Source organism: Ovis canadensis, chromosome 15 (genome assembly GCF_042477335.2).
Source record: "Ovis canadensis isolate MfBH-ARS-UI-01 breed Bighorn chromosome 15, ARS-UI_OviCan_v2, whole genome shotgun sequence".
NCBI classification, from domain to species: domain Eukaryota; kingdom Metazoa; phylum Chordata; class Mammalia; order Artiodactyla; family Bovidae; genus Ovis; species Ovis canadensis.
In genome coordinates, this window is record NC_091259.1 from 57,322,692 (window position 1) to 57,394,780 (window position 72,089).

Below are 72,089 nucleotides of genomic sequence, written 5' to 3' on the forward strand. Positions count from 1 at the left end.
GATGCTGGGAGGGATTGGAGGCGGGAGGAGAAGGGGACGACAGAGAATGAGATGGCTGGATGGCATCACGGACTCAATGGACATGTGTCTGAGTGAACTCTGGGAGTTGGTGATGGACAGGGAGGCCTGGCGTGCTGCGATTCATGGGGTCGCAGAGTCGGACACGACTGAGCGATTGAAGTGAACTGAACTGAAGAAGTAAAAAGATGCAAAAACCTCTCAGACACTGATTTAAACATAGTTTTCCCCTCTGTTGTTTCACTTCTACATCCATAAAGCCATTTACCTATCTAAAAAACCTTTTTTCAGTTTAGGAGCTGGAAGCCAGGTGGGAGAGTCCAGCCTCAATCAGTGGTAAGAACATCATGATGAACAGTAGCTCATCACATGTCAACCACCATAGCTTCATTTTGACAGGTATCCCAGGAATGCTAGATAAAAACCCATGGATGGCTTTTCCCCTGGGATTTCTCTACACCATGACTCTCCTGGGAAATGGTGCCGTCCTAGCCACCATCAAGGTAGATCAGAGTCTCCATGAGCCTATGTACTGCTTCCTCTCTATTTTGGCTCTGACTGATGTTGGTCTCTCCATGTCCACCCTGCCCTCCATGCTCAGCGTCTTCTGGTTTAATGCCCCTGAGGTTGCCTTTGATGCATGCATCACACAGATGTTCTTCATCCACAGTTTTGGAGAGGTAGAATCAGGAGTATTAGTGTCTATGGCCTTCGACAGATTTGTGGCCATCCGACACCCGCTGCACTATGCTTCCATCCTCTCCCATGGCATCATTGGCAAGATTGGAATAGCTGTCATCATCCGGGCAGTCTGCGTGGTCTTCCCTGTGCCCTTTCTTATAAAGCGGCTACCCTTCTGCCATTCCAATGTCTTGTCTCATTCGTACTGTCTCCACCAAGATGCAATGCGGTTAGCCTGTGCCAGCACTCGTGTCAACAGCCTCTATGGCCTCATAGTGGTCATCTTCACTTTGGGGTTTGATGCCCTCATCATTCTCTTTTCTTATGTGCTCATCCTGAAGACAGTACTGGGTATTGCTTCCAGAACTGAAAGGCTCAAAGCGCTCAACACCTGCCTCTCCCACATCTGCGCTGTGCTCCTCTTTTATGTTCCTCTCATTGGTGTCACCATAATCCACAGGTTTGGGAAACATCTGTCACCAGTAGTACACACATTCATGGCCAATACCTATCTGTTACTGCCTCCTTTACTAAACCCTGTTGTCTATAGTGTGAAAACCAAGCAGATACGGAGGAGGATCATCCATGTGTTCCAGAGGCGAAAGAACAGGGTCTAGGGTAGTGGAATCAAATGTAATATGGAGAATAAGTAGCATTTTGAGCAACTATAATGCAATCAAATTATGCACATCTGGGAAAATCAAAAGTGGGCAAGGCTTGTAGGTGAGATCTTTCTTGTTCTGTACAAGCTCCATTTTGGAATACATATTTTTTGATATCTGGTGTTACTTGAAAAATCTAATGTAATTAATATAATTATTCTTCTCTAAAACTGGAGATGAGCATCAGTGAAGACATAAATCATCCCTGTTTATCCAGGTAACACTTTTGGGTGTTTATTCATATAATGTTAAGTAATATTGCTCTATAGTTACTAATTAAGTAATTAGATAAGTAAAGATTCAAAATGCTATATAGCACTGCTGAAAGGTCTGAGATATCTTTTCTTAATATGGGGAAAGAAAATTGTTCCATAATCAAACAGCGTTTATTTTGTTGTTTCAATGTTTATTGGGTAAAGAGTGCCTATGTTAAAATTAAAACAAACACATGTGTAGTTACTCAATATGTGCCTTTTCATTTAAGGGTTATTACTTCCTTACAGTTCTAGTTTTCAGTCACATATTTAGTAGAATAACAGGTGCTCTGCCTTTACCCTTTAAACCCAGCAGGAGTGAACTCTGTTTTGCTGTGTACAAAGGACCCAGCGAAACTTTATCAAGTAAAAGTACTGCCGTGCTTTGTATAAGGGCAAGTGAACACTTGCAGCACTGGGAAGTTTAAGAAAGCAGAGTAGCCATGTGTGGGGATGAGTATGTCAAAGGCAATGTGTCTTTGTGCTGAAGCTCATACCTGCTGTATGTATTTTGCTAATCATTACACAGTCAAGTTGCTAGAGGGATGACTTCTTAAACAGATGTACATTTAACACTAATGAAATGCCAGTCATGATACTGGACCCTGCATGTGGGTTCAATCACTCAGTTGTATCCAACTCTTTGTGACCCCATGAACTGTAGCCCACTAGGCTCCTCGGTCCATGGAATTTTCCAGGCAAGAATACTGGAGTGGATTGCCATTCCCTGCTCCAGGGGAATCTTCCTAATCCAGGGATCAAACTCAAGTCTCCTGAATCTCCTGCATTGGCAGGCAGATTCTTTACCACTGTTCCACCTGGGAAGCCTTCTGGCCCCTGAAGACACAGAGAAAAATGCACCAACTTTCTGCACAGTTTCTGGCATATTTCTCTGCAAGGAAATATGTATACAAGTCAAGCAGGTATTACATTACAACATCACATTTAATTTGCTATACCAGTAGTTTTAGTTGCCTTTATATATTCTCTCAGTGAATTCTCCCAACAATCTTTGAGAATAATGTTATCACCTTTTATACATGAGGAAATGAGGTTTTAAATTCATTCATCAATGAGAAGTTAAGTAACTTACTCAAAATCATACAGCTTCTAAGTGGAAGAACTCGATTCAAGTTTAGATCTGTTGATTCTAAAACCTGTAAATTGAGACTTGACACATGTCTCAGGGTTTTCTAGACTTACAAGAAAACTTGAGGGAGAGGGAAAGAACCAGTGATGCTAAGATGTGATGTGTGAGAGATGTTAGTAATCAATATTATAGAAACGTTATTTCAGGTCAGTTCAGTTCAGTGGCTCATTTGTGTCTGACTCTTTGTGACCCCATAGACTGTGGCACACCAGGCCCCCCTGTCCATCACCAACTCCCAGAGTTTACTCAAACTCATGTCCATCGAGTCAGTGATGCCATCCAGCCATCTCATCCTCTCTCGTCCCCTTCTGCTCCTGCCTTCAATCTTTCCCAGCATCATGGTCTTTTCCAATGAGTCAGTTCTTCTCATCAGGTGACCAAAGTATTGTGAGCTTCAGCTTCAGCATCAGTTCTACCAATGAATGACTGATTCCCTTTAGGAATGACTGATTTGATCTCCTGGCAGTCCAAGGGACTCTCAAGAGTCTTCTCCAACATCTCAGTTCAAAAGCATCAATTCTTTGGCACTCAGCTTTCTCTATAGTCCAACTCTCACATCCATATGACTACTGGAAAAACCATAGACTTGACTAGATGGACCTTTGTTGACAAAGTAATGTCTCTGCTTTTTAAATACACTGTCTAGGTTGGTCAGAGCTTTTTCTTCAAAGGAGTAAGTGTCTTTTAAATTCATGGCTGCAGTCACCATCTGCAGTGATTTTGGAGCCCAAGAAAATAAAGAGAGGCTGAGTCAGACTAAATTTGCAAGACTGATTTGGAGTTTACATTTTCAATGTTACAAAATTGCTTGAGATTTGTTAGTTTGTGCAGAATGCAAACATCACCCAAGGCCTCACTATAGACAGATGCTATCTTAATGCAAAACATGAATCCCAAACAAAGCACATTATAGTCAATTGGCCTATAAGGAGAAAATAGTAGATCTTTTATTTTCAGTTAAATTTATCTCATCTTTAAAAAATGTTTATTTTTCTTAATGTGTTGTCATATACAAGTTAGTAAAGTGTGCTTATATATAATATTTGACTGAATAAACATAAAATATAAACCTATCAATGTACAGCAAAAACCACTACAATATTGTAATGTAATTAGCCTCAATTAAAATAAATTAACTCATTAAAAAACATATTAAGAAGTGTCTCTTTTTTTCTTAAACAATTACATAACCAAAATTTGAAATCCTTAAATTAGAGATAAAAGCCAACCACCATGGATTATGTTTACAGTGTTCAAATACTGTAATAACAGAGGCAATTAGGAGAAAGTGCCCATTTATCTTTGATTCTCTGATGGAGCCATGTAGTGGCAAGATCAAAAGTCTAATTTTTGTTACTGGCAATACACACACAAACTCCACATCCTCACTGTACACTCTCTTTCTAACTCCTGCAGTCTAACTTGGTTTCCATTGCTAGATGAAAGCTGTTCCCATGACTCAGATTTATTCTGAAACAGCAAGTCAAATGTTTCCCCTCAATCCTCCTTCACTTGATGTATTTGCGTAGATTATAAATATTTACAGTCCCCTCCCTTTTAGTCTTCTTTCTGGTTTCATGGCATTCTATTGCATCTTCTACTTCTGCCTTCTTTGTTTCCTAGCCTACCCCCCTTCACGTCTTCCTCTCACACATGATGTGAGTATTTCTCCAAGTTCTCCCCTTGCCATTCAGTAACCTCGGTACATTTCTTTCTTCATGATACCAGTCATGCTAACAGCTTTAAAATAGAGCCTGCGTGCATCTTTCTTTCCCTCTCCTTCTCCTCCCCTTCTCATAAGATCAAACTCATAATATTTAACTACCTTTGCACAATCTCTACATGGAGTTTTCTGTATACCTCCGTCTCACACAAGCCATATTTAACTCTTGCTTTTCCCCACAATACACCTTCCATTTCTTTGAAGGTATAAATTCTCCATTCATGTAACATTCAAAAACATACAGGCACATATCTGGGAACTGTCCTTCTGTCTTTGATTTATTTGCCTCTGTCATCTATGTTAGCTTGCCAGGTGGCATAGTGGTGAAGAATCCACCTGTCAATGCAGGAGACACAAGAATGTGGGTCCAATCTCTGGGTCAAGAAGATTCCCTGGAGGAGGAAATGCCAACCCACTCTAACACTCTTGCCTAGAAAAATCCATGGACAGAGGAGCCTTGTGGGCTACAGTCCATGGGGTTGCAGAGTCAGACATGATGGAGGGATTGTCCATGTCCATGGTAATCACTCTAGTTTAGTGCTCTCACAAATGTAAGATACATATTTGTATCTTGCCAAGATGAAACCAGAAATAGAGACAGAGTCAGAATAAATTTTCAAGTTTGACTTGGAGTTTACATTTTCAATGTTACAAAATTAATTGAGAATTGTTAGTTTGTGCAGAATGCAATCACCCAAGGCCTCCATATAGACAGATGCTATCTAAATGGAAAATGTGAATCACCTCAGAATTTGGAGGTGATATGGAATGAGGGGGAACTTTTCTCAGGGGGAAGAAAACAACCAGCACAGGAGACAATATGTGGCTCAGATGGTAAAGCGTCTGCCTACAATGTGGGAGACCTGAGTTTGATCCCTGGGTGGGGAAGATCCTCTGGAGAAGGAAATGGCAACCCACTCCAGTACTCTTGCCTGGAAAATCCCATGGGAGGATGCTGGTAGGCTATAGTCCATGGGGAGGCGGACATGACTGAGCAACTTCACTTCACTTCACATCTTAAAAGAAGATATCTTAGAAAAACATATCTTGAGTATACGACCAAGTTTATTACCTGTGCCTGTTTTAGATACGCTTCTTAGCCAGGGGACTTGGGCCATGCTATTACTGCATGAAACCTTTTTTCAGTCTTAAGAAAAGCTGACCCTGAGACCTTGAGAAACGAGAGCTGAGATAGAAGCCAGTATGAAAGTCTTCAGATAAAATTGGAGCTACTCTGTGCTGTTTTCCAACATTGCAAAGATCCTCCCTTCTTTTTAAATAAATCTGTGTTTCTCAAGCCTGTATGTGGTAAATTCACTTTGAGTTTTGTTTATTTCTCCAGTTTATCTGGAACAAATACAACGTTATTGTTCTGAGTTTGTACACAAAACTGTGTGTTTCAGTGTCACTGCAAAGTCAAACTGTTATGCTGATTTTCAAATGCTCTCCGTCTCTGTACTTGCCTCATCACACAGATACATACTAGACCGTTCCCAGACAAGCACCAGTACATGCTTCTGGTGTACTGGTGTTGTAGTAGGTCAACGATAGTGTTGATTTCGATAGTGTTTATTTCAATAGTGTTTATTTCAATAGTGTTGTAGTAGATCACCCCCTTATTCAGTTTTTCTCCTTGATCTATCTTTTGGAATGAAAATCTAATTATTGTGAGAGACCAGATTATACTTCCTCTTTTGTGTGGAGATTACACAGTTCTTTCCTCATGACACCAGGGAGAGGACATTAAGAATGTGAGGGAGAGGGTACAAATGAGACCCAGTAGGAATCAGCATGGATTTGAGAGCTAGATGTGGTTTCAAATTGTAGCTCTTCTATTTTATTGCTGTGTGAACTTGATCAAGCTATACAAACCCTCTACACTTTAGTATATTTCATTTTAATTAAAAAGAATAATACCAACTGGCATTTATTGAATGCTCATTATTTCTAGGCCCTGGGAATTTACATCCATTAACTCCTTTAATCTTTATAACTCTATAAAATAAGCACTAGTCTTGTCCTGATTTTGTGGACTAGAACAATTAGCATTGAATAAACTAGGTATCTTATCCGTATTACACAGATGGCAAGTGGCACAGTCAGGATTTAAACCCAAGCCCTCCCTCTCAATATATTCACTTGTAGAGTTGATCTGGGAGTAGTGAGACCACACCTAAAATACCTGTTATTATGGTTCTTATTTAGTAGATGGTATTGCACGTATTACTATTACTGCTGATGCTGCAGTTGCTGTGGCAATCATCATCTTCATCTTTAAAGGAGAAATGTGAAGGAGACACAAACTACATAGAGTGAAACTCAAAAACTCCTTCACCGATACACTTGTTTCTGGGGTCGGCTTTTAAGTATTTACAGCACCAAAGACGACAGTTATGGAGAGCATTTCCACCTGTCTCTGAAATGTAGAGTGTGATTTAGAAATTTGGTGCATCAATTAAATGTCAAGCGCTGCATTGAGTGAAAACAACCAAGAGCTGAAGGTCTTCAAAGAGATTTGCTCATCTCAAGGATATTGGTCACTTTGCTCTCATATTGGAACAAGCAAATAGAGACCTATCTTTTTAACAATGGTATTGGTGGTGGTTTAGTTACTAAGTCATCTGACTTGCAACCCCATGGACTGTAGCCCTCCAGGCTCCACTGTCTGTGGGATTTCCCAGGCAAGAATATTGGAGTGGGTTGCCATTCCCTTTTCCAGGGGCTCTTCCCAACCCAGGGATTGAACCCAGATTTCCTGCACTGCACGGAGATTCTTAACCAAGTCACCAGGGAAATCCCTTCTTAACAATAACCCCTAGCAATTCCTGTTCCAAGCTCAGGACTGTGATAGTATTGGCGAACTCTTAGCAAGCCCTTCCAGAGGGGATAGGACTCAAGTCTCCCCACAAATCCCAGAAGGTTTAAGTGATATTTCATACTCATTTTATTAAATGTCAGCAATGTGCCTTTGTTTTTTATAGAGTTAAGAAACATTTTTGTTGTGAACCTATCTAGAATTAATTCAGAAAGACTGGTGAACCTGAAAGCAGTATTAAAATGGGAATTAGCTTTCTTGTACACAGTATTATTAAATTTGTCTTAGCTAGGCTGGTGTCTGTTCTGACAGACTTATAAAGCAGCTACTGATTTGAGTAATAGGTAACTACATACCATGAAAGACCCAAAGAATCTTTTGTGTTAGATTTTTTTTCTTTTTCTTTATTTTTCCTTTTTTTTTTTTTTTTTTTTTTACTTTACATTACTGTATTGGTTTTGCCATACATCAACATGAATCTACCATGGGTGTACATAAGTTCCCACTCTTGAACCCCCCTCCCACCTCCCTCCCCACACCATCCCTCTGGGTTATTTTTAAAAGTCAAATAAAAACTTGCGCAAAAGTCATGTGGATCATGTCAAAGAATGTAAGTCGCTCATTAGTATACATTGTATATGCTTGCTTTTGCTCTTCTTCTTCATATATTGAGTTGGCCAAAAGGTTTATTTGGGTTTTTCCATAACATCTTAGGGATAAATCCAAATTAATGTTTTGACCAATCTGATACTTTGTCTTCAAATTAAATCTGTAGTAATTCTTTAACCTTCTACCCTGAGTGTCATCCCCACCCTGCCCAACCCATTTTATCTGTCTCCCACAATATAGATAGCTCAACATTCCCCAGAAAATCTGCCTGACTGAGCCTTGGCCAACACATGAACTGCTTTGGAAACAGCGTACAACACTGTCCCCCATAGGGATGCTGTAGTTATCCAATATGACAGCATGTAAAAGGCTCTGGTACTGTCTTTTGCTTAGTGGACAGTCTGTAAGTACTTTTATTTTCTTACATTCAATATTCTTGAACACTTCCTATAATTGCACAACCCTTCATAGTTTACAAATACTTGTCCTTATATGATTAAATTTAATTTCATAGCCACACTGCTTGTTAAGTGATAATATTTCCAGCTTCAAAATGAAGAAATTGCCATTAGAGGTAGGGAAGGGAACATCCAATGTCACACACGGAAGAGTTAAAACTCACCCTTCATCTGTTGATCTCAAGTTATACAATGTGGTTGGCCCCTGCTCAATTATACACATTTATATTCTTAATCCTAAAATTTAACCATCTTTCTAATCCATGTTTTATTTAGCAATGTATTATCCCCAGGTGTTGTCTTATTATTTAATGGGTATAGTTCATTTCTCCCCTATTAAGCTAATAGAGGCCATTCCTAACTCTTGAGCTAGAATGTTAAATCAACTCAATGATCTTTAATTTAAAAGACATTAGGCTTGTGGCTTATTTCTGCTCAAAAGAGTTATTACAGAATGGAATTAGCAATATTCCCCTTTCATTTTTTATGGGCCAACTCTAATGCAAGGCCACAGGAAAGTACATGGAACAGTTCTTATAAATGCCACTCTTTATATACTGCACAAAGGACGATTTGGTACAGGAAGAGGAAAGTATGTTCTGAGAGCAGGGAAATATCTCTGCCCAACTCAAATCACACCAAAAATGTGAAAAAATAACAACTATTTTTTCATAGTCATAACTGAGCCTTTACAGAAGAGATTTTTCCTCTCTTAAACTGGCAGACCCTAACCCTCTGCAGTGACCTTGGCTGGAACAAATATCTGGATGAGCTTCCTCCGTATCTCTTTGGTCTTCATAGTATAGACGATGGGGTTTAGCACAGGGGGAATAAGAAGATAGGCATCAGCCATGAGGGCATGGGTCAGTGGGGAAAGGTGCTTTCCAAAACGATGAATGACAGACACCCCAATGAGCGGCACGTAGAAGATGAGAACAGCACAGACGTGGGAAACACAGGTGTTGAGTGCCTTCAGCCGGCCCTCCCCTGAGGCAATGGCCATCACTGTTCGAAATATGAATGCATAGGAGAGGAGGATGGAGAGGGAGTCAGAGCCCTTGGTAAAGATAACCGCAATGAGGCCGTAGAGACTGTTGACCCGGATGCTGGCACAGGCAAGGCTCATCACATCCTGGTGGAGGCAGAAGGAGTGGGAGAGGATATTGGAGCGGTAGAAGGGGAGCCGCTTGATGAGGAAAGGCACCGGGAAGACCACACAGATGGCTCTTGTCAAGATGACTGCCCCTGTTCTGCAGACCACGCCATTGGTGAGGATGGTGCCGTACCTGAGGGGTTTCCAGATTGCCACAACCCGATCAAAGGCCATGGCCACCAGCACGCCAGACTCAATGGCTGAGAAGGTATGGATGAAGTACATCTGAACAAGGCAGGCATCAAAGGCGATGGACTTGCAGTTAAACCAAAATATGCCTAGCATGGAGGGCATAGTACAAAGGGCAAGTCCCGTGTCTGCCAGTGCCAGCATACACAGAAAGTAATACATGGGGATGTGCAGGGACGGTTCGGACTTGATGGTAGAGATGATGACACCATTGCCAAAGAGGGCAATGGCATATATAGCACCCAGTGGGAATGCCATCCAGTAATACTTTAGTTCAAGCCCTGGAATTCCAGTTAAGACAAAGTAGAGGTGTTGGAAGCGAGAGTGGTTATTATCTGCCATGAAGTCAATGTAACACAGAAGGGAAATTTTGAGATCCTGATGTGTGTCTTCCTAAGAATACAGTGACAAGTATTAACAATTTATTAGAATCTGATCTTCCTCAGAGCAGAACCATTTTATTTTTACATGGGTGAGAGAGAGTTTAAGGGAGGGCTGAGTCCCTGAAATTACTCTTCCAAGATATATCCTGTGGAGGAAACTTCTACTGTCCCAATGAAAAAGCTTCACCAAGTCAAATAAGTCACATTCAGTTTAAAACACACTGCATTAGAGGAAATATTTTGCTTTCTGCAGTCCATTTCTCCCTCTTTCTCAGCCATATCTTACAAGCTGTTGAGTCAGAGGCTGAGGACACAATAACTAAGACAGAATCAGTATAAAACAAGAATTAGTTGACTGCTCACAAAGGATGTCATTTCCACCCATCACTCTCCTTATGCCCAGTAATGGAACTCTCATGAAGGCAATGAGTCTTGTGTGTGAGGCAGGGATGGACATGCCCAGGGCACATGCCTGTGCTTGCATCTGAGCATGACCACCTTCATTTCCCCTGAGCCTGGATGTGGACTCCATCATTTTCAACCCAGCAGCCTCAGACAGCAACTTCTGATCATAGAAAATGAAATGTATTTGTCATCTCTAATCTAATAAATCTAGAAAGGGGAGTAAGTTATATTTAGGAAAGCAACAGCAGCAATTCTCTTTTCAGACTAACTCATTTTGTCCAAAAGGAAGTGAGGCTCCTCTGAAGCCTTTTTTAGAATCAGGATCATCTGGAAATTGTATTACTAAAGGCACAATGATCATTCACATAATGCCATTTATACTTTCAGAGGGCCAGTATAGAGGTCCTAGTAGAGATCTAGAAGAAACATGCTGATATTTCCAGAATCAGTAACTATGTTTTTTTCCAAAATGCCTCCTGATGGGGTCATTCAACTTTAGACATGAATGCCAGTTAGAGGTACTGCATACTCTCTTTGAGAAGCTCTCTCAACCGTAAGACACACATCAGATGCCTTCATCAATTGAAGAGAACCAAGGTGACAAAAGGCAAGGCAATGTAAACTCCAGATCCACACATCTTCTAATCAGATTCTGGTTTCCCTTGCTCCTCATATATGGCCTCATATACGTAGCACACGGACAATAATGCCTATGCTAAGGGGCAGTGTCAGGGTTACAAAAGATCTTTCCATTGGTTAAAAAAAAAGCAAAATATGTGCTTTTAATTATGAGACCTTGGAACAAAAAAGTTCTTCTCTTCACATGTTCTCAATATCAGTGTTGATATTGAGTGTTCTTTTTTTAAATTTCTTTTTTTTTTTTTTTAGTTTTTTATTTTTTACATTTTAAAATCTTTAATTCTTACATGCATTCCCAAACATGAACCCCCCTCCCACCTCCCTCCCCATAACATCTTTCTGGGTCATCCCCATGCACCAGCCCCAAGCATGCTGCATCCTGCGTTTTTTGTTTTATCTCTCTGATTTGGATTTTTCAGCCAGAGATCTTTGCAGCTGATTGAAGTGAAATTGATAGATGCTCTTCTATCAGCAAAGGATTACATTTAATTTTGCATCTCTTGTAATCTTTGAATAATTTACCCTCTAACTCTGCAAACATGTGTCTGAACTCCAGGCTATGTATACATCTCTGACTGATGCATACTCCTGATGAATCAAAAACATACTGCAGAGTTTTGAAATCTCTCTCCTCAAAGATCTTCTTTGAGAGATTTCTGACACAGATTCCCCCAGCCTTATTTAGGGTATATCCTCTGTTTCTGTAAAATATTCATGTCTTTCCACTGCTCCTATGAAAGACAGCTAGCCTTTTGTTCAAAAGACTGGCTTTTTAGATAACATATATTTTCTACTCTTTCAACAAACTTATTTTGGTTTTTTGTTTGTTTTCGGACTTTTGAGAAAGAAAATATTTATTAAGCTTTTCAAATAATTGTAATAGAATGGAAATTAAAGGAATTTTTAAGAGGTAAACAAATGAGAGGAATAGAATAGGAGGTGAGAGAAAGAAAGAGAGAAAAGGAATGAAAAAAGAAAAGCATAAATCCAAAGAACAGCAGGTGCTTCCCAGGTGGTGCTAGTGGCAGAGAGCCCACCTGCCAAAGCAGGAGACATAAGAGATGTGGGTTTGATCCCTGGGTTGAGAAGATCACCTGGAGGAGAGTATGGCAACCCACTCCACTGGTGGGCCTCAGTCCATAGGGCCGCACAGATTTGGACACGACTGAGGTGATTTACACACACAAAGAAAAGCAGAAGTAAATGTCGAACTACTTCATATTTTATTATTAAAGAAATTGAAGCATAAATAAGGAAAATAACTTGCTCTGAGTCGAATACATAGTCAGTGGGGAAAAAAAAGAAAAACAGATGAAAAAAGGAGGGAAAGAAAGTTACAACTAAATATACTAGAAGCTTGAGTAGCAAGCTAGCTAAGCAAAGACAGCTAGCAAAGACAAAGTTTTTAAAAAGGCATCTCTTGGCTACGTTGCTTATTCCTTAAAATGCATCCTTGATTTTGTCCATAATTATATTGCCCAGGATATACTAAACAGGTGAAGATCAGTTTCTTAGATGCCAAGTTCTTCTGAAAGTTTCACCTAACCTGACCCTCAACTGACCATGAGCTGCCTCATTTATGGAAAAAGGTTGTGTAAGTGTTTTATATCTGCCCCATAGGCTGCCACGGAGTAGGTTGCCATTTTCTTTCCAATGCATGAAAGTGAAAAGTGAAAGTCAAGTCGCTCAGTCGTGTCCAACCCTCAGCGACCCCATGGACTGCAGCCCACCAGGCTCCTCCATCCATGGGATTTTCCAGGCAAAAGTACTGGAGTGGGGTGCCATTGCCTTCTCCGATGACCTCATTAGAGATCTTTGATTGACTAGTGGACAATAAAATTGCAAATTTTCTCTATTGTCTGAGTTATAGCAGAAAAACAAAAACACTTCCATTTCACTAAGTACTAGAAAGTGGTTGAGGGACAATTGGGAACTTTAGTAATATTGTCTTAAGATATTCTGTTGATAGCACAACTTTAGCCTCTCATTTTTCTCTAAAACTTACCTTGTTGCTTAGGGTACCCCTAGCTGGAAGAGGATTCACCAGCTGCCTGAGGCTCACTTGGCAAAACCATTTCTACTCACATGAAGACTTTTATTTCCTGAGCTGCTCCCAAACTCCTCCCCATACCAGACCATGGAGAATTTCACAGATTGGTAAACAGGGTTATTCCCTGGGGCTCCCAAGATTGAGGCAGTCTCTCCGGAATTGCAAAATCAAGCCCTAGAGTCTCATGTCTGAAAAAATGAGACAGTATTGAGGAGGATATTAGCAAAAAGTGCATGTGTGTGTGTGTGTGTGTGTGTGTGTGTGTGTGTGTTTGGGTGGAAATTCACAGGCTGGTCAGTATTCAATCACATTCTCTTAGAGCCATCTTGGGCACCTCACTCTTCCATGCCTCTTTGCAGCCAAAGATGGAGAAACTCTATACAGTCAGCAAAAACAAGACCAGGAGCTGACTGTGGCTCAGATCATGAACTCCTTCTTGCCAAATTCAGACTTAAATTTAGAAAGTAGGGAAAACCACTACACCATTCAGGTATGACCTAAATCAAATCCCTTATGATTATACAGCAGAAGTGAGAAATAGATTTAAGGGCCTAGATCTGATAGATAGAGTGCCTGATGAACTATGGAATGAGGTTCGTGACATTGTACAGGAGACAGGGATCAAGATCATCCCCATGAAAAAGAAATGCAAAAAAGCAAAAGGCTGCCTGGGGAGGCCTTACAAATAGCTGTGTAAAGAAGAGAAGCCAAAAGCAAAGGAGAAACAGAAAGATATAAGCATTTGAATGTAGAGTTCCAAAGAATAGCAAGAAGAGATAAGAAAGCCTTCTTCAGCAATCAATGCAAAGAAATAGAGGAAAAGAACAGAATGGGAAAGACTAGAGATCTCGTCAAGAAAATTAGAGATATCAAGAGAACATTTCATGCAAAGATGGGCTTGATAAAGGACAGAAATGGTATGGACCTAACAGAAGCTGAAGATATTAAGAAGAGGTGGCAAGAATACACGGAAGAACTGTACAAAAAAGAGCTTCATGACACGGATAATCACGAGGGTGTGATCACTCATCTAGAGCCAGAACCTGGAGTGTAAAGTCAAGTGGGCCTTAGAAAGCATCACTATGAATAAAGCTAGTGGAGGTGATGGCATTCCAGTTGAGCTATTTCAAATCCTGAAAGATGATGCTGTGAAAGTGCTGCACTCAATATGCCAGCAAATGTGGAAAACTCATCAGTGGCCACAGGACGGGAAAAAGTCAGTTTTCATTCCAATCCCAAAAAAGCAATGGCAAAGAATGTTCAAACTACTGCACAGTTGCACTCCTCTCACCCACTAGTAAAGTAATGTTCAAAATTCTCCAAGCCAGGCTTCAGCAATACATGAGCCGTGAACTCCCTGATGTTCAAGCTGGTTTTAGAAAAGGCAGAGGAACCAGAGATCAAATTGCCAACATCCACTGGATCATGGAAAAAGCAAGAGAGTTCCAGAAAAAACATTCATTTCCACTTTATTGACTATGCCAAAGACTTTGACTGTGTGGATCACAATAAACCGTGGAAAATTCTGAAAGAGATGGGAATACCAGACCACCTGACCTGCCTCTTGAGAAATCTGTATGCAGGTCAGGAAGCAACAGTTAGAACTGGGCATGGAACAACAGACTGGTTCCAAATAGGAAAAGGAGTATGTCAAGGCTGTATATTGTCACCCTGCTTATTTAACTTTTATGCAGAGTACATCATGAGAAACGCTGGACTGGAAGAAACACAAGCTGGAATCAAGATTGCTGGGAGAAATATCAATCACCTCAGATATGCAGATGACACCACTCTTATGGCAGAAAGTGAAGAGGAACTCAAAAGCCTCTTGATGAAAGTGAAAGAGGAGAGTGAAAAAGTTGGCTTAAAGCTCAACATTCAGAAAACGAAAATCATGGCATCTGGTCCCATCACTTCATGGGAAATAGATGGGGAAACAGTGGAAACAGTGTCAGACTTTATTTTTGGGGGCTCAAGAGGCAGGTCAGGTGGTCTGGTATTCCCATCTCTTTCAGAATTTTCCACAGTTTATTGTGATCCACAGTCAAAGGCTTTGGCATAGTCAATAAGGCAGAAATAGGTGTTTTTATGGAACTCTCTTGCTTTTTCCATGATCCAGAGGATGTTGGCAATTTGATCTCTGGTTCCTCTGCCTTTCCTAAAACCAGCTTGAACATCAGGGAGTTCACGGCTCATGTATTGCTGAAGCCTGGCTTGGAGAATTTTGAGCATTACTTTACTAGCATGTGAGATGAGTACAATTGTGCTGTAGTTTGAGCATTCTCTGGCATTGCCTTTCTTTGGAATTGGAATGAAAACTGACCTTTTCCAGTCCCGTGGCCACTGATGAGTTTTCCACATTTGCTGGCATATTGAGTGCAGCACTTTCACAGCATCATCTTTCAGGATTTGAAATAGCTCAACTGGAATGCCATCACCTCCACTAGCTTTATTCATAGTGATGCTTTCTAAGGCCCACTTGACTTTACATTCCAGAATGTCTGGCTCTAGATGAGTGATCACACCATCAAGTTTGTCCAGGTCAAGAAGCTCTTTTTTGTACAGTTCTTCCGTGTATTCTTGCCACCTCTTCTTAATATCTTCAGCTTCTGTTAGGTCCATACAATTTCTGTCCTTTATCAAGCCCATCTTTGCATGAAATGTTCCCTTGGTATCTCTAATTTTCTTGACGAGATCTCTAGTCTTTCCCATTCTGTTCTTTTCCTCTATTTCTTTGCATTGATTGCTGAAGAAGGCTTTCTTATCTCTTCTTGCTATTCTTTGGAACTCTACATTCAAATGCTTATATCTTTCCTTTTCTCCTTTGCTTTTGGCTTCTCTTCTTTACACAGCTATTTGTAAGGCCTCCCCAGACAGCCATTTTGCTTTTTTGCATCTTTTCCATGGGGATGATCTTGATCCCTGTCTCCTGTACAATGTCACGAACCTCATTCCATAGTTCATCAGGCATTCTATCTATCAGATCTAGGCCCTTAAATCTATTTCTCACTTCCACTGTATAATCATAAAGGATTTGATTTAGGTCATACTTGAATGGTCTAGCTGCTTTCCCTACTTTCTAAATTTAAGTCTGAATTTGGCAAGTAGTTCATGATCTGAGCCACAGTCAGCTCCTGGTCTTGTTTTTGCTGACTGTATAGAGTTTCTCCATCTTCGGCTGCAAAAAGAATGTAATCAATGTGATTTCGGTGTTGACCATCTGGTGATGTCTATGTGTAGAGTCTTCTCTTGCGTTGTTGGAAGAGGTTGTTTGCTATGACCAGTGCATTTTCTTGGCAAAACTTTATTAGTCTTTGCCCTGCTTCATTCCGCATTCCAAGGCCAAATTTGCCTGTTACTCCAGGTGTTTCTTGACTTCCTACTTTTACAGTCCAGTCCCCTATAATGAAAAGGATATCTTTTTTTTTTTTTTTTGGTGTTAGTTCTAAAAGGTCTTGTAGATCTTCATAAAACCATTCAACTTTAGTTTCTTCATCATTACTGGTTGGGGCATAGACTTGGATAACTGTGATACTGAATGGTTTGCCTTGGAGAAGAACAAAAATCATTCTGTCGTTTTTGAGATTGCATCCAAGTACTGCATTTCAGACTCTTTTGTTGACCATGATGGCAACTCCATTTCTTCTGAGGGATTCCTGCCCGCAGTAGTAGATATAATGGTCATCTGAGTTAAATTCACCCATCCCAGTCCATTTTAGTTCGCTGATTCCTAGAATGTCGACGTTCATCCTTGTCATCTCCTGTTTGACCACTTCCAATTTGCCTTGATTCATGGACCTGACATTCCAGGTTCCTATGCAATATTGCTCTTTACAGCATTGGATCTTACTTCTATCACCTGTCACATCCACAGCTGGGTATTGTTTTGCTTTGGCTCCATCCCTTCATTCTTTCTGGAGTTATGTCTCCACTGATCTCCATTAGCATATTGGGCACCTAATGACCTGGGGATTTCCTCTTTTGGTATCCTATCATTTTGCCCTTTCATACTACTCATGGGGTTCTCAAGGCAAGAATACTGAAATGGCTTGCCATTCCCTTCTCCAGTGGACCACATTCTGTCAGACCTCTCAGCCATGACCCGCCCGTCTTGAGTTGCCCCACAGGCATGGCTTGGTTTCATTGAGTTAGACAAGGCTGTGGTCCTAGTGTGATTAGATTGACTAGTTTTCTGTTAGTATGGTTTCAGAGTGTCTGCCCTCTGATGCCCTCTTGCAACACCTACCATCTTACTTGGATTTCTCTTACCTTGGGCGTTGGGTATCTCTTCACGGCTGCTCCAGCAAAGCACAGCCGCTGCTCCTTACCTTGGACAAGGGGTATCTCCTTACCGCTGTTCCTGACCTTCAACTTGGGATAGCTCCTCTAGGCCCTCCTGTGCCTGCACAGCCACTGCTCCTCGGGTTGCTCCTCTCAGCTGCCAGTCCTGGCCTCGGGCTGAGGGTGGCTTCTTAGGGTCACCACCCCTGGCCTCGGGCGCGAGGTGGCTTCTCCCGGCCGCCCCTGACCTCGGACTCCCTGGCGGCCACTGACCTTGAACGCGGGGTAGCTCCTCTCAGCCGCCGCCCTTGACCTCAGACGTCAGGTGTCTCCTCCCAGCCACCGCCCATGACCTCGGACGCAGGGTAGCTCCTCCCGGCGGCCACTGACCCCGGACGCAGGGTAGCTCCTCTCAGCTGCCACCCCGACCTCAGACGCAGGGTAGCTCCTCTCGGCTGTTCCTGCACCATCGCAGCCTGGCACTCTAGGCCGCTGCCCCTGACCTCGGATATGGGGTAATTCTTCGCGCTTAGTGCGCCGGCTCGCAGCCGCCTGTGACATAGCCAAAGCTAAAAATGCAGAGGAGATTGATTATGCAATAGATCAGACTCTATTGTCCTATATATTTAGAGAATCTATTTTTAATTAATTTTCCCTTGATTGGATACTAACCCCTTTTTTATCAAATGTCCTCCTCTCTTAGCTACTTCTTTTTAATTAATTAGTTAATTTAATGGAAAAAATGGCAACCCACTCCAGTGTTCTTGCCTGGAGAATCCCAGGGACAGGGGAGCCTGGCGGGCTGCTGTCTATGGGGTCGCACAGAGTCGGACACGACTGAAGCAACTTAGCAGCAGCAGCATAGTTGATTTACAATAGTATATTATTTTCAGGCGTACAGCATAATGATTCAGTATTTTTGCAGATTGCACTCCACTATAAGTTACTAAAAGATAATGAGTATAGTTTCCTGTGTTACACAATATAACCTTGTTGTTTATCTCTTAGCCACTTCTTGAAATACATCCACACCCATCTTTTCCTTCTTAGCATTTCAGTAAACTGCCCCTTCCCAGGTTCAATAGTAACCCCATTCACTACTCCCAGTGAAGTGACTCTCTCTCTCTCTCTCGTCATTGTTCACTTGGTTAATTGTGCCCTCTTCTTTGTGACCCCCGTGGACTGAAGCATGCCAGGCTTCCCTGTCCTTCACCACCTCCCGGAGTTTGCTCAAACTTATGTCCATTGAGTCGGTGAGGCCATCCAACCATCTCATCCTCTGCCTCCCCTTCTCCTCCTTCCTTCAATCTTTCGTAGCATTGGGCTCTTTTGTAGATGCTGGGTCTCTCTCTCTCTCTCTCTCTCTCTCTCTCTCTCTCTCTCTCTCTCTACATCTCTGATACTGAGCCTTATGATGAGTTCAAGATAATAATATGTCATCTGCCTGGTGGCCACTGGAGGAGTGGAAAACTTTTCCCTTCTTCCCTTCTAGGTTCTTTCACTGGCCCAATAATTAAATTGACATAAAATAAATTAAGAAGATTTAATCTACATGTATAGGAGTTCATAAAATAACATAAGACTCAAAGAACTGACCAAAGCAGACAACCTTTGTACCTTTTAGACAAGGATACAATACATTTGTGAAGAATTGACAATACAGAGGGGATTTGGGCTTGGGTTAGTAAATTAGTGAAGAAGTAACAAGATTTAGGAAAATATAATCATCCAATAAATCATAAGTCCCAAGTATTTGATCTCTTAAATATTTCTATTATTCCTCTTTTCTTTCCATATGTAACAATATTATACAATTCCAGAGTCTCTATTTTTGCTACGTGGACTTCCTCAGTAACATTTTAAGTTTCTTATTCACATAAAAATAAATCACTCTGCTTCTTCTTTTTTTCCCCTGTTCCTTGTTTCTTTTACTTTGAATGAGAAATCACTTTCTCTTATGTCTTGTCAGCTTCTTTAGAAAATATTAGCCTAATAATACTTAGCACTAACCAAATTTGAGTTAGACAAATCTCTTATTGCCTCTAGTTAAATGATTTAATTGCCACATAAATTTGATATTCATGAAAGCCATATGAAAAATCATAATCATGAACAGCCAAAAATACATTTGAAATAATCTGTAAGCCTGTATAATGCATCTTGTCTATCCTTAAGCGGTTTTCATACTGTCAAGATAATTTTCAGCATTCATGAGTGTATTTTTCCCAAAACATATTCTTTGTTATTGACTCATTCTTAATATGTTTCTGAGGCCTTTCATAAAAGATAAAGTAGCTTAATATTTACTCTTTGGACTGTATGTTCCTTTTGACTACAAACTATCTCCTTAACTAGTAGCAAAAAGTACAATCTAATTTTGGAATTTGGCAGTGTTATTAAATATTTTCAGATGAAAATTCAGAAGAAAGGATTATAAAGTACAGTTGCCTTTCTGTTCTAGAATATTGACTTCACCTTTTCTTTCAACATGGCTTTTTGCTCTCTGGGAGGAAGATGGTGGGAGAGTAATTGCTGCTTTGGTTGGCAGGTTAGTTATATCACATCATCAGATAGGGAAAGTGTGACTCAACAGAAGTCAGAGTGCCTGACTCTTTGCCTTTAAATGCTGATGTGCAAACAAAATGGTTGAAAATTATTTTAAAGGAGAATTCACAGCTAGGTAACAAACAAAACTTGCATCTTGTGCATGCTAGGAGTGAAAGACCCTCAAGAAAAGGGACAAAAGTCAAATTCAAAATGAAAGGAGATAGTTTGTGGTCAAAAGGAACATACACTCCAAAGAATAAATGTTAAGCTACTTAAATATTAAGCTACTTTTGCTAAATTGAAATGATTTGTTTTTCTGACTTGCAGTTATCTTGCTTAAAATATTTGAATGATAAATTTTTGATATGTCTTTCTATCATAATTTAGCAGCTGCATTGCATTATCAGGTCTATATTGGTCAAAACAGTGAAAAACAAGATATATTAAACTTGTGGATTATCTAGTTATTAATATCTCTGTCCCATTGCACTGAGCAATTAAAAATAATAATCATGTGTATAAATAGACTATACTATTTCTTTTGCATTAATACTAACTCCACTCTGTGGGTACCAATGGAATAAAAATAGAGCTTTGTGTTTTTGCAACTATATCATATGTTCGTTTTGTTTGTTCAGTTGTGATTTATTTTAGCAGATAATATGGTCAATATTTTTCAAAGCTCTTCATTTCATTCATGTAAAACAAATTAACATTGGGTTGAACTTTGTTTTCAAAAGCTTTCTATATAACCATGTGTAACTTTACCTTTCATCCGCCAAATTGTTTAAGACTTTTTAAAAGATATGTAAAAAAAAAAAAAGTAAAAAAAAAAATAAAAGATATGTATATATAGAAAAAAATATGATCAAGAGTAACTACTAATCCCTTTATGATAAAATCTTTGAGTATCTATATGGAATATGTCATCAGCTTTTTCTTAAATCAGTGGCTAAAGTTCAGGTATTTAATCCTGTAAATTTTCATTTTTCAGGAAAAAAGATACATTTTAATGTATAGTTAATAAATGAACATCACTAAAAATACTAGCCCTTTTAATACTGTAATACTCATATGAAGTATCAAAAGTAGTCAAAATCATAGAAACAGAAAATAGAATGGTGGTTACCTAGAGCTTTAGGAGAGGAAAAAAGCTACTGTTTAACGATTATAGAGTTTCAGATTCAGAAGACAAAATGTTATGGAAATCTATTTCACAACAATGGAAATATACTTAGTACCACTAAACTATACACTTAAAAGTGGTTAACATGGTAGGTTTCCTTATATGTTTTCTATCAAAATAATAGATTTAGAAATGAAATAAATATTAAAATACATATAAGAAAAGTTAAATGTGTTATGTACTGTACAAGAAGCTCAAACCAAGATAAGGCTTTTAAAATCAGGAGGATCACTGTTAGCTGGTAGAGTGTGGGGAAGACGGAGGAAATTTAATGTATGAAGTAAAATTTAATTTAATAGTGTGTGTATGTTAATCCCCAAACTCCTAATTTATCTCTCCCCCAACCTTTTTCCCTTTGGTAACCTTTTTTTTTTTTTCCTGTATCTGAGTCTGCTACTGTTTTTTAAAGAAATTAATTTGTATTCTTTTTTTTTTCTATTCCACATACATGTGGTATCTTCTGATAATCTTAAATGGTTTTCCTGCTTCCACTTTTGCCTGCTAAATCCATTCCTACTCTACATGGCAGGTAGACTTTTTTAAATCACAAATCATATCGTTACATTTCTCTACTTTGAAAACATCCAAGGATATTTCCTTGGACTTCAAACAAAAACTTTGTCTTGCCTCACCACTTGAGAATTTGCCTGAAACATGCTTTGTCCATATCAGCACATGGCTAATATGATTGAGAATATTCATTCTCAATATTTAGATCTCAGTTTAATATAACCTTCAGAAATATCACCCTTTCTATAGTATTCAGCCACTCTCCATCCATTATTCCATAATCCTTTTCTGTTTGTTTTATAGACCTTAGATAGAGCCATCTGGAATTGTCTGAATTGTTTATTCATTTATTGTCTATCACTCTCCCCACTGGAAGATCCGTGAAACAAGAAACCTGACTATTCTTGTTTACTCCCTTGTTTACTACTGTAGCCTATAATAATATCTGGTATATATCAGGTGCTCATAACTCATCTTTGAGAGAAAACCACTTTGGACAACAAAGAGGGAAGATTGGTGACCTGATGTTGATGGGCACATACAGCAAATAATAGGAGTTATGCATATTCTGGACACATCACTAACCTTACATACAAACCCTTTTTACTGATGAGGAAACTGAAGCTTGGAGATGTGAAGGGGCTTGTCCTGTATTATAGATAGAAAGTAGCAAAGCAAGGATTTTTGCCTAAATAGGTCTAAATATGAAAGTCATAATGCCATATTGTGGGCTCCTGAAATATGATAGCAGATGACAGACATGTTGATCTGAGATAAAGAAGTACCCATGAATGGTTTAATTCTGTCCCTTCCTTCAAGCTATTAGGTCAGAATCACTTATCACGGAAAATAGTTATCCTGAACATTAGGAAGATCAGAGTACAGAGATATGGGACCATTTCTATGGTTTAGAGATGAGAGAAGAGACAACTCTGGATCCCAAAGGCATGAAAGTATAGGGAATGGTACATTGAATTGAACAGGGAACCTGTGATAGGACTGGCTATGGGACTGTGGGTGTTCTGAGGAGGTAAAACTGACTTTATCAAGGTCCTAGTCCCAATCCCCAGGGATTAAAAAAAAAGCTTCAGTTGGAGAGTTTGAGGGAAGCCTCCAGGTCCAATAGATCACACCTACTGGAATTTTCTGGGAGAAAATGAGAGGAAGGATGCAGTAACTTGAATCTAGGAGAAATTTAGTTGTACCCTGGGGATAAAGACATTAATGCACAATCTCTTCAAGAGGAGTAAAAGTAACAGGAATGAGCCAGGATAAACCCACAAGCTGGAATCTAGTTACCTAGGTCTGCCTTAGGGATTATAGGAACAAAAACATCCCTGAACGTCTTCAGGTAGGGGAGGAGCGGTGGGTGGCATGACACACGAGTCCCTAGGTTCTTTACAGAGATTTGGGCTAATTATGTCCAAGGTGTGAAGGAAAAGCCGCAAGCTGGTGTGGGGAGTGGGAGTATCTGATACTTGATCCACCAGACAACAGGACATTTGTAAAGAATGAGAAATGGCAAGGAGAATGAGAAAGGGCAAATATAGGGAAGAGAGAGAAAAAGAGTGAGCCCAAAAGACTTGATTTGGGCCAGAGGAGAGAGGGGATCCAGTCAAGCTCACTGCTATATTTCAGAGAGATCTGACTTTATGTGTAGCAGAGTGAGTGTGGTTGGGGATGAGCATCAAACCATAACAAGGATAAAAGGTCATTCAACAGCCCTCTTTGAATGAATTATTTGAATTGATTCAGCCCTTAGCCTAAAGTTACAAAGCAAAGTGAGTAAGTGATCTTTGGAGATATGGAACCTGCACCCTTAGAGCCACTAGCACCCTGTTGTACTCCACTGAGCTCATGGCAATTAGTCAAAACAAAGACAAGCAACAAATCCAGGGGTCCCTATGGTCTAAACCTGGGATACTCTCTGGGGCTCATTATGTGCTCTTTGAAAAAAAAAGGTTTGGGAGAGATTGTAAACTGCCAAAGAGCAGAAAGACCAAGACAAAACAGGGCATCAGAACCTAGTGGGCCTATGAGCTTAGGGTTAGTGTGGGGTGGAAAGAGACTTGTTTTACAGGCTGTGAGAGCAGTAATTTATGCTGGGGATGGAAGGATTCTTCCATTCCAGCTACAGTTCAAAAGTTATTGTGATGCTTCCTCTGGGCAGAACCACAGACCCTTAACTAACTACAGCATTCTCAGGATCCCCATGGGGCTCTGACAACAAGAGACTGGACACCTGTGCTCTACTTTCATGTAGCGCACACCCCACCCACTCCACCAGAAGCTGTACAACAAGGGTAGCATAACGAATACTTCTGAGGCAGTACAACGTGTGTGAGGGTCACTGGAGGAACCAAGTGAGTGAACTGCACAAAGGGAGAAGCAGGTGTGGAAAAGGACCATTAGATTCGAGGTAAGAGTGATAAAGTAAATGGGGAGAGGGTAGTAACTGGGGAGATGAAACAAGAATGAGGAAAGCGGAAGGAGAAATAGGTGTGAAAGTTACTGTTTCTGAGCCTGAGAGGGCAGAAAGAAGATAGGGTAAAGAATTTGGCCACTTGCAGAAAGTTACTTCCGTTTTTGAAGCATGGAAATGTAGATGTGGGTTGGAGAATTGGGATGGAGAAGTAGAAAGTTTATAAAAGCATAATTCCATTTACAAGGAGCTATGGGCTCAGAGTCTGGACAATGAGAGCAATTTTTATATAAGCAGACTTTAAAACAGCTCATGGAATTCAACAAATATATTTCATGTATAATGGAAAGATACCGTTATTATAGAAAAATATAAAAGATAATACATCTTTATACAGCTCATAGAGTAGCAGGAAGGCATGGAAAGTGTTATAATAGTGCACTAGTTTATGCTAGAGGGATTCATAGAGTTAAGAGAATAATAAGTGATTTGTTTGCAGGGAGTAATATATTAACATTAGCAGGTCTATGGGAACCAGTAGCAGATGAGTTCTTGTAAGAATAAATTGTTTCCTGAGATGGATAATGGAGTGAAGATAGAAATAACTGTCCATGCAAAGACATGGATTCTGAACCAGCATGCAGTATTCAGGATTGGGTTAAAGTCTTGGAGACTGGGTATAAAGGACTCTAACAGTTGCCACCATAATTTAGAGAAAGGAAGTCACTTGAAGCGGACTTTGACGATCAAATATATCACTGAGAGATGTCTTAAAATTAATATAGAATAATTCTTAAAATGTATAACCCACAAGGACCTACTATATAGCACAGGGAACTCTGCTCAATATTATGTGGCAGGCTGGATAGTAGGGGAGTTTGGAGGAGAATGGATACATGTACAGGCATGGCTCAGTCTCTTTGCTAACCACCTGAATCTACCATAACATTGTTAATCAGCTATACTCCAATAAAAACTAAAAAGTTATTGGAAAAATTAATATAGTATAGTTCTAAGGTTCAGTTCAGTTTGGTTCAGTTACTTAGTCATGTCCAATTCTTTGTGACCCCATGAATCGCAGCACACCAGGACTCCCTGTCCATCACCAACTCCTGGAGTTCACTCAGACTCACGTCCATCGAGTTGGTGATGCCATCCAGTCATCTCATCCTCTGTCGTCCCCTTCTCCTCCTGCCCCCCAATTCCTCTCAGCATTAGGGTCTTTTCCAATGAGTCAACTCTTCGCATGAGGTGGCCAAAGTATTGGAGTTTCAGCTTTAACATCGGTTCTTCCAGTGAACACCCAGGACTGATCTCCTTTAAAATGGACTGGTTAGATCTCCTTACAGTTCAAGGGACTCTCGAGTCTTCTCCAACACCACAGTTCAAAAGCATCAATTCTTCGGCACTCAGCTTTCTTCACAGTCCAACTCTCACATCCATACATGACCACTAGAAAAACCATAGCCTTGACTAGATGGACCTTTGTTGACAAAGTAATGTCTCTGCTTTTGAATATGCTATCTATGTTGGTCATAATTTTCCTTCCAAGGAGTAAGTGTCTTTTAATTTCATGGCTGCAGTCACCATCTGCAGTGATTCTGGAGCCAAAAAAAATAATAATAATAATAAAGTCTGACACTGTTTCCACTGTTTCCCCATCTATTTCCCTTACTGGTGGGAAGCTTGGGGAATCTTGAAAATTCAGTAGCAGTATCTGCTATTTCCTGTGGGCTGGCTTTCTGCCTACCTTACACTCCTGATAAGATTAGCAGGGGTCCTTTTCCCCAGATTCTTCAGAGCAAAGCTAAATTCCATGGGTGTCCTCACAAAGACAGAGTGTGAGAGAGAATCTGAATATACGGAGTAGCAGAACTGATCCCTACCTTGTATTTCAACTAGCCACAGATTTGAGATCAAAAATAGAGAGCTTATTACCAAAAGTTAGACTCTATAATTTACCAAATCATTTTTGTTCCCTGGTTGTTTTATTTCTCAATCCCGCATGTGATGCCCTTTTTAAAATGTTTCTTATATGCCTAGGTCTCTTGCGTATTCAAATTTCATAACGTATCTGATTTGATCTCTTACTTTGTCATATGGATATACCACCTGCCTCCAGCAGATTCATTAGTTCTTGGCCCTGTAAATATCTCTTTCAGTACAGTCAAGGTTAATATGGAGACAAAGAGAAGTCTCTCAGGAAATGGAGGAGCAATCATCACCTTGGAGAAAAGTCCAATCCCTTAGCCATTTCTTCCTACTGTGACTTATCCCCTATGACCTAACTTAGCAATTTCTCAAATTGGCCACTTCTAATTCTGTAGCATTCATGTGCAACTGAAGACCCTGTCTGATGCATAAATTTTTTGATGCTGGCCTGGTAAGTAGCAAGGAGAATTTTAATGAGAGCCATATAGCCAGTCTTGGTCTGGACGCAACTGTAAATTGAGAGGATTTGTTCATAATACTTTGCCATCTCTGTATGGCTGCTCCAATCTCCCCATTGCACCAGCCTCAAATCTTCCCTATAACCAAATATCTCATGTTCTATCTCTTTAGTAACCTGAGCGACTTTTATTTCAAACGGCAGGGAAATAAGCCAGTAATGAGTGAAACTTGTCCTCTCCCCAAAAACATCATTTAGTATTTATACATGTCTTTTGTTGATAATGTCCCCACTTTCAGTTTTGAACCACAGAAATAAATCTATAGAAAGCAAGATTTCAGTATGAGAAAAATGGAGCTTATACTTGTCTTTGTAGTTATCTATCAGATATTTGAAGTAAAATATGGATGAAAAATGCCCTAAGTAAAATATTGATAAAAATGAGTGATGTGAGATGTGATTATTAGATACACGTTTATGATCGCCTGCCTTTCTGATGGGTGCAGATGTATGTTTGTGTGCTGCATACAGAGGGAAGTTTCTGAACATCTGAGGAATATGTGTATGTGAAGAGGTAGACTGCATTGTCTGCAGGTGTGTTTATGGAAAATGACTGAGTCTTTGTATTGGCTTGGCTCTGATGGTGTAAAGCAGCAAAAGATTGGTTAAGGGCACTTGCCATTCACAATCTGTGCAGATGAGTGTATGTATGATAAGAATATACTAATACATGAATATACGGGTGCTTTTGTTCCACATGTATTTTCATGTGAATATGTGTATATGTATCAGTACATAGTCAGAAGTGCTTTCATCTAGGGAATGAGCATTTTGTATCTCTCCATGGTTGAGTGTTTGCATGAGTATGCCTTATATTTTGTTTATATTTTGTTTATCCGTTGATATAATGCCGCTTTTCTAATTTTACTTTTGTCACATGCACTTTTAGTGTCATACTCAAGAAATTATCACCAATTCCTATGTCATGACGGAGAAGGCAATGGCACCCCACTCCAGTGCTCTTGCCTGGAAAATCCCATGGACGGAGGAGCCTGGAAGGCTGCAGTCCACGGGGTTGCTGAGGGTCGGACACGACTGAGTGACTTCACTTTCACTTTTCACTTTCATGCATTGGAAAAGGAAACGGCAGTCCACTCCAGTGTTCTTGCCTGGAGAATCCCAGGGATGGGGGAGCTTGGTAGGCTGCCGTCTATGGGGTCGCACAGAGTTGGACATGACTGAAGCAACTTAGCAGCAGTAGCAGCCTATGTCATGAAGCTTTTCCCTTATATATTCATCTAGCAGTTCCAGGTCTTACATTTAAATCGTTAAACCTTTTTGAGTTGATTTTTGTTTGCAGTATAAGAACCAAGAACAATGTAATATTTTGTATGTGAATACATTTGTTAAGATCTGATTTGGATTATTTGAATTTATAACGCTTATGACATCCAAGTAGAGACTTGGGTGAGCTAAATATAGAATTATCTGGGGATATATTTATGATTCATCAACTTATAAAGTTTAGTTGAAGTCAGGAGGAATGTCACTGAGGAAAAAGGAAATAGCCAAATAAAGATTCTCAAAAATACCAGTGTATAAATTGGATGGTAAAGGGCATGGAGAACTAAGAATATAAATTCTGAGAGGTAGAATTAAAAAGAAAAGGAGAAAGTGTTTCATAAGAGCCAAAGCTCATTGAGAAACACATCAGTTTAGGAAATGTAAGTGCCCCTAGATTTGGTAATAAAGGAGTAATGGATAATGAATGAGAGCAGTTCAAGTGAATTGAAATGTGTGTTGAGGAAGCACAGAGGTCAGATTGCCTGGGACTGGGAGGAGTAGAAGACATGTTCAGGGACTTCCCTGGTGGTCCGGTGGCTAACACTCCATGCTCACAATGGTCAGGGAACTAGATCCCACATGCTGTACTTAGTTTGCATGCTGCAACTAAGATCCTGCATAGCCAAATACATTTAAAAAAGAAAAAAAGAAAATGTGCTCATAGGAGTATAGACCCCCTTATGGGTGTTTTCTGTTAAAGGAGGGACCAAATTAGGAAAAAAGCTACGGTGAAAAACAGGGTTGAGGAAAATGGGAAAATCATTTAAAGAGAGAATCAGAGCTCTGTGGACAGCTATAGAAAATGCTCCAAGGCAAGGGATGACTATGGCATAGCTACTAGAATGAGTATGTGTATGTGTGCCTGGGGCAGGAGAGGAAGGGGCAGGCAGTTTTAGAAAGCCTTATGCAAATGTGTCATAAGGTTAAATAAGTCTTTCTAATCCGTTTTCAGTTTCCCGAGTTCCCAGTGGGATCCTGAAGTATGTCAACATTCCTCACCCACTCAGCTCCCAATGCCAGCTCTTCGATGGCCCCCACCTTCCTGCTGGTGGGCCTGCCAGGCCTATCGGCTGTACCCTCCTGGTGGGCAGTGCCCCTCATCACTGTCTACCTTCTGTCTGCCCTGGGCAATGGTGCTGTCCTCTGGATCATTGCCCTGGAGCCCACACTGCACTGCCCAATGTACTTCTTCCTCTTCCTGCTCAGCATGTCTGATGTTGGCTTGTCCACAGCCCTGATGCCCACCCTGCTGGGTCTTGCCTTTGCAAACGCTCATGCTGTCTCTGCCTCAGCCTGCCTTCTCCAGATGTTCTTTGTCCATGTCTTTTCTGTCATGGAGTCCTCTGTCTTACTTGCCATGGCCTTGGATCGGGCACTGGCCATTTGCCGCCCTCTCCACTACCCAACACTCCTCACCAATGGTGTCATCAGCAAGATCTGTGTGGCCATTGCTTTACGATGCCTGGGTCTCCACCTGCCCCTGCCGTTCCTCCTGGCCCACATGCCTTACTGCCATCCACAGGTCCTGACCCATTCTTACTGCTTGCACCCGGATATGGCCCATTTGGCCTGCCCCGGAGGTGGGGGAGCAGTGTACAGCCTCTTTGTGGTCCTGTCTGCCATGGGCTTGGACCCTCTGCTTATTTTCTTCTCCTATGGCCTAATTGGCAGGGTGTTGCAAGGTTTGGGGTCCAGTGAGGATCGCTGGAAGGCTGGCCAAACCTGTGCTGCCCACCTCTCTGCTGTGCTTCTCTTCTATGTGCCAATGGTCCTCCTGGCTCTCATTGATCGTCTCAGGATGCCAATCCCTCAGCCTGCCCATACTCTTCTCTCCTATGTCCACTTCCTGCTTCCCCCATTGATAAACCCTATTCTCTATAGTGTCAAGATGAAGGAGATTAGAGAGAGAATCCGCAAGAGATTGCAGCCCAGGAAGGTGGGTTGTGCTTAGTGAGAAGGATGTTTCCTCCATATTTGGTGGTTAGCTGACACAAAGGTTTCCATGACTGAGAACTCAGTTCATCATGCATAAAATGTCATTCAGGTACACAAAAGTGCATGTACACAGATGTATATTTCTGTCCCTTGAAGTGTTCATGTGGATACTGATGAAAGTTTATGAGCTCTAGAGAAGGGGAGTGGTCTGTTGTGAGCCCCTATTAACATCACATCCATGGCCCAGAAACAGTCAGAATCTAAGTCTTGTCACAACCATTCAGGTGTGTTAGGGGTGTGCATTTTCTGCATGTCCACCAGAATTCCCTGTTACCATTATTATCAAATTTTCATCAATTTTATTAGTGATGAATTTTACTTTACATCAGATTTTCCCAATAGAAACAGTGTCTTTCACATATCTGTAGGCTATTTTGTTTCTTCCTCTATGAATAGTCTCTTCAAAAAGACTTCACCCATTTTTCTACTGGATTGTTTAAGGTTTTAAAAACAAATGTGCAAGAAATCCTTTATATAAAATCCTTTTTATACCTTTGCCAATATAGTATTTGCCTTTTTCACTATTTAAGTAACCAAATCTCAAGTAAATGCAGTTTTACATAATCAAATCCATTTTAATTTTTAATTTTTGTTTTTCATGTGTTGCTTTTAAAACAAGTGTCTTTAACCTGTTCTGTACATATTCTCTTAAGCCTTTTTAAAAGAACTGTTATAATGACTTTTCTAAGTCCAATGTTATGTTAACAAGGTAATTATGTACTCGCGGTAGCATCATCTATTAAACACATTCTCTTTTTCTCACTGAAATAAAAAACTATGTATGTCATATTTTTGGATTCCTGGTGGCTCAGATGGTAAAGAATCTACCTGTAGTGCAGGAGACATGGTTCTATCCCTGGATTGGGAATATTCCCTGGTAAAGGGAATGGCAACCTACTCCAGGATTCTTGCCTGGAGAATCCCATGAATAGAGGAGCTTAGCACACTACAGTCCATGGGGTCACAAAGACTCAGACATGACTGACTAAGCGGCATATATGTCATACTTTAGGTGTGTGTATGGGTATGGACTTTGCTTTAGAAATCTTCTTATGGAATATGATATATATGTGAAAAAGCTGGCTTAAAAACTCAACATTCAAAAAATGAAGATCTTGGCATCTGGTCCCTTCACTTCATGGCAAATAGATGGGGAAACAATGGAAACAGTGAGAGACTTTCTTTCCTTGGGCTCCAAAATCACTGCAGATGGTGACTGCAGCCATGAAATTAAAAGACACTTGTTTCCTAGAAGAAAAGCTGTGGTAAACCTAGACAGTATATTAAAAATCAGAGACACCACTTTGTCGACAAGGGTCTATATAATCAAAGCTATTGTTTTTCCAGTAGTCATATACAGATGTGAGAGTTGGACCATAAAGAAGGCTGAGTCATAAGGCAGTTCTATTTGCAATTTTTTAAGGAATCTCCATACTGTTCTCCATAGTGGCTGTACTAGTTTGCATTCCCACCAACAGTGTAGGAGGGTTCCCTTTTCTCCACACCCTCTCCAGCATTTATTGCTTGCAGACTTTTGAATTGCAGACATTCTGACTTGTGTGAAGTGGTACCTCATTGTGGTTTTGATTTGCATTTCTCTGATAATGAGTGATATTGAGCATCTTTTCATGTGTTTGTTAGCCATCCGTATGTCTTCTTTGGAGAAATGTCTATTTAATTCTTTGGCCCATTTTTTGATCGGGTCGTTTATTTTTCTGGACTTGAGCTGCATAAGTTGCTTGTATATTTTTGAGATTAGTTGTTTGTCAGTTGCTTCATTTGCTATTATTTTCTCCCATTCAGAAGGCTGTCTTTTCACCTTGCTTATACACAGTAAAATAAAGTAAAAATAAAAATTTAATAAAAAAAAAAAGGCTGAGCACTGAAAAATGGATGCTTTCAAACCGTGGTGCTAGAGAAGACTCTTGAGATTCCCTTGGACAGCAAAGGAGGTCAAACTAGTCAATTCTAAAGGAAATCAACCCTGAATATTCATTGAAAGGACTGATGCTGAAGCTCCAGTACTTTGGCCACCTGATGCAAAGAGCTGACTCTTTGAAAATGACTCTGATGCTGAGAAGGGGACGACAAAAAATGAGATGGTTGGATGGCAACATCAACTCAATGGACATGAGTTTGAGCAAACTCCAGGAGTCGGTGATGGACAGGGATGCCTGGTGTGCTGCAGTCCATGGGGTCACAGAGTCAGAAAAAACTGAGCTGAACAACAATATATGTGTCATATATATTCACATATCACTGACCTACTAGACCAGCCTCATAGTGTGATTTGGTTAATATGCGCTATAAAGTGATCCTCTTTCAAAAGCAATTAAAAACTCTGAAATTCTAACAAGAATTACATTCTTAGTAGATTAAATATAACCAAATCAGCATTCATGATAAGTTTCCACATCCAACAATTTATGTATTTCATTTATTAAGAACTTGTTTATACTTTTCAATAAAATTATTCATTTTATTTAAATATATGTCTATGTAGTTTTTAAAATGTATGATTGGTGTTGCTATCATAAATAAAATATTACCCCATTTCTGTGTGTGTGTGTGTGTGTATGCTCAGTCATGCTCAAGGACTGTAGCCTGCCAGGCTCCTCTCTCCATGGGTTTCCCCAGGCAAGAATACTAGAGTAGGTCGCCATTTTCTTCTCCAGGGGATCTTCCCCACCCAGGAATCAAACCCATGTCTCTCAAGTCTCCTCCATTGATAGGTAGGTTCTTTATCACTAGCACCACCTAGGAAGCCCTTAACATGTAACCACCTTGGGTAATAAGGAGAAAAACTTTCTGTGGCCTGCCTGGGGACTGAATCCAGGACCTTGGTGTTATTAGCCTCAAACTCTAATCAACTGAGATAACCAGCCATTTCTGTCTCCACATATATATTGCTAGATTGAGAAAAAAACATTTTTTATCTTGCATTAGTGTGTACTTTACCAAATTATCACAAAATTTTAGAAGCATTTTAAAATTTTTATATTTTATTTGTATTTATTAACAGCATTCATAAGTAAAAATAGATGATAAGTAATGTTCCCCTGATATTCATATAAATTATTTCATTTTCTTATTTTATTAAATTCATTGGAATCTCCAACCTGTTATGAAAGTTTAAGAGTGAACAAAAATGTTGTTTCTCATTTTATTTAAATGGCATTAGTGTTTCATTTACTGACACTGCTAGATGGTTGACTGCTAGATCTTTGAATAAACTTTATAACACTTAAATAGTTCATTTATATTGCATTAAAAAAATTTTTAATAAGCTTACTTAATGAATCCTATTAAATGCATTTTCAGCATTCACTAACACAATAATAGTCTACTTTAATATGTTGAACAGTTGAAACATCCTTGTTACTTGTGATTAAAGAAGAACACATTTTAAATGAAAAGTGAAAAAATCAAATTTTCAGATCAAATCCATTTAGTGACAAGATAAGAATACACAGTGATATATTAGAACATATTCTAGGAATACAGAAACAGTTATAGCCTCATATTTTATCAAACTATTCTTTAAGATATACTGTATATTCTCTTAATAAACTAATTAGATGGCAGTCTCTCAATTTCATGGAGAAGGAAATGGCAACCAACTCCAGTACTCTTGCCTGGAAAATCCCATGGATGGAGGAGCCTGGTAGGCTGCAGGCCATGGGATCGCGAAGAGTTGGACACGACTGAGCGACTTCACTTTCACTTTTCACTTTCATGCACTGGAAAGGAAATGGCAACCCACTCCAGTATTCTTGCCTGGAAAATCCCAGGGACAGAGGAGCCTGGTAGGCTGCCGTCTGTGGGGTCGCACAGAGTCAGACAAGACTGACGCGACCTAGCAGCAGCAGCAGCAGCAGCTCTCAGTTTCATGAATGAGAATACTGAGGGTGAGATTTTAAGAATGCCCCAGGTCTATCAAACTAGTTACTAAACAGAATTTATTTTCAGATTTTTCTTAATTCAAAACCCTTGCTACAAAATACGCTTTTAAAATTATTGAATGGAGAAACAGCATGGTCTTGAAGAACAGTGATGAGGTCTCTGAGAAACTTTTCTTTTTTTCCCAAAGCCCACTCTTTCCTCCTCCCTGGAACACCTACCTCCATCTTCCCATTTCTTTACCGAGAGTAGAATGTTGTATAGAAAGAACGTGGAGTCACATTGGCCTGGCTTAGAATCCTCAGTCCATTATTCCTGAGTGATTTGGCACTAGCTGTTCCATGTTCATAAAATAGGTGTAATAAGGATTTCATGCAATCAAGTCTCTGTATCATACTGTCTGAACATATAAAATATTCAATAAATGATAGTGTTGTGGAATTAATCATGAAAGTTAAAATAACTATATTTAAACTTCGTATGCATATTCAATCTGAATAAAGAACTTTACAGTTGGAAGTTTCTTTAAGTTCCTACCACTTCATTGTATACAGGAAACTACTGAAAGCATTTGAATGGCCCTTTGTAACTGGGTGGTAGATGAGCTAAATGCAGACTCACTGACTGCCTCCATGTTTGTATTACTTTACTAAGAGATGGGAGCAAAGAGCTCTTCATTTCACAGCAGGGCCTCAACTGCTCTCCCCCGTCTCCTGACCACTGGCCACACCCACATCAATCCTGTAACATCTTTGGTTTTGAGTGCTCACTATTACCATTCATAGCACCGTTCTCTCTCTGAAAATCATTCCACACCAACTTGAATGATAAGTTTCAGGAAGAACTCAACTGTTCTTTCTCCTCTCAATAGCACATACGGGGATAGAGATATTAATAAGAACTTCTGGAACCATAATTTGTTCTCTCATGTTCATTACACTTCTTTATGCTAGCCATTTTACCCACACCCTTTCATTTAGACTATTCTTTTAGTTCAAATTGAGATACACCTGCCAAGCATATACAATGGATGAAGTATTTCATCTTTTAGAGACTTTTAAATTTGAATCATTCACAACTCTTTCCTTGTGTAAATTCACAGTGTATCAATGAGAGAGACATATGAATGTTGATGATGTATATAGGTCTCCATCCTTTATGTCCCAAGGATTTCCTCCTACACTTTCCCTCCAAATTGGCTTTAGCAAAAGACACACTCTCTAGGTTTCCTTTTCACATTATCCCAGGAAAGTATTTTGTATTTTTCAATCATTAATGTACACACCAACCACCTAGAATCTTGTTACAAGACAGTTTCTAACTTAGTAGGCTTGAAGAAGGATGAGATCCTATGATTCTTACTATTTCCCAGATGCTGCTGAGGCACATCAGTGCACCACCCTTTGGTTAGCAAGGAAGAAAACTTACTTAGACAAACCTAGTCACAATGGAAAGGGTTTAATGTAAATCACAGGGAGGAATCAAATGCTAAGAGGCAAATATAAAGATGCTAAGCCTCTTGAGAAATCTGTATGCAGGCCAGGAAGCAACAGTTAGAACTGGACATGGAACAGCAGACTGGTTCCAAATAGGAAAAGGAGTATGTCAAGGCTGTATATTGTCACCCTGCTTATTTAACTTATATGCAGAGTACATCATGAGAAACGCTGGACTGGAAGAAACACAAGCTGGAATCAAGATTGCTGGAGAAATATCAATAACCTCAGATATTCAGATGACACCACCCTTATGGCAGAAAGTGAAGAGGAACTCAAAAGCCTCTTGACAAAAGTAAAAGAGGAGAGTGAAAAAGTTGGTTTAAAGCTCAACATTCAGAAAACGAAGATCATGGCATCCGGTCCCATCACTCCATGGGAAATAGATGGAGAAACAGTGGAAACAGTGTCAGACTTTATTTTTTGGGGCTCCAAAATCACTGCAGATGGTGATTGCAGCCATGAAATTAAAAGATGCTTAATAGAGGAAGCTGAGCTGGGCCCACAAAGAAACCCACATTTAGGGTACAGTAGGGCTCCTTTGGAATAAACCTGGTTGCAGAAGAGAAATTATCCTGGACTCACCTGGCATCTGCAGGAAAAGGGGGCACCCAGTAGAGGGAAGAGTTTGGGCTGGGTGTCGAGTCTTGGCCCCAGGCACTTGTCTTATACAAGAAGTCTCTCCAATTAAGCTGTACCACAAGGGGTTTGAAAGACTTCCCTCATAGATCAGTTGGTAAAAAATATGCCTGCAATGCAGGAGACCTGGGTTCAATTCCTGGATTGGGAAGATCCCCGTGAGAAGGAAATGGCAACCCACTCCAGTATTCTTTTGGAAAAGACTCTGATGCTGGGAGAGATTGGGGGCAGGAGGAGAAGGGGACGACCCAGGATGAGATGGCTGGGTGGCATCACGGACTCGATGGACGTGAGTCTGAGTGAACTCCAGGAGATGGTGATGGACAGGGAGGCCGGGCGTGCTGCAATTCATGGGGTCGCAAAGAGTCGGACACGACTGAGTGACTGAACTGAACTGAACTACTCCTTGGAAGAAAAGTTATGACCAACCTAGACAGCATATTCAAAAGCAGAGACATTGCCGACTAAGGTCCGTCTAGTCAAGGCTATTGTTTTTCCAGTAGTCATGTATGGATGTGAGAGTTGGACTGTGAAGGAGGCTGAGTGCCAAAGAATTGATGCTTTTGAACTGTGGTGTTGGAGAAGACTCTTGAGAGTCCCTTGGACTGCAAGGAGATCCAACCAGTCCATTCTGAAGGAGATCAGCCCTGGGATTTCTTTGGAAAGAATGATGCTAAAGCTGAAGCTCCAGTACTTTGGCCACCTCATGCAAAGAGTTGACTCATTAGAAAAGACTTTGATGCTGGGAGGGATTGGGGTCAGGAGGAGAAGGAGATGACCCAGGATGAGATGGCTGGATGGCATCACGGACTTGATGGACACGAGTCTCAGTAAACTCCGGGAGTTGGTGATAGACAGGGAGGCCTGGCGTGCTTCGATTCATGGGGTAGCAAAGAGTCGGACAGGACAGAGCGACTGAACTGAACAGAAATGGTCCAAAACCTTGCAGAATTCTCCCAATTACAGTTCATCTCCTACTTACAAGCTTCTCTGAGATTAGATGTCTTCTTTACTCTTTTACCTGAGGATAGATGGCCTCAGTCTCCCCCAATAACAACAACAGGATTACTACCTACTTTATAAATTGTAAGCCTCTTCTTCCTTAATATCAAAAAGCTGTGGTATGTGACATCCATGATACATATTAATTGATTACTTAATAATTAGCTAATATAATTAAGGACTCTAAAGTAAATGGAAGCATCTCCCATTTGAAAGAAACGTTGTCGTACTCCTAAGACAATTTGATGTAGAGAAAATGGAACTTCCACCTTTGCCTCATCATTTAGACTTCAGACTCAGTTTTTCCAATTTTTCCAGAACCTTCACTCTAATCTGCCGAGTTTTTACACAATACAAGATGGGATTCATCAAGGGTGGTGCCAGCAAGAATGCATCAGCCATCAGAATCATAGCAACAGGGAGTGTATGCTTGGGAAAGCGATGCATGATAGCCAAGGTGATGATGGGCACATAGAAGATGAGCACAGCACAGATGTGGGACACACAGGTGTTAAGAGCTTTAAGCCATTCCCTGTAAGATGCAATACCCAATACAGTCTTCAGAATAAACACATAAGAGACAACAATTAACATACTGTCTGACATCGTACAGAGTGTAATAAACAGACCGTAGTAGAAGTTAACTCTATTGTCAGAGCACGCCAGCTTCATGATGTCCTGGAGGAGGCAGTAGGAGTGGGATAACAGGCGTTTATTACAGTATTTGAGTCTCTTTAAAGTGAAAGGGAGGGGAAGAACTAGGAGAATGCTTTTAAAAGCAAATGTTAACCCAATGTGCAAAACTCTGGGGCTAGTAAGGATGGAGCGGTATCTCAGGGGGTTGCAAATCGCCAGAAAGCGATCAAAAGACATGATCAGGAGTACCGAGGACTCCATGTCTGTGAATCCGTGGATAAAAAATTTCTGAGCAATGCAGGCATCAACAGAAGTCCCCATGGCATTAAACAAAAAGATCCTCAGCATGGTGGGAAGAGAAGAGAAAGACAGGCCCAGGTCCGATAATGCCAGCATGGAGAGGAAATGGTACATGGGCTCATGCAGAGAAGGCTCTGTCCTGATGACAAATAGAATGGTGCAGTTTCCCAGGACAGCCATGAAGTACATGAGGCAGATAGGGATCAAGATCCAAATGTAGACACCCTCAAGCCCTGGGATCCCAATCAACAGGAATGTGGAGACTGCAGCTTCTGAGGCATTGAGAGGAAGCATCATAAATAGGTCTCTTACATACTGCTCCTGGTAGATAAATAATCAAATTATTATTCTCTTAGTTATGTTTACTGAACACAACTCACTTTAATTGTCAGTTAAATTAAACACAGTTCACATTTAGGTATCAAGAAATAATGTTATATAACTTTTTCTATATAAAGAAAAATGAGTAAATTTAAATAGATTCATTTTTATCTAAGACCTTTACACTCTTCGAGTCTATCTTTATTCCTTATATACTTCTAAACAACTCTATAGAAGTGTGTCTGTGCATGCTAAGTCTCTTCAGTCGTGTCTGACTCTTAGCAACACTTTGGACAGTAGCATGCCAGGCTCCTCTGTCCATGGAATTCTCCAGACAAGAATACTGGAGTGGGTTACCATGCCCTTCTCCAGAGGATCTTCCCAATCCAAGGACTGAATCCGAGTGTCTTCTGTCTCTTTCATTGGCAGGTGGGTTCTTTACCACTAATGCCATCTAAGAAGCCCGTCTATAGAAGTAGTAGAGTGCTTTAATAACTTTTTTTTTCTTCTTAAGCCACAATGTTTGGAGGTTTATCAGTCAAGTAAACTAAATTGTGGAAAATTCTGAAAGAGATGGGAATACCAGACCACCTGACCTGCCTCTTGAGAACTCTGTATGCACGTCAGGAAGCAACAGTTAGAACTGGACATGGAACAACAGACTGGTTCCAAATAGGAAAAGGAGTACGACAAGGCTGTATATTGTCACCCTGCTTATTTAACCTATATGCACAGTACATCATGAGAAATGCTGGGCTGGAAGAAGCACAAGCTGGAATCAAGATTGCTGGGAGAAATATTAATAACCTCAGATATGCAGATGACACCACCCTTATGGCAGAAAGTGAAGAACTAAAGAGCCTCTTGATGAAAGTGAAAGAGGGGAGTGAAAAAACTGGCTTCAAGCTCAACATTCAGAAAACTAATATCATGGCATCCGGTCCCATCACTTCATGGCAAATAGATGGGGAAACAATGGAAACAGTGGCTGACTTTATTTTAGGGGGCTCCAAAATCACTGCAGATGCTGACTGCAGCCATGAAATTAAAAGACGCTTACTCCTTAGAAGGAAAGTTATGACCAACCTAGACAGCATATTGAAAAGCAGAGACATTACCTTGCCAACGAAGGTCCATCTGTTCAAGACTATGGTTTTCTCCAGTGATCATGTATAGATGTGAGAGTTGGACTATAAGGAAAGCTGAGCACTGAAGAATTGATGCTTTTGAACTGTGGTGTTGGAAAAGACTCTTGAGGGGCCCTTGGACTGAAAGGAGATTCAACCAGTCCATCCTAAAGGAGATCAGTCTTGGGTATTCCTTGGAAGGACTGATGTTGAAGCTGAAACTCCAATACTTTGGAGGCACAGGGATAAAGGATAATCCCTTGTCCATTCTTACTCAATGAGTCCCTTCAAAATGGGTCATTTCCGAAGTTCCATGTTTGAGGTTTTTATTGACAAGCTTCCAACATAATTCAGGTAACTGAATAAATGAGCTACTGTTGAAAATATCATTTTTACAACTGTTCATTATGCAAATACAAAGATGTACCCTGTCCCACTTATAGACCCTAATCTTTTCAGCCATCAACACTGTCCCAAACATAGCTTGATCCCTTGGCTGGAGAACCTATGAAACATTTTTATCTCTAGCCCTCTGAAAGGCATTAGGTTGATGCCTATAAATTGCAGAGTTTTCCTTGGATAGCATAAAATCATCTTAAGGAAGTTTAGTTTGAGTCTTCAGGACACCTTCCAGGCTCCTGGTTACCTTATCCCAGAACAAGGGTGGCAAGGTTTCAGATTATTCAGGTTCGGCAGTTTCTTTGCTCCAGCGCCCTGCTGGGAATCACATCCTTTCTTATGCTCTCATATACTTCTCTAGGAAGTACAGGCACATCCTCATGAGAATGAACAGATACTATGCCCCTGAGAATACTGACTCCACTCTCTTGATCACTGTCTGTCAATAACCTCTCCTAAGAAAATGCAGAGAGCAAGTTTCTGTCTCATGGTCGGATTTAACTCCTGTGACCCTGTTCCCACATCAGGTGCAGGCTTTGGGAATGCCAGTCTCAGATGTTGGTAAGGCAGCCTATATCCAGCTGTAGCTCCAAGATAAAGTATGTACCTTAGCAGACTCAATGTGAGACTATTACAGACCTTATGTAGAGTTCTGTCCACAAAACTCTATTTGGTCATCACAACGTTTAATTTTAGTTTTAATCCAAATGCATTTAAATAGCTTATGAATGCTCAAATTTATCATAGATTCCCGCTTTTTTCATTGTCTTCAAATTTACTGGCAACCAAAGGCATTTAATCTCACAGAGCAGAAAGCCAAGGGTCACAAGTAGTCCTGGTATCTTGGTCCCTCAAGTTTAGAAAAGAAAATCAATTTTTATCAAGCCCTCAACTTTGAAGATTGAAAGTAAATAAAAGGTGTAATTTTGATAATGTTTTATGGGATGACACGATTTTTCAGGCAGAGAGTAGGAAATAAGATCTAGTAAAACATCTTACTCTTGAAAGAGTAAGAAGAGATGAATGAATCAGTTTTGATGAGCCAACAATGATGACTCTGTCTCCAGGTTAATAGAAGAGGGGATGTGCTGGTGATTGGGCTACAGTCATCAAATCAGCTCGGGAAGGAAATTGAAGAAAAGATGCCTATAGACTATTCATCTTGATTTTCCACTCCCCTCCAAAAATGCTTATTCCAGTAAAAGTACTAAATAAAGTAATATAAATGTCTAACCTTGATATACATATCACTCTAGGATCATAATGCAATTATACAGCTCAAGTTCAACTATGTTATTTCTTCCCATCACTTTTTGACAGGTATCTGCATTGTTTTGAGTTGAAAATCCATTGGTCTCCAGGTAACAAAATGGGACCAAGAGGAAAAGCAGCTGGAACAACAACAAAATAATGTGTTTTATTTATTTGTTTGTTTTTTCAGGGAGGAAGGCAGGAGAAATCTGGACTTATAGGGTCTATATTTAAGTAAAAGGTACATTTATCTAAGTAAATTTAGGTAAAGTCAGGTAAAATATGTAATAAAATATATTATTTTCCTCTTCCGATTCAAATTGCTGCCTAATCTCTGCCGCTTTCATTTATTTTCCCTCTTGTTCCTTTTTTCTTATTGTTAATATTATTATTTTAATGGAAAAGACCATGAATTTAACAACAAATATTTCTGATAAAAGGGATTGCTCTCAATGGTCTTTCCGAGACCACTTCTGTATACATTACATACTCATAGCACTTCCCCATTGCCCTGGAGCTACTTTCATTCTTTTTAAAGCATGTTGCCTATGAAAATCTTTTTCTGGGTCATTTTTCTTCTCTGAGGTTTAAAATATGAAGGAACAGAAGTTTATAACTATGTGACCCTAACTGACTTTCTAGGGCTTCCCTGGTGACTTAGTGATAAAGAATCTTCCTGCCAATACAGGAGACAAGGGTTTGATCCCTGGGTCAGGAAGATCCGCTGAAGGAGGAAATGGCAACCCACTCCATTATTCTTGCCTGGAAAATCCTATGGAAAGAGGAGCCTAGAGGGCTCAGATAGGACTGAGCAACTGAACAACAACAATTGACTTTTGGGGACTTAAAGGGGCAATAAAACTTGCACACATAAAAACAAAAACGATTAAGTGTAACTTTACAGTACAACAGGCAGGATGGCCCAAACCTTACTCTGAGACAACCAAATCTTTCAACCTACAAACTCTCCAGGCTAGAATATCATGGTCTAAGTTTGCCTTAAAAGTCAGTTTTTTACAGTGTACCGTTCAGATCATTCAGCCTCATTGTCTAGTCACTGGTGCAGTAAGCAGCCCCATCATTCATTTCTTTCACACAGAGAAAACAAGATATTAGACTGCTTTCGGCCTGCACCATGCACCTCTTGCTTCTTGCCCCAGGGCTGACACTGAGGAGTGAGATTTTCATAAGTACTAGTAGGTGTTCATGCTGCAGTCCATAAGGTCACAAAGCGTCATACATGACTGAGTGACTGAACTGAACTGAACTAGGTGTTCAGGAGGGCTTCCCTGGTGGCTCAGCAGTAAAGATTCCGCCTGCTAATGCAGGAGATGCAGGTTTGATCCCTGGGTCCAGAAGATCCCCTGGAGAAGGAAATGGCAACCCACTCCAGTATTCTTGCCTGGGAAATCCCATGGACAGAGGAGCCTGGAAGGCTACAGCCCATGGGGTCACAAAAGAGTTTGACACACTTAGCAACTAAACAACAACAATAACTAAGTGTTCATGAATCTGCAACCCAGAAGTATGGGACAATCCACAAATAATAGGGTCAGTTTTGACCAAATAGGATCCAATGGAGAAATCGTCCCCACTTTATTTTCCTGGATAGAGTATCACAAGGCATATTTGATAAGGCTTCAGAGATGGATCTGTAGGATTTGCAATAGTCACCCGTAATGGTATCTGGCTTATTACTGATTCATCATCTCTCAGCTCCAGATTTCTTTTTGCCTCCTCCATGATGGCGGTGTTGGATTCTGTGACTATTTCTCTTCTGTCAGCTGGCACAATATTAAGACTTGTCACTAGAGGGTGGTAGGAGAACACCAGAGGAAGAGGGGTTTTCTCTCCTGCTTTCTGTGTTGCTTGCAGGCCAGACTCACAGACCATGTCAGTTCCCCATTGCCTGGCACCGTGCAGTTTCTTCAGTGCTCAGCTCCAGCAGCGCATAGCTCCCTCCAGCATTTACACACTGAGCTTGTTCTCCAGCTCTCCAGTGGGACAGCAGCGGTATAACCAGGGGCCCAGCCAGAATGGACCAGCACCCCAGCTGAAACCTTCCCTACATCTTCTCATTAGCCTTGACTATGTGGCTGTACATTGAGTCAGTACAGGGTGAGTTGTCTAACAACCTGGCCACCGAAACCTCCTCCCAGAAAGGCAGCCTGGAACTACCTCAGGCTGAGCCTTAGGCAGCCTTCCCGTATTCTAGTTCAAGTGGCACCTAACTGTCATAGGCTTTTCTGGCATCGAGAGTTCAGAGTGTCAACTAAAAAATAAATAAATAAATAACAATCTGAAAGTTTGAGAGTTCTGGGTTTTTTTTCAGCAGACATACTGAGGACTTCAAACCCACGACACAGCATCTCGAGTAACTGAGAAAACTGCCCTGAGGAGTTGTGGTGGGGGGTAGCTAGGATATATAGGAATTTTGCAACAGAGGCAGGTAGTCAGATCAAAAGATATACTGTTAAAAGTAAACTAGTTATTTCAAGTTACGGAATTTAGTAGTTTTCTATATACATGAAGATACAAGAGTCCGGGCATGTACATCTCAAGTATCTGGGGCTGTATCTTGGGTTTTATCATCCTGAATTCCCTTAGGGCTCACCCACTGTGAGTGGCTGCAGTGTGGTAGGTGCTAGATGGCAAGTATTCTTTGTTTTTTTTTCTGAGTTCTCACTGCTGACTGTGACATCCTTTGTTTGCTGTTCTGGCAGGGAATATTTTATTTTTCAAGAGGCCTGGCAATTTCCTATAGGAGCCCTTCCTTGACCTTCCCAGAGGGCAGATTTTTGGCAAGCCCCCCAAATAAGTCACTTTAGTAATCTCACAGGCTTAAATAAAAGAGAGGAAGGTTCTTCTTTGGATGCCCCACCTCAATTCTAGAAGTAGTGATTACTCCTTATATCTTCTTCTCTCATAGGTTCTTTATGTTTCTCTTTTAACTTTTACTAGCCAATTTCCCCACTCGTATACTTTTTAATAACAGAATTCTTTATATTAAATTTTCCCTTTTCAAATCATTGTGTGGTCTCTGTCTCCTGTTGGATCCTTAACAACACAGCATCTAATTTGAAATAAATTTATTATCCTTCTCTTTGACTTCAGTTGTTCCTGATGCATGTTTGCTGAAATCACATTATCAATAACATGGTCGGTTTATAATCAAGAATCTATTGCCAGTGGTCAATGGACTGACAACGATTTCTGAAATGCAACATTACCACAATTACTAAGATTATCACTTGTGGTTGATTGGATGAGATTCAGGTGGAAGGTGTGAAGTTACATGGTGACTGTAGTCTCCCATTTTTATCAAAAAACATTTACTGTCAAGCTTATGGAATGAACTGACTGTTGGTATCTGCACTGAAAACCTTAGGTAGGAAAATTACTCAATTAGGACAGCCACTGACAATTCAGGGCATGTGTGGAAGTCAGAGGGCCGCTATAGGAGCCTTTAAGGAAACCTTAATCTCCTGCACCCAAAGATCATACAGTTCTAAAAATATCCAGCAGATGATGTAACTGAAAAAGTAACAGAATTTCAAGGAAGCCTGAATGTTCACTTTTGATACATCATCTTTCATTAAGTCAGAACACTGAAAAATACAGGGAATTAAAAAATGAGGAAGTAATATGATCTTCATTCCCAGAATGTGGACCTTTGCATGAATAAGCCCAAAAATCTCAAAATCTTTTAAGATTTCATGCCAGAAGAAAGAACTCTATTCTCTTTTTACAGAGGATAATTATTTTATCATGTCTGGACACCTCACAAAACCAAGCCTGAGAACAGTGCCTTACAACATGGTGCTTCTCCCATGCAAGGTCTGCCCCCATCATTCCTCACTGTACCCAAGCCAATAAGCAATCATATCTCAGCAAAGCATGAACAGGGTAATGTTATCAACATTTTGGGAGAAAATGGCTTAACCACTGAAGTCACTACAGAATCTATCTAAACATATTAGCTGAAACACTTGTAAACCTGAATCTTGAAAGTGTTAGGTTTAAGACAGCAGAGGAAGTGAAGGGTGATATAAGTTGACATAGAGAATAATTTATTGACATGAGGACACTCATACATGATTGGAGTTCACCATTACATCAAAGAAGGCTGCAAACTATGAAAATGCACTGCTGAGATGGTTGCTTGAAACTTTAACATGATGATTTACCTATAGAAAATTTGGTAAAGATGCCATATCTGCTTGGCAAAATATATAGAAATCTAAAGGAGGTGAAAATATTAGAATGGATTTATCATGTAGGACAAGATAATTTATCACATGATTATTTTCTCTGGAAGGAAAGAAAGGATATTCCCTCACTGAGGCAATAAAGAATGTGTTTGCAAGAGAGTATCTGGTATTTTTGAATAGTTCGGTAGTTGCAGTGCTCTGTATGCTGGACTTGGCAGTGAAAGCTGCTTCTGTGGAGCAAGTCCCCACTAACAAGGAGAATAGGGAGATTTTGAAACCACATGGCAGTACTTAACAATCGGAAGTAAGCTGAATAAGTGCAGTAGAGAGTAGCAAGTCTTGAGTGACAATCAGGGTGGCAGCACCCATAATGATCAGTTGCATTAGATGATGGCATTGAAGACAAGCTAAGAAGACAGTGACTAGGCATTACTTGAAATACATTTAAAACAGAGAACTTCTGACCATCAGACTGGCATCAACCACTCTAACAGAAAGCGATGACTCCTCAGATTATCTGAAAGATTTAAGTCACTTCACATACCGGGTAGTCATCAACTCGATGTGAGTCTTGGTTCCCTAGATGAAATAACCTGCCATGCCATTATAAGTAGGCAACTACAACAGCAAAAAATACCCAGATTTTTCCCCAAATAGACATATGTCCATTTACAGAAGTTCTTGTTCACTGGGGAAAGACAAATACCCAGATTCTTTGAGGACTATTGGATATAGGATATAATATCTTACTGATATGGTAAACCAAATATACCATCACGTTCTTGTTTGGTAAAAGTACGAGATTATTGAAGCAAGATGATTGATGGAATTCTGGACCAAGTTTATCTCATAGTGAACCTGATGATTTTCAGTTCTACCTGTGTAGAGATTCACAGTTATAGACACAGATGCCTGAGTGCATAACTGGCAAGATTACATTTAGTAGCTGGTGAAATCTCATGTTGTTACTCTATCTGGGACATTTAAACCATTAATTATAGTGAGAAAGACAAAGTGCAAGGTCCCATTCACATAATTTATTTATACAAAGCACAAATAAATTACGTGAATGAATGATTGTCCTAGAATCCTATGGAATCTGTCACTGGTTTTATGGGTGGATTGGTGGACAATTTGGTGCTAAAAGAAAAGTGTAGTTGCTCGGTCATGCCTGACTCTTTGTGACTCTATGGACTGTAGCCTGCCAGGTTCCTCTGCTCTTAAGATTTTCCAAGCAAGAATACTGGAGTGGGTTGCCATTTCCTTCTCCAGGGGATCTTCCAGACCCAAGGATAGAACTTGGGCCTCCTGCACTGCAATCAGACTCTTTACGGTCTGAGCCACAAAATATAATACAACAGCAAAACAGTCCCACACATGGGTGGTCATAAAAAAAAATGATGAAGAAAAATTATCATAATGCACGCTTCTCGTGGTTGTAAACATTGTGTAGAAAGAGAGGTTATCTGACTTATGTGGATATACATGGACTTCTGTACTTTTTTGAAAGGTGTGGATAGTTGGTCATGGGATAGAATAAGCAACTTTGAAAGAAAAGAAAAAAAGGAAGTCTGTAGAAGATGTATGTGAAATACATATTGAAGAGGTCATAAAGAGTGAAAATCTTTTATCTCATGCTGAAAGTGAAAGTGTTAATCGCCCAGTCATGTCCGACTCTTTGCAACCCCATGGACTGTAGCCTACCACACTCTTCTGCGCACAGGATTCTCCAGGGAAGAATACTGGGGCGGGCTGACATTCTCTCCTCCAGGATATCTTCCTGACCCAAGGACCAACATCACAGACAGATTCTTTACCATCTGAGCCATAAGGGAAGCCCCTTACCTCATGCTACCACCCACCAAATCTCATGCTACTACCCACCATACAGTATGCACCTCAGTGGAGAAATTCAATAACCAAGTGGAGAGAATCTACATAGAAATATCACTTGGCCTTAGCTCCACTGCTGCTGGTCCAGTGGGCCCATAGATGGAGTCGTAATGGCAGAGTCAGAAATAAAGCAAGCGTCAAAAGTATGAGCCCTCTTCTCAAGGCTGGTCATGGGGAAACAGTACAATCCTCACTCCTGGGATGTCAAAAATGTTACTACAAGTGTTTAATGTTCAGCTAACGGCAGCAAAACTGATCCAGAGCACTTGATATGACATTTTACATTCACACTGGGTATGCCCCTATAACATAACAAAGGACAAAAATAAATCTACCTACATAAGATCCAATGTTAGGTTACACTGATGTATATTTTAGGATTCACTCTCTATACACACTCTCTCTCTCTCTCTATATATATATATATATATATATATCTGTTTTGGAAGCATGCAGAGAATTGATAGTTTTAAGATAAAAGTTCAATTATTAGAAGTGTTTTTTGTATATCATTCAGAAAAAAACTGGTTTGTTAATAAAGTTTCCTACATAAACCTGAGCTTTTATTATTGCAGAATCTGGTGAATATTTTATTCAGGCCTCATACCACTTTCAAATATAAATATTTGTTTACTGATATTATTTCACTTTATCTTAAAAACAAAAATAATTTGGGTGTTATTAATATGAACTTACTGAATAAGAAAGCTAAGCAAATATCATCCAACCTATAACTTGAATAGTTTGTATTGTTGGAGGCATATCTAGGCATTGCGTGGAGAGTTACACCATTCTACCAAAGCATTCATTCAAAGCATTTAAATGCAGAGTTGCAAAGAATAGCAAGAAGAGATAAGAAAGCCTTCTTCAGCGATCAATGCAAAGAAATAGAGGAAAAGAACAGAATAGGAAAGACTAGAGATCTCTTCAAGAAAATTAGAGATACCAAGGGAACATTTCATGCAAAGATGGGCTCGATAAAGGACAGAAGTGGTATGGACCTAACAGAAGCAGAAGATATTAAGAAGAGGTGGCAAGAATACATGGAAGAACTGTACAAAAAAGAGCTTCTTGATCTGGACAACCACGATGGTGTGATCACTCATCTAGAGCCAGACATCCTGGAATGTGAAGTCAAGTGGGCCTTAGAAAGCATCAGTACGAACAAAGCTAGTGGAGGTGATGGAATTCCAGTTGAGCTATTTCAAGTCCTGAAAGATGATGCTGTGAAAGTGCTACACTCAATATGCCAGCAAATTTGGAAAACTCATCAGTGGCCACAGGACTGGAAAAGGTCAGTTTTCATTCCAATTCCGAAGAAAGGCAATGCTAAAGAATGCTCAAACTACTACACAATTGCACTCATCTCACACGCTAGTAAGTAATGCTCAAAATTCTACAAGCCATGCTTCAGCAGTACGTAAACTGTCAACTCCCTGATATTCAAGCTGGTTTTAGAAAAGGCAAAGGAACCAGGCATCAAATTGCCAACATGCCCTGGATCATGGAAAAAGCAAGAGAATTCCAGAAAAAGCATCTATTTCTGCTTTATTGACAATGCCAAAGCCTTTGACTGTGTGGATCACAATAAACTGTGGAAAATTCTGAAAGAGATGGGAATATCAGACCACCTGACCTGCCTCTTGAGAAATCTGTATGCAGGTCAGGAAGCAACAGTGAGAACTGGACATGGAACAACAGACTGGTTCCAAATAGGAAAAGGAGTACGTCAAGGCTGTATATTGTCACTCTGCTTATTTAACTTTTATGCAGAGTACATCATGAGAAACGCTGGACTGGAATAAACACAAGCTGGAATCAAGATTGCCGGGAGAAATATCAATAACCTCAGATATGCAGATGACACCACCCTTATGGCAGAAAGTGAAGAGGAACTCAAAAGCCTCTTGATGAAAGTGAAAGTGGAGAGTGAAAAAGTTGGCCTAAAGCTCAACATTCAGAAAATGAAGATCATGGCATCCGGTCCCATCACTTCATGGGAAATAGAAGGGGAAACAGCGGAAACAGTGTCAGACTTTATTTTTTTTTTGGGGGGGGGGCTCCAAAATCACTGCAGATGATGACTGCAGCCATAAAATTAAAAGACGCTTACTCCTTGGAAGAAAAGTTATGACCAACCTAGATAGCATATTCAAAAGCAGAGACATTACTCTGGCGACTAAGGTCTGTCTAGTCAAGGCTATGGATTTTCCTGTGGTCATGTATGGATGTGAGAGTTGGACTGTGAAGAAGGCTGAGTGCTGAAGAATTGATGCTTTTGAACTGTGGTGTTGGGGAAGACTCTTGAGAGTCCCTTGGACTGCAAGGAGATCCAACCAGTCCATTCTGAAGGAGATCAACCCTGAAATTTCTTTGGAAGGAATGATGCTAAAGCTGAAACTCCAGTACTTTGGCCACCTCATGCGAAGAGTTGACTCATTGGGAAAGACTCTGATGATGGGAGGGATTGGGGGCAGGAGGAGAAGGGGACGACCCAGGATGAGATGGCTGGATGGCATCACAGACTTGATGGACACGAGTCTGAGTGAACTCCGGGAGTCAGTGATGGACAGGGAGGCCTGATGTGCTGCAATTCATGGGGTCGCAAAGAGTCGGACATGACTGAGCGACTGAACTGAACTGAACTAAACTCTGAGACAGCTAAAGATTAGATTTGGAGTCGCTTCTGAATTAAGACCTTGATAACAGCCTTTTGAATCTGCTTAGTCTTCACACTGTAGATGATAGGGTTGAGTACAGGAGGAATAAGCAGGAAGATATTGGCCATGATGGTGTGGACAAAGGGAGGTGCTGAATGGCCATAGCGATGGACAAGAGACAGGCTGATGAGAGGGATATAGAAGATGGCAACAGCACTGATGTGGGAAATGCAGGTGTTGAAGGCTTTCTGCCTGCCCTCTATGGAGGCAATGTGGAGGACAGATCGGATGATCAGGACATAGGAGAGCAGGATACAAGGACAGTCGAACCCTGTCGTGGAGAAGAGTGCAAACAGACCAAGGATGCTGTTGATTCTGTTGTCTGTGCATGAGAGTTGAATGAGATCAACATGGTAGCAGTAAGAATGTGAGAGGACCGTAGAACTGCAGAAGGACAGCCTCTTGACAAAAAGCACAACTGGCAACATAACAGCAACATTTCTTGTCCACATACTCATCCCAATCTGGGCGATCCTGGCATTGGTGAGGATGGTGGTGTATCTCAGTGGATCACAGATGGCCACAAAACGGTCAAAGGCCATGGCCAGCAAAACTCCAGACTCCATGAAAGTAAATCCATGGAGAAAGAACATCTGAGCAATGCAGGCATTTAAGTTGATCTCTCGGGTTCCAAACCAGAAGACACCAAGGGTAATGGAAATTGTGCACAGGGATAAGCTCAGGTCTGTGGCTGAAAGCATAGAGAGGAAATAATACATAGGCTCATGAAGGCTCTGTTCACGGAGGACCACAAATAGGATCATACTGTTCCCAGAGAGGGCAACAGCATACAGGAGGCAAACAGGTATGGAGACCCAGATCTGGGCTGCTCTCAGTCCTGGAATACCCGTCAAGAAGAAGGTCAGAGGCTGAGCGCTGGTATTGTTGAGGACCCACATAATAAGGGGCTGAGAAGACAGGAATATTTGAATAATTAAACATAACATATGATAAAAATGTAGCTTATCATTAGACACTCTGAGATTCACTAAATTACTATTGCTGATCTAGGAATTTTAGTATTTTATGAGTTTTATAGAGTCACAGGTTTCTTTCCCTGCCTCTCAGTATTTCTCATTTTTGAGAACTGAAGATTTCCTGAGTTATTTTACATCAAATTTTCTTAAGTCTATAATATTCTTTGGTGGCAACAATAACACAGTTCAATTTTTCTTAACTAAAAAAGTCCCCAATAGAATATGCTGATAAATCTGGTTTCCAGGATTTTTTTTTAATAATGTATTGATCCTAGAATAAAGAACCAAAAAATCAGTTCATATTTGAAATGTGGATATTATTAGGTGTTCCTGGGATATATCTAGATGTATATAAAGAATCTGACTGCAATGCAGGAGACCTGGGTTCAATGCCTGGATAGAGAAAATCCCCTGGAGAAGAGAAAGGTAACCTACTCTAGTACTCTTGCCTGGAGATTTCCATGGACAGAGGAACCTGGAAGACTATACTCAATGGGGTCACAAAAGTTGGACACAACTGAGTGACTAATACACACATGTCTAAGGCATCTCCAAGACTCACATGTTTATATATGTGATGATGGAATCACACTAAGAAAAATTAGTAAGGCAGCAGCAGCAAGGGACAGATGCTAGAAAAACCTGGCTGGGGAAGCCCATCTTATTGTTTTGTGATTTTTCACTTTGATCCCAGACAGGAAGACTGAAGCCTTCAGTCTTCTCATTCATTGAATATCTCTCATTCATTGAAATTTCCCTGTGTTGTTGACAAATACTAGTAGGCATTATATGATTTTACCCATACACTAACTCTAGAAGGTAGGTAGTATGTATAAATGTATATATGGCATATGAGGAAATGATTAAATAATCCCCAGATTAATCTTTAAAGATAGAGATAACAATTGTTGAGAGAAACTACATATTTAGCAAAGGTGGAGGAAAGAAGGAAAGCATAAAAGGAAGGAAGGGAGGGAAGAAAAAAGGAAGGAAGGAAGAAAAAAAAGACAAAACTTGCCATTATTTTAACACAGTCCAATAACACCTCATTTTGATAAATTTGGCAAGCTACTGCTAAAATGGCTTCCCTGGAGCTCAGTGGTAAAGAATCCTCCTGCAATGCAAGAGACATGGGTTCTATCCCTGGGTCAGGAAGATCTCCTGGAGAAGGAAATGGCAACCCACTCCAGGATTCTTGCCTGGGAAATCCCATGGACAGAGGAACCTGATGGACTACAGTTCATGGGGTCACCAAAGAGTCAGACATGATTTAGGGACTAAAGAATTACTGAACCACAAAGGCTAGCATTTCTTAAATACAAACCATGTGACAGATGTTATTATCTTCATAGCCATAATCTGATCTAATAATCATAACTATCCAATCAAGTACCAAAAAATGTTATCTCTAATACATTATCAGGGAAACTGATGTTTAAAGTGGTTAAGTTAATTTGCCCCAAATTATGGAGTTAGACATAGAAGAACTGAAGTTGGAACTCTCATGTATGACCCCAGTGCATGAATGACCTCATTCAATGAGGCTGAAGCACATAGAGAAGGGGTCTCTAACATAGTCCAACAAATGTCCATGACAAATATTTTTTAGATGTTTACTTTCAGACACCTAAGTGTTAATTCCATGTCAGTTGTGTGGGTATGATGCTGCTTAGGCTTCTCAAGAAAAGAATCTCATCATGAATAGTTTTGTGTGCAAAGGGCCCAGAGAATTAGATGTTGAGGATACACCCAGTATGGAAAACAATGCCAAAGTATAATAGAACCACCAAATTCAGTAGAATCATTTTGGTGACCATCTCTTTTATCTACCACTTACATATTATCTTGATGACTCTTTCTTTCTGGAAATTTTCTTTCTACATATATTATATGGAATAGTTCAGTTCAGTTCAGTTTAGTCACTCAGTCGTGTCCAACTCTTTGTGACCCCATGAATCTCAGCACACCAGGCCTCCCTGTCCATCACCAACTCCCGGAGTTTCACTGAGACTCATGTCCATCGAGTCAGTGATGCCATCCAGCCATCTCATCCTCTGTCGTCCCCTTCTGCTCCTGTCCCCAATCCCTCCCAACATCAGGGTCTTTTTCAATGAGTCAACTCTTCTCATGAGGTGGCCAAAGTACTGGAGTTTCAGCTTTAGCATCATTCCTTCCAAAGAAATTTCAGGGTTGATCTCCTTCAGAATGGACTGGTTGGATCTCCTTGCAGTCCAAGGGATTCTCAAGACTCTTCTCCAACACCACAGTTCAAAAGCGTCAATCCTTCAGTGCTCAGCCTTCTTCACAGTCCAACTCTCACAGCCATAAATGACTACTGGAAAAACCATAGCCTTGACTAGATGGACCTTAGTCAGCAAAGTAATGTCTCTACTTTTGAATATGCTATCTAGGTTGGTCATAACTTTTCTTCCAAGGAGTAAGTGTCTTTTAATTTCATGGCTGCAGTCACCGTCTGCAGTGATTTTGGAGCCCAAAATAATAAAGTCTGACACTGTTTCCCCATCTATTTCCCATGAAGTGATGGGACCGGATGCCATGATCTTCGTTTTCTGAATGTTGAGCTTTATGCCAACTTTTTCACTCTCCACTTTCACTTTCATCAAGAGGCTTTTGAGTTCCTCTTCACTTTCTGCCATAAGGGTGGTGTCATCTGCATATCTGAGGTTATTGATGTTTCTCCCGGCAATCTTGATTCCAGCTTGTGTTTATTCCAGTCCAGCGTTTCTCATGATGTACTCTTCATAGAAGTTAAATAAGCAGGGTGACAATATACAGCCTTGACATACTCCTTTTCCTATTTGGAACCAGTCTGTTGTTCCATGTCCAGTTCTCACTGTTGCTTCCTGACCTGCATACAGATTTCTCAAGAGGCAGGTCAGGTGGTCTGGTATTCCCATCTCTTTCAGAATTTTCCACAGTTTATTGTGATCCACACAGTCAAAGGCTTTGGCATAGTCAATAAAGCAGAAATAGATATTTTTCTGGAATTCTCTTGCTTTTTCCATGATCCAGTGGATGTTGGCAATTTGATCTCTGGTTCCTCTGCCTTTTCTAAAACCAGTTTGAACATCAGGAAGTTCACAGTCCATGTATTGCTGAAGCCTGGCTTGGAGAATTTTGAGCAACACTTTACTAGCATGTGAGATGAGTGCAATTGTGCAATAGTTTGAGCATTCTTTGGCATTGCTTTCTTTTTGGGATTGGAATGAAAACTGACCTTTTCCAGTCCTGTGGCCACTGCTGAGTTTTCCAAATTTGCTGGCATATTGAGTGTAGCACTTTCACAGCATCATCTTTCAGGGTTTGAAATAGCTCCACTAGAATTCCATCACCTCCACTAGCTTTGTTCATAGTGATGCTTTCTAAGGCCCGCTTGACTTCACATTCCAAGATGTCTGACCCTAGATGAGTGATCACACCATCGTGGTTGTCCAAGTCAAGAAGCTCTTTTTTGTACAGTTCTTCCGTGTATTTTTGCCACCTCTTCTTAATATCTTCTGCTTCTGTTAGGTCCATACCACTTCTGTCCTTTATCGAGCCCATCTTTGCATGAAATGTTCCCTTGGTATCTCTAATTTTCTTGAAGAGATCTCTAGTCTTTCCCAATCTGTTGTTTTCCTCTATTTCTTTGCATTGATCGCTGAAGAAGGCTTTCTTATCTTCTCTTGCTATTCTTTGGAACTCTGCATTCAGATGCTCATATCTTTCCTTTTCTCCTTTGCTTTTCGCTTCTCTTCTTTCACAGCTATTCGTAAGGGCTCCTCAGACAGCCATTTTGCTTTTTTGCATTTCTTTTCCATGAGGATGGTCTTGATCCCTGTCTCCTGTACAGTGTCACGAACCACATTCCATAGTTCATCAGGCACTCTATCTATCAGATCTAGGCCCTTAAATCTATTTCTCACTTCCACTGTAAAATCATAAGGGATTTAATTTAAGTCATACCTGAATGGTCCAGCAGTTTTCCCTATTTTCTTCAATTTAAGTCTGAATTTGACAAGAAGGAGTTCATGATCTGAGCCACAGTCAGTTCCTGGTCTTGTTTTTGTTGACTGTATAGAGCTTCTCCATCTTTGGCTGCAAAAAGAATGTATTCAATCCGATTTCGGTGTTGACCATCTGGTGATGTCCATGTGTAGAGTCTTCTCTTGTGTTGCTGGAAGAGGGTGTTTGCTATGACCAGTGCATTTTCTTGGCAAAACTCTATTAGTTTTTGCCCTGCTTTATTCCACATTCCAAGGCCAAATTTGCCTGTTACTCCAGGTGTTTCTTGACTTCCTACTTTTGCATTCCAGTCCCCTATAATGAAAAGGACATCTTTTTTGGGTGTTAGTTCTAAAAGTTCTTGTAGGTCTTCATAGAACCGTTCAACTTCAGCTTCTTCAGTGTTACTGGTTGGGGCTTAGACTTGAATTACCATGATATTGAATGGTTTGCCTTGGAAACGAATAGCGATCATTCTGTCGTTTTTGAGATTGCATCCAAGTACTGCATTTCAGACTCTTTTGTTGACCATGTTGGCTACTCCATTTCTTCTGAGGGATTCCTGCCCGCAGTAGAAGTTATATTGGTCATCTGAGTTAAATTCACCAGGGTTAGGGTTAGGGGTTAGGGTTAGGGTTAGATGGTTAGGGTTAGGGTTAGGGTTTAGGATTTAGGGTTAGGGGTTAAGAATGGGGCACCCTCCCCACTTGTTAGGGTTCACGTTTGGGTTAGGGTTTGGGTTAGGGTTCACGGAACCCCGTCTCTATTATTTTTCTCCCACCACTCATCAACTTCCCACTGAACCCCCACCAAAGGATTCTGCATCAATAGCAACATTCATTTATTAAAAATCTTTTCTATGGTAGAAAAATATAAATGAGAAAAATAATATTTTAAGCTGAAAATTTTAAAAAAACACATATCAGAACCTGTGAGGCAATGCACTGGAGTGCAGTATATTAACCTGAAAAATATACATTTATTAGAAAACGATAATGGGCTTCCCTGGTGGCTCAAATGGTAAAGAATCCACTTGCATGGAGAGACCTGGGTTTGACCCCTGGGTTAGGAAGTTTCCCTGGAGGAGAGAATGTAACCCACTCCAGTATTCTTGCCTGGAGAATCCCCATGGACAGATGAGCTTGGAGGGCTACAGCCCATGGGGTGCAGAGAGTCTGACACGACTGAGCAACTAAGCACAGCTCATATTGGTCAAAACCTCATTGTTTTAATGAAACTTTCTTTTATTCAGTGCAGAATGTGATGATATAAAACATTTTTTGTTTTCAGCTTAAAATGTTAGGAAAATATTTAAATAAAAGTCAGAAGATGAATACAAATTAATGCATTAACAATAAAACCAAAGTCGATTATTTAAAAAGAAAATATGTGAATTTTTCAAGAAAATTTTAGAAAAAGCATGATTAACTGGATGAGAAATGATAAGAACAACTGGATGCTTGGGGCTGGTGCACTGAGACGACCTAGTTGGATAGTACGAGGAAGGAGGAGGGCAGGGGGTTCAGGATGGGGAACACGTGTATACCTGTGGCAGATTCATGTTGATGTATGGCAAAACCAATACAATATTGTCAAGTAATTAATCTCCAATTAGAATAAATAAATGTAAAAAATAACAAAAAAGAACAGAGAAATAAAACTTTATAATAGAATAGTATGCATAAGTATAATACCATATTTGGCAACAGATACAAAATAGATAACATTTATAGAAAAACAATCACCAAATGAGCCCTTCCTATCCATGGTATGACTATACCAACAGAGCAAGGGAAGCAAATCATGGTTTTCTCAAGAGATGAGGAAGAAATCAGAAAATTTAATGGCAATCCATGGCGGATTCATGTTGATGTATGGCAAAACCAATACAATATTGTAAAGTAGCCTCCAATTAAAATAAATAAATTTAAATTAAAAAAATAAAAAACATGGTAAAAAATAAAATAAAATAAAATTCTTAATATATAACATGCAAATAGTGTTCCAAATGAAAGGTATCTTTCAGAAATTTGGAGCAAATATATTTACCAGTGACCTGTGAAAAGCAGATCTGTTAAGTTAGTGACAAGATAAAGATATTGTTAGGGAGGGAAAATTATTCCCCCTACCCATACTTAGTTTTTGGCTAATCTAGTAATTAAATTGACACCAGGCAGATTAACAGGTGAGGCGCACACACACACACACACACACACACATTAAATTTGATTTCTACATGTGGAGTGTGGAGGTCTCATAGAAATGGAGCATCATAAGTGGTCAAAGCTGGCAGCTTTGTACTCTTAAGACAAAGAAACAGCATATTTGTGAGGAAATGACCAAAGAAACTTAGGCTTGGGTGCTTAATTAGTGACACATCTAAAGAGAGTTTTGGCTTGGGGTGGCAAATTAGTAAAGAAGTAGCGAGGTCTGTCTGTACAGCCTCTGGGCTCTGAATTCACTGTCTCTGATGATAAGGTCCTCTGTTTACCGTACAGTACAGGGAAGGTTTCACATGGGAGATTTATTTCCCACTTTAAGAAGAGAGAAGACAGTCAGAGTGTCTATTTATTAACACAACTACTATTCTACATTTAATGGAACAGTCTTCATAAATGAAAAAAAAAAACAAGTAAATAAAAGGAGATAGTGTTGCCTTTGAGACAAAGCAAAAATGTCTTTATTTAGGTTTTAATTAATCATTTAAAAGAATAGACTGAAAACTCTTAAAAACAAGAATCTGCCAAAGTGATAGTATAGACGATCAATATCACAAATTAATAGCTTTTTCTGCCACAGAAATTAACCACTGATAGTAAAGTCACATATGTAGAAAACAAACTTGTTATCAGAGGCTAAAGGTGGGGTGGGGAAGGGATAAACTGGAAGATTGAGCCTGACAAACTATCATGTCTGAAATAGATAACTATTAAGAACCTGTTGTATAGCTCAGGGAACTCCACTCACTATTCTGTCATGGCCTATATGAGAAAAGAAATTTTAAAAGTGTGGATGTATGTATATGTATAACTGATTCACTTTACTGTACACCTGAAAATAACACCACATTGTAAACCAACTATGCTCCAATAAAAAAATTTAAAAAAAGAAATTAACTGCTGAGGAAATTTTATAAAAGTAATGATTTATTTATAATAGCTACAAAGCTATAAAATGAATTCGTATGACAGAAGTTTGTGTCTGGCAGAGATAGGGGAGGTCTGTAAAAATTTACTGAAGAACATTAAGTCCTTTATTCCTTTCCTAAAACAAGGAATGAATATTCAACAGTGAAAAGATGTGAATTTTCCCATTAACGCTCCCATAAATTCAGTGTTATCAGTCAATAAACAAAAGTTTTAATGGATAGTGACAGATGTATTATAAAATGTATTAGGTACTATAAATGTGCAAATGTATTTGGTATAATATTGAAGTAACAAAGATGGGCTATCCTTTGATATGTCAAAATATAATTGAAAGCTACTATAATTTTAAAAATGTAATGGTCAAAGGTTTAAAAATATATACCCTCAGAATAGAAGAGTATTTCCAAAAAATGTTTAAATGAAGATAAATAATATGACAATGGCATGTTACCAGGAAAAATTTTATATGATAAATAATACTTGGTCAGTTGGTTAACAATTTATAAAAATGTGAAAGCATCCTTATTTCACACATCTCTGCACTTAGGTTAAAAATTTCAAGGCCAGAAAAAAGCTATAATAATTAATATTAGAATAAATAAGGTAAAATGCATTTTTTTAGGGAGTGCCTTCTTAAATAAGATGAAATGAAAACAGTTAAGTAAAATACCAATACAGAACACACTGTCAAACTTAAATACAACTGGTTACAAAAGATACATGTAAGTAAAATAAGTTGTACAGCAAATATACACATTATAATGCCAAAGCCAGAGAATACTGCTACATCTGATTTAAAGTAGATTGTGCATGTGTTATTTATTTGATGACAGTCTGTGGTTAGATACATGGTAAGAGAGTTGGGAACAGGAACAATAACACTTAATAAATTTTTGTGTCCAGAGGTTTTGATCATGGATGTTGGGTTGTATTATTCTGGCCCAGTATAATAATAAAGATGAAGGTATGAGTCCTTGCTCCTACATTGACATTGGTGAGAGGTAGACTTTGGTAACCCATTCCCATCTAAGATTCCTTACCTGTAAACCTTGGACTTAAATATCCATGGTTCCAAACTCCTAATTTATCTCATATACACACTACTATATATAATATAGCTAACCGACAATGACCTACTGTATAGTGCAGGGAACTGTACTCAATTTCTTATAGTGGAAAATAATCTGAAAATAATATTTATATATGTGTGTATAGCTGAACATTTGCTATACATAGAAACTGATACAACATTGTAAATTAACTGTATTTCAATTAAAAAATAAAATCCCTGGTCTGCCAATATCCAATTGTTTCTATAATGATCAAATGCCAAGATGTATTTGAAGTACTTCTTTCTAAACATAAAAGGTTTCTTAAAAGCTCAGACTGTGAGGATCCTGTAAAAAAGGTGGAACTGATGCCAAGTGAAAGAATTCAAAAAACTTACTTTCTAACAAATAGGGAGACAGAAATCAAATCTAAAAGCTGTGTGAAATAACAATAAAATATACGATAAATATCAAATTTGGGCCACACAGAAGTACAACTCACTCAAATTCTTGATAGAACTGAATTTAATGTTTTTCCTGTAGACATATATGTGCTTGCAAATATGTCACTTAACCTTCACAAGCTCTAGCTTTGGGGCTGCCTCTGATCACTCTACTCTCCCTTTTCAGGTGTGCAGTCCTTTGCCTCCCCTCTCCCCATCCCTTCCTCTGCTCTGTCCCTTGCCCTTCTGATGAGCTTTCAACAGTCCCTCTTCTTGATCTGCACTTTCTGGTCCTAGCATCTTACCTGGCTCCCGACAGAGGGGCAGCTGCCTTTTCCTCTACTGCCCAGCCAATTGTACAGTGGGTAGCTCTCAGACCCAGCCTTCTAAGGAGCCCAGCATGTGACTCAGCCCTACTGCCAAGAGACCTTTGGGGCTTAGAGAGAGTAAAATTAGATAAGCAGCATAATCCTAGGTGGAAGACTAGAATTTCCCAGGAGACTAACCTGGGAAATACTAAATATAATGTTTTAGATTGAAGAAAATCTAAATAAGGTGTTGCCATCTCCCTTTTAGTTATTTCACTAACTTTACAAAATGTTCCATAAATGTAAAGTCTTTTTTTTCCTCCATTAATTTTCAATTTTGTTTATTGCTGTGCAGGGTGCAGACAAGAAATGCCCTTATCCTTATCTCCTTTCTTCATTCCCAGATATTAATATAATCACCTACACCATAATATTTTCCTGAATATTTATATAAATTTATATATGGTAGACACTTTACCATCTGAGCCACCAGGGAAGTCCGTATATGCTGCTGCTGCTGCTGCTAAGTCACTTCAGTCATGCCCGACTCTGTGCGACGCCGTAGATGGCAGCCCACCAGGCTCCCCCATCCCTGGGATTCTCCAGGCAAGAACACTGGAGTGGGTTGCCATTTCCTTCTCCAACGCATGAAAGTGAAAAGTGAAAGTGAAGTCGCTCAGTCGTGTCCAACTCTTCGCGACCCCATGGACTGCAGCCCACCAGGCTCCTCACTCCATGGGATTTTCCAGGCAAGAGTACTGGAGTGGGGTGTCAGCGCCTTCTCCGATGGTCTTATAGCTATTATTGTATATACTATAGTTGTGTTTCAGTTGTTTGAACTTTAAAGCAAATCAATTTTGATTGAAATATGATTAAATAAACATTATTCAACACAGAATCTAAAACACAAGAAATGGCTAGAAAAATAAATAACATACAATTTTGTGTCACTAAACACATATCTGGCTTCCTAGGTGGCTCAGTGGGTAAAGAATCCTCCCACAATGCAGGGGATGCAGGAGATGCGGGTTTGACCTCTGGATCGGGAAAATCCCTGGAGAAGAGCATGGCAACCCACTCCAGTATTCTTGCCTAGGGAATACCATGGACAGAGGAGCCTGGGCACTACAGTCCATAGGGTGACAAAGAGCTGGACATGACTGAGGTGACAGAGCATGCAAACACACACCACTGTAAAAGGAGGCATCCATTCAACAAAATAAAATCACTTTTTCCTTTGACTCTGATTCAATTACCCATATTTATGTCACATTTCTGTTTAATTTACACTGGACCATGGATTTCTGGGATAACATTTTGCTTTCTCCAGAATTCAAGTTATCTTCCATTTTGGCTGCTAGCAAGATAAAGGGATAAACATAAACTTTCAACATTCAGAGATTATTATTGCTGATTCCAATCTGAGATGGGAAGAAGACATGTTGCTTGTTCTGTGTCCTTCAGGGAGACTCTAGAAAAGTAGGAAGACTTTGTCCATACACAAACCCTCCAGGAGGGAGGTTGGATCTGAACCCCATACTACTCCAGAATTATTGTTCTGGGTCTTAGTTTTAAATACCCCAAAGTACAAAAACAGGGTCTCAACTTCCCTGAAGCTATTCATTAGCTAAATCTCATCTCATTTAAGTCTTTATCCCTTTGGGCTTGAGCAACATGGATTGAACTGCTATTTTACCTCATGAGTCAGTGTGAAGGCACCAGATTCTGTAGGAATTCAGGAAAAAGTGCAGAGAGAAAAGACAGGTACCTCTCTAGGGCTCCCCTCTCCCATTTCAGACTTGGGTGGCAGGTCAGAGTTGTTTCTCCATTGTCCACCCAAGTGTGTGTGTGTGTAGGGCGGGGCGCGGGGAGGGGGGGGTAATCTGTGATCTGAAAGTCAGAATCAGCAGAATAGAATGAGGAAGCTGAGAGACATCTCTTATGAGGGAACTTTGGTCTGTGAAAAAGACATTAGAGAGTTCGGAAAATAGATGAATCCGTGGAGACAAACTGGTTTTGAAAGGGGCTACAGCATATGAATAACAAGGCTTCCCTGGTGGCTCAGAGGTTAAAGCGTCTGTCTGCAATGCGGGAGACTTGAGTTCGATCCCCTGGGTCGGCCAGATCCCCTGGAGAAGGAATTGGCAACCCACTCCAGTATTCTTGCCTGGAGAATCTTATGAACAGCATATGAATAGCCAAACCCTGATTGAGAAGAGTCACCATCCCTAAAGAAGTTTACAGAAGAGGTGAGTTTTCTATCAAGGCTCATGGGCAGAAGGCAATAAAGATGCCATCCTAGAGAAGGTAGTCTATACCCAGAGATGCCAGAAAATCAACCTGGAATCTTGTTATAGAGGCAACCAGTCCAGTGAAAAGCAGAGTTCTGCATTCAAATGCAGATTTCCCTATAATTTGCAGGTCCCCTTTGTATCTGGCTTTTTCATGACAGGGCAGGCAAAAATCTCTTCTGTGTGCTACCAGAGTGAGTGTTCCAATCAATCACTAGCAGAGGCAGTGGTGTGGACCACCAAGATCACTGGGTGTGGAGTTATGCTCTTGGCATGAATTTATCGGGCTTCCCTTGTGGCTCAGCTGGTGAAGAATCCACCTGCAATGCAGGAGACCTGGGTTCGATCCCTGGGTTGGGAAGATCCCCTGGCAAAGGGAAAGACCACCCACTCCAGTATTCTCTCCTGGAGAATTCCATGGACTATATAGTGCATGGGATCGCAAAGAGTCGGACACAACTGAGCGACTTTCACTTTCATTTTCAAATTTATTATGTGGTCTTGGGCAAATCATGTAGCTACTCTCAGCTCTATTTTCCTCATTTTAAATGCAGATGCAGAGTCTTTGTGAGAGGAACAATAAAATGTAAAGGTATATCTACAAAAATAGCAATGTCTTCCACAGTTAATCAAACAGATTATTATCCACTTTGATAAATCATATCTCTAGCCAGCATCTTCACCGGTGCCCATGGTACAACCTGATGAAGATGGTACAACTTGTGCTTTTGCTGGTGCCACTGATTCTCAGTGACTACATCCTCACAAGTGACGGGATGACACACAGGAGGCAAAAAGGAGTTTGGGAGGAAGCTTCTACCTCAAACAGAATATGTGACAATTTGGGAAGACCAGGACAGGCAGAAGGGGATTAAACAAAGCCCTAGTGCCCAGATAATGGGTGGGTATTCCTGAATTTTCACCATACTCCATATAGGACTATTTGTTTTGAGCAAATCTATAGTTATTATCTAAATAGGATTATCTAGTTCCAAACTTGAGCAAGACAAGTTCAGAGCCACACCTCTCTCAAACTGTTAAAAATCTAGGGGAAAATCAGAAAGAAGCCAGGTTTATTGCATGTCTTACAGAACCCTTATTAGATGCCTTTGGGTTGGGTTGAATAAAACATTTGTCAATAGATTTGTTAAAGGAGATTTGAAAAGATGTCTTTCTTGCCTACATGTTTCTGTTATGAAGGAGTTAAGAATTAATCAAAGAATTTAAGAATTGTCAAACAAAGACTCAGGTCAAGTGAGATTGAATAGTGAAAAAGTGTTGGGTAGGTGAGCTCTAGATGAATTTTTGAGTCATTTACTCTTAGTTAAGAGTCACCAACTGGAACAAACAGTAGGCTCAACCCAAATAATTCCATCAAATACTGGTAGAGGATGATGTTCACAAAGTCATCCCCTGGTCAGTAGGGCAACAGCTAGTATGAAAAAAGTGCACAACTGTCTTGTGGGCCAGGTGTCAAAGTAGAGGGTTATGTCAGACCATTTGAAGATGTGTGTGTGTGAGCATGCATGCTCAAGTCATGCCTGACTCTTTGTGACCTATGAACTCTAGCCCACCAAGTTCCTCTGTCCACGGGATTCTCTAGGCAGGAATACTCATGTGGGTTGCCATTTCCTCCTCCGGGGGCTTTTTCCCAGGAGTCCTGCATTGGCAGGTGGGTTCTTTACCACTGAGCCACCGGGGAAGCCCTTTTAAGATGTGGTCAATTATTAATGACACTGTTGCTACTGAATAATGGATTCTATTTGTTATTTTCTTCAGCAAACCTTTATTGAACTCTTATTCTGTGGCATACACAGGTGCTAGAAAGAGAACATGGCTTAGGGATGGCATTATGAAAATTTATCATTTAGGACAGGGTTTGGAAAACGATAGCTTACAGACCAAATCTAACTTGCAGCCTGTTTTAATAAATAAACTCTTACTGGAACTCAGCCATACTCATGTATTTATATATTGACCGTGGTAGCTGCTTTCGCTAAGTGAAGTTATAGCAGAGATCATATGACCCACAAAGCCTAGAACATTTAAGATCTGACTTTTCCAGGAAAAATAAAGTTTGCTTATCTTCCAAGTAATAGGAGTCATAGCCTAAATTCATTACAGGTACACAGTTGCTGAGTCAAGTTATCATCCATTCCAAATCCCCATGGTAACTGTTTTAGAGTCAAAACTAATTCATTATCAGTAAATAAATACACTGCCATCTGCCTTTAAGTCAGAGTTTTCCAAACTGATTTCCAACCCAGAATGTGGCCCAAGTGTTGCATCACTGTTTTAATTCAGAAGCAGGAGACCACAGCATACAGCCTGTTATTGATAGACCTCGGCCTTTGTTATCTGGTCATCTGTCTGAATATATATCTGAATATTTCTACCGAAGGAGATTCTCATGTAAAATCTAAAGTACATTTTGACTTTGAACAACTTTGACCAGTTTGCAAACTGGTCAGTGAAAGTGTGCATGAAGTCCAAAGGAAGACAGGACACCTGGGATAGAGGCCTGATTCAGCCCCTTGCCAGGCTGGTGCCCTTGGCTAGCATGCTTGCTCCACCTCCCAGATATCAGCCCTGTCCTGAGAGGGGTCAGAGGGATCGTACAGTCCAGTCCTCCTCCTGGGGTCTCTATATGGTAAGGTCCTTGGCTTTGGGGGTCTCAGAACATATCAGCAGGGAGATGACAAGGTCTTCTGCATAGTCATCCCTCATGGAGAAGTAGGAGCCCTCTCCCTGCCAGAAAGGAAAAGCAGATCACTGCTCCCCACATCCTCATAGCATGGATCCACCCTGAAGGGGTATTGTGGTACTGTGTAGTGAACCAATTGCTTCCCTGTGGAAGGACTTCTCAAGAGGAATGAAGGGACCTATGTTTAGGGTAAACAAATGAGTTGTCAGTTCTAAATTGAAAAGAAGGGAAAGAATATTATGATGTTATTTGTCAAGATAGTTTTCCTTTCACAGATTCTATTTCCAAAAAGGTATTACTCTTATGAAATATTATGAAATATTACTCTTATGAAATATTATTATTAATGTAGCTTATATATTCTGACCCCCTTTGCATGGACATAAATATGAATAAATAATAATGAGTGACATTATTTTATATTGCAAGTTTTTATTTATTAAGATAGTTGAAATTATTCTGGTTTAACATTAACTCCAGCTGCTCTATTATTTAATTATTCCATCCAAGATATTATAAATAATAATCATGACTGCTTTTAATGTTATCCCCTGAAAGGAGTAGATTACCTTCCCAGTGGGGAAACATTAACCATCCACTGAGGTTGACTTCAGGGAATAGCTCTTCTCATCCTGTGTCCTTCATCCTGCTTGGGATCCCAGGATTGGAGAATTCCCAGTTTTGGGTTGCCTTTCCATTCTGTGCCATGTATGTTGCGGCTCTAGTCGGCAATATCACTCTCCTTCATGTAATCTGAACTGACCCCACCTTGCATGAGCCCATGTACCTCTTTCTGGCCATGCTGGCTACCACTGACCTGGTCCTCTCCACGTCCACACAACCTAAAATGCTGGCCATATTCTGGTTTCACGATCATGAGGTTGAATACCATGCCTGCCTCATCCAGTTGTTCTTCATACACGCCTTTTCTTCAGTGGAGTCTGGATTGCTCATGGCTATGGCCTTGGATGGTTACATGGCTATCTGCTTCCCACTGTATCACTCTAGTATTCTGACTGTATCTGTCGTGGGTAAACTGGGGGCAGATGTGATGATGAGAGGGCTTCTGTGAGTCCCTTCTGCTTTATGGTGTCCAGGATGTGCTTCTGCCCCAGTCAGATCATCCCCCAGTCATACTGTGAGCACATGACTATGATGAAGCTGATGTGTGCTGACACTAGAGTTAATCATGCATATGGGCTCTTTGCAGCCTTCTCTGTGGTTGGCTTTGATGTTATTTTCATCAGTGTATCCTATGTGATGATTTGGAGAACTGTGCTGTGGTTACCTTCAGGTGAAGCCCAGTTCAAAGCTTTGGCACACGTGCCTCCCAAGTCATCTTGGCTTTTTATGCCCCTGCTCTCTTTACTTTTCTCACCCACTGCTTTGGATATCAAGTGCCCCAAATGGTACATGTCATGTTAGCTATTCTCTATCTCCTGGTGCCTCCCATGCTCAACCCCATCATCTACGGAGTTAGAACCAAATAGATCAGGGATAGGGTTGTTCAAAGATGTTGTGGAAAAGACCCTTGAGTCAAAGCTTAGGGATATAACCATCCCAATCACCCCACTGATCTGGGGACATAAATATAGAAGGCTTAACACGATATTGCATATTGTCAGAAGATCATCTCTATGAACAACTGACTCAGAAAATAGCCATCCTCCTGAAGCAACAGGGGCAATTTTCAGGATACTCTGAATATGATTCTCTGAAAAAAGTTATTGATAATGAACACAGGGTTGACCTATGTTCATCATTAGAAAAGAAAAGAGTAAAAGACATGCTCACCTATCAAATTTGTGAAGATCTGAAAAGAATATCATCTTCCATGGACAAACAAGATGACATTTCCCCTTGAATGGTTGGTAGAAGGATAAGTTGGTATACCTTGTGATAAAGGAATTTAGAAATTTCCATGGAAACTGTTTAAAAGTTCTGTATCTTCCCCAAGCTTGTAGTTTATTTATAGAAATAGACTTGCTTCCTATGGATTCATTATTTATAAAAATAAGAGCAGGAAAACATTCAAATATTGATTTATAAGAAAGCAGATATAGTAATGAGCAATTGAATGTTATTTATCATTTAAATACTGTATTTTCAAAATGTATCTAATGGTGTGGGAATGATCACGATATAATGTGAAACTGAAAAAAGATTGCCCATATGGCTGATTTCAATTCTAAAAAGAAATATAGGTGCATAGAAATGGATTCAGGAAATGCATCCTAATGCTATAACAATTAATGACAGTACTGAGATTTATGGTATTTCGATGTTCTTTTTGCACCTTTATGTATTTCTCAAAATTATTCATGATTGAAAAGTTTAGTTTCAGTGTGAGAAAAAAAAGTAATTGAAATAACAAAACTATACCGAAGAGGTTAATTCAGTGCCAAAGCCTAGAGGGGTGGCGTGGACAATCTGAGAGCACTAGGGACTCTGTAATAATTTCCAGAAATGTTTGGAAATATAGACATAACATTGCTGCCATACATAATATTGCTGACAGTATCTTGAGACTGCTAATATTGAGAATTAGGTAGACTAAATGCTGGTCTCTCTTAACAAAATTTGCTGATGTTCTGATGATAATTGATTTCAAATGAAATTTTGGAAAAAAATTGAGGAAGGAGCATCTCCCTGAAAATAACTGTTGTAGAGCTGAAGATAGTAAGAAAGTCACTAGAAATTTTGTTATTTATTAATACTCAATTTCCTCTTAAGTGAAAATTTTAAGGTATATTAAAAACTACATGTCCTTCATTTTTCTTATTTTTTTCAACTTTTTTGAGTTGTATGAAGCATACAAATATTTACACATATTTAATGCATACATTTTGATAAGTTTGGACATTGGTGTATACCTCTGATACCATTACCACAATCAAGGTGATAAACATATGTATCACATTTACACTATCTGTACTTTTATTCTCATGCACTACTCTCTTGTCAAAGCCAATGGTGAAGAAGGTCCTAAAATAGAGGCTCTTATGTTATTAAAACCAACATCAGATGAAGGTGCTTTAAGAGAAATCAGGAGAATTTGTTTTTCACAAGAGAAACAGCTAATGGAGCTTAAAGGAGCCTTCAGAAATGAATGGGTATTCTGAAGGACCATTGTCAAAATTCCTAAATTTTAGAGTTCTGAGGAACCATGATCCCCTTATTAGCAAATCAATAAATAATTATGAGTCTCTCTCTTTGTCTTTTAAAATTTATTCTTTGGCAGCATAACTTGAAACAATAAAATGCAAATATTTGTAATGCATAGTTTAATGAGTTCGTGCATCACACTCACTCAGTCTCTTGAGTTGTGTCCGGCTGTTTGAGACCCTATGGATTGTAGCTTGCCAGGCTCCTTTGTCTATGTAATTCTCCAGGCAAGAATACTGGATATGTGGCCATGCCTTCCTCCAGAGGGTATTCCTAACTCAGGGATTGAACCCAAGTTTCCTGTGTCTCCTGCACTGCAAGCATATTCTTTATCTACTGAGTCACCTAGGAAGCCCCAGTTGAATGAGTTCTGACTCATGTAAATGCCTGTGTGGGTGCCCCCCGATCTAAGATATAGAAAATTTCTATCACTTGGTAAAGATTTTTGCTGCCTCTTTGTATTTAAACACCCCCTTCATCCCAAGCAGGCAATTCCTGATCTGATTTCTTTCTCTATATATTATTATTTTTCCTTCCAAAACTTGAGCCTTATGTCTAGCTCAGAATACAGCTTTTCAGATTCATCCATATTGTTGAATGTACCTGAGTGATTCATTTCCTATTATTGCTCAGTAGTATGTTTTGTTTTTTCTACATACCTCAATTGTTATCTTTCTCCCTTCCTTCAGCCCTAATTTACATATGCTCCTGTAGCTATATAAAATATGATATATTCATTTTTCATTTATTTGAACTTTAAAGCAAGTCAGTTTTGATTTAAATGTGTTTAAATACATGTTATTCAATAGAGAATCTAAAATACATACTATGACTAGGAAAAAATAATGACATTATTCTACATAACTAAACACATATCACTGTAAAAGAAAGCATTCATTCAACAAAATAAATTATTTTCTTTGACTCTGATTCAATATGTCATATTTTGTTTAATTTACATTGGATCATGGATTTTTGGGAAAACTTTCTCATATCACTAGCATTCAAATTGTCTTCCATTTTGCTCACTAGGAGGATAAAGACAAGCTTTTAGCATCATCTCACTAATGACTTTCTGCTAAGTATTCTTAATGGTGCTAAAAGTTTTCAAAATTTCATGAGCATACAAACATCCCTAACCTCTTGTTAAAATGAAAATTCTGTTTCATTAGGTCTGAGGGCAGGCCTGAATCAGGAATTTCTGACAACACTTCCACTTTGAGGCCCTATATTGTGCAAGACTTTAATACATTCTGCACTTTTAAAGGCATGTTGGAATGCTCTTTTCCTGAGATTCCTTTACATGGCACCCTTCAGTAATTTATACTTAGTTAACAATTCTAATTGGTTGTTGAAATTTTTTTGCATATATGTTTCCTTTTGCTAAAATACATAATTCACTGTTAATCAAAAACTATGGGTGTGACATTTAAATGATACATTTTCTATGTGTTCTGCCAGTGTAAAATGTCTCTCTGATTTTTTCCTTTTACACTTCGTTGATAGATTGACTACATATACAGAATTACTAGGCTTTAAATAATTTTCTTTGAACACTTTAAGGTTTACCTAAATACAGTGAATGAGAGTAAAGTTAGCATTCTGGTTCTGTGTGTCTACACTCTAAAACCTTAACCTCTCTGTGCCTTAGATTCTCTACCTGTACAATGAGAAGGCTGATACCTATTTCACTGGGTTGTTGTAGAGAACACATAACTACACGGTTTCAAATCCTCTAGAGTACAACCTGGCACAGAGAAACCATTAAACAAAAGCCACACATTCATTACTAGGCCTGAGCAGCCTAAAACTAAATGTCTTTCTTTTGAAGTTGATAAATTCTGTATTTTAAAGCCTTAGTCTCCAGTCTTTATCTTGGCACTCTGAAATTCCACAATATTATTTTCACAAATACTTTTTTCCCAGTTCTTTATCTTCCCCTTCTTTACCGAGTAGTGTTTTATTGGATAAATGTTGCAAAATTTCATTAATCTCTTTTTGACAGATATTTGGGTTTCCACATTGTAGCTGTTATTATGTACACAGCTACTTTAAATATGCTCTTTTTATCAACTGAAATATAGTTGAATCACAAAGTTATGATATTCCTACTTTTTCTTGTAAGTATTAACCAGTTATTTGGTGTATGCAACTTGAAGTGGGCCTGCTTCATCAAAATATGCCTGACTTTGTTAGAAGTAGCCAAAAAGATTCCTGATGGGGCTGTCCTCAGTGCCTGAGGGCCCCAAGTGCCCCACAGTTTTTTTGAACACTTAGTGTCCCGATGCATTTTGTTTAGTTATTCTAACGATTTTGTATTTGTACCTCTTTGTGGTTTGAATTTTCACTTCCCTAATGAGCAATGAGTTGAGCATATTTTCATGCATGTACTGGATGTTCATTTACTTCCCTTTGTGAAGTGTCTCTTAAATCATAGGCTTAGAATTTTAATGAGTTCTTTATCTCTCTACCGATTGTGAAATTTTGTTTTTCAGATACAAGCAATGTGATTATTTTCTTCATCTGTGGGTTTCTTTTTTACCTTTATATCTTTTGTAGATTGATGAAGTTTAAATACTTATTTTTTTTCTTTAAAATCTGTTTTGTGTCCTAAGAAATCTTTACTTTCCTTCAGTTCATGGCAATATTATCCTATTAATTTTTCTCTTATAATATTTATAGCTTTAGCTTCTAAATTTAGGTTCATACTATATTGCAAATAAAGATGTTTTACGTTGAGGTAGGAGTTAAATTTCATTTTGGTTTTTATACAAATACGCAGTTGTTCTAGGCACATATTTTTCTGTCACCGAAGTTCATTGATTTCGCTGATGAAAATTACTTAATTATATTTGGGGCTGTTTCTGACTTCTTCCTAATTTTCTTCTATAGTGTATTGATCTATTCTTTGATAAAGAAAAGATTACCTCTTGTGTATGTGAAACACTAAGCATGTATGTTCTGTAGGATCATATGTAGATGAACAATTTCCTTGGAGCTATAGTAAAAAATCCAATGGCTCATGTTAAGTGAATTATTTACAGATAATGTCTTAGAAAAATGTAAAAAATGCATTTATTGTTATATTAGTTTGCAATGGTTCGCTTAACAATGTAACAAAAGCTGAGTGGCTTAAACAACAGAAATTGATTGTGTCACAGTTTTGGAGCCTAGAGGTCCAAGATTAAGGTGTCAAAAGGGCTGATTCCTTCTAATGGCTCTGAAGAAGAACCTGTACCTTGCATATCTCTTAGCTTCCGGTGATTTTCTGGAAACCTTACCATATTAACATATTAACATAATCTCTGACTTCATGTCTACATGGCATTCTTTTTGTGTGCAAGTCTCAGTTCAGTTCAGTTCAGCTCAATAGCTCAGTCGTGTCTGACTCTTTGCAACCCCATGGAATACAGCATGCCAGGCTCCCCTGTCCATCACCAACCCCGAAGCATTCTCAAACTCATGTCCATAGAGTTCGTAATGCCATCCAACCATCTCATCCTCTGTCATCCCCTTCTCCTTTGCCCTCAATCTTTCCCAGCATCAGGGTCTTTTCAAATTGTCAGCTCTTCACATCAGGTGTCCAAAGTATTGGAGTTTCAGCTTGAGCATCAGTCCTTCCAATGAATATTCAGGACTGATTTCCTTTAGGAGTGACTGATTGGATCTCCTTGCAGCCCAAGGGACTCTCAAGAGTCTTCTCCAACACCACAGTTCAGAAGCATCACTTCTTCAGTGCTCAGCTTTCTGTATAGTCCAACTCTCACATCCATACATGACTTCTTGAAAAACCATAGCTTTGACTAGATGGACTTTGTCAGCAAAGCAATGTCTCTGCTTTTTAATATGTTGGCTAGGTTGGTCATAGCTTTTCTTCCAAGGAGCATGCAGCATTTAATTTCATGGCTGCGGTCACCATCTGCAGTGATTTTTGCAGCCCAAAAAATAAATTCTGTCACTATTCCACTGTTTCTCCATCTATTTGCCATGAAGTGATGGAACTAGATGACATGATCTTCCTTTTCTGAATGTAGAGTTTTAAGCCAGCTTTTTCACTCTCCTCTTTTACTTTCATCAAGAGGCTCTTTAGTTCTTCTTCACTTTCTGCCATAAAGGTAGTGTCATCTACATATCTGAGGTTATTGATATTTCTCCCCACAATCTTAATTACAGTTTGTGCTTCATACAGCCAAGTATTTCACATGATGTGCTCTGCATATAAGTTAAATAAGCAGGGTGA

At 39.7% G+C, this 72,089-nt stretch overlaps 5 protein-coding genes and 1 pseudogene across 5 annotated transcripts; 3 read left to right on the forward strand and 3 right to left on the reverse strand.

The window, feature by feature from the left end:
- The first annotated feature begins 365 nt into the window (after positions 1 to 365).
- Positions 366 to 1,316, forward strand: LOC138420602 (olfactory receptor 51H1-like). The gene has a single exon (XM_069553912.1). It carries the CDS (start codon positions 366 to 368, stop codon positions 1,314 to 1,316), a length of 951 nt encoding a protein of 316 aa, XP_069410013.1.
- Positions 1,317 to 9,097: 7,781 nt separating this feature from the next.
- On the reverse strand, positions 9,098 to 10,054 carry LOC138421054 (olfactory receptor 51H1-like). The gene has a single exon (XM_069554757.1). The coding sequence runs from the start codon at positions 10,052 to 10,054 to the stop codon at positions 9,098 to 9,100; it is 957 nt and encodes a 318-aa protein (XP_069410858.1).
- Positions 10,055 to 28,850: 18,796 nt separating this feature from the next.
- On the forward strand, positions 28,851 to 29,819 carry OR51S1 (olfactory receptor family 51 subfamily S member 1). The gene has a single exon (XM_069555164.1). The coding sequence runs from the start codon at positions 28,851 to 28,853 to the stop codon at positions 29,817 to 29,819; it is 969 nt and encodes a 322-aa protein (XP_069411265.1).
- A 7,360-nt stretch (positions 29,820 to 37,179) lies between these two features.
- LOC138420528 (olfactory receptor 51A7-like) lies at positions 37,180 to 38,133 on the reverse strand. Its single transcript, XM_069553764.1, has one exon. The coding sequence runs from the start codon at positions 38,131 to 38,133 to the stop codon at positions 37,180 to 37,182; it is 954 nt and encodes a 317-aa protein (XP_069409865.1).
- An 11,573-nt stretch (positions 38,134 to 49,706) lies between these two features.
- Positions 49,707 to 50,657, reverse strand: OR51F2 (olfactory receptor family 51 subfamily F member 2). Its single transcript, XM_069553746.1, has one exon. It carries the CDS (start codon positions 50,655 to 50,657, stop codon positions 49,707 to 49,709), a length of 951 nt encoding a protein of 316 aa, XP_069409847.1.
- Positions 50,658 to 65,456: 14,799 nt separating this feature from the next.
- LOC138420171 (olfactory receptor 52R1-like) lies at positions 65,457 to 66,174 on the forward strand (annotated as a pseudogene).
- The last annotated feature ends 5,915 nt before the right edge of the window (positions 66,175 to 72,089 follow it).

What these genes read in the sequence shown, in the direction of transcription:
- LOC138420528 (XM_069553764.1), bottom strand. Translation starts at nt 38,133, where the DNA reads ATGATGCTTCCTCTCAATGCCTCAGAAGCTGCAGTCTCCACATTCCTG.
- OR51F2 (XM_069553746.1), bottom strand. Translation starts at nt 50,657, where the DNA reads ATGTGGGTCCTCAACAATACCAGCGCTCAGCCTCTGACCTTCTTCTTG.
- LOC138421054 (XM_069554757.1), bottom strand. Translation starts at nt 10,054, where the DNA reads ATGGCAGATAATAACCACTCTCGCTTCCAACACCTCTACTTTGTCTTA.
- OR51S1 (XM_069555164.1), top strand. Translation starts at nt 28,851, where the DNA reads ATGTCAACATTCCTCACCCACTCAGCTCCCAATGCCAGCTCTTCGATG.
- LOC138420602 (XM_069553912.1), top strand. Translation starts at nt 366, where the DNA reads ATGATGAACAGTAGCTCATCACATGTCAACCACCATAGCTTCATTTTG.